At 38.3% G+C, this 66,229-nt stretch overlaps 5 protein-coding genes, 1 long non-coding RNA gene and 1 pseudogene across 9 annotated transcripts; 1 reads left to right on the top strand and 6 right to left on the bottom strand.

The window, feature by feature from the left end:
* Positions 1-9,168: 9,168 nt before the first annotated feature.
* On the bottom strand, positions 9,169-9,792 carry LOC116433736 (uncharacterized). Its single transcript, XM_031992157.1, has one exon. The coding sequence runs from the start codon at positions 9,790-9,792 to the stop codon at positions 9,169-9,171; it is 624 nt and encodes a 207-aa protein (XP_031848017.1).
* Positions 9,236-16,423, bottom strand: LOC116433734 (uncharacterized). Of its 2 annotated transcripts, XM_031992154.2 has the most exons (3): positions 16,027-16,423; positions 10,543-10,814; positions 9,236-10,175 (listed from the first exon to the last, which is right to left on the bottom strand). In XM_031992154.2, the coding sequence occupies exons 1-3, from the start codon at positions 16,096-16,098 to the stop codon at positions 10,118-10,120; spliced, it is 402 nt and encodes a 133-aa protein (XP_031848014.1). In that variant the 5' UTR covers positions 16,099-16,423; the 3' UTR covers positions 9,236-10,117. The 2 variants fall into 2 exon arrangements, 1 of the variants encoding a protein (XP_031848014.1); XR_004236348.2 differs by lacking the exons at positions 9,236-10,175; positions 10,543-10,814 and adding an exon at positions 14,401-15,929.
* LOC116433743 (U2 spliceosomal RNA) lies at positions 12,834-13,013 on the bottom strand (annotated as a pseudogene).
* Positions 16,424-21,898: 5,475 nt separating the features above from the next.
* LOC116433735 (Succinyl-coenzyme A synthetase beta subunit, GDP-forming) lies at positions 21,899-26,240 on the bottom strand. The gene is made up of 6 exons (XM_031992156.2): positions 25,790-26,240; positions 25,099-25,198; positions 24,433-25,028; positions 24,090-24,224; positions 22,934-23,062; positions 21,899-22,852 (listed from the first exon to the last, which is right to left on the bottom strand). The coding sequence occupies exons 1-6, from the start codon at positions 25,989-25,991 to the stop codon at positions 22,746-22,748; spliced, it is 1,269 nt and encodes a 422-aa protein (XP_031848016.1). The 5' UTR covers positions 25,992-26,240; the 3' UTR covers positions 21,899-22,745.
* A 3,516-nt stretch (positions 26,241-29,756) lies between these two features.
* Positions 29,757-34,273, top strand: LOC143174952 (uncharacterized). 2 transcript variants are annotated; one of them, XR_012999497.1, is made up of 3 exons: positions 29,757-30,195; positions 33,549-33,714; positions 33,862-34,273. It is a non-coding gene; the product is annotated as an uncharacterized LOC143174952 (long non-coding RNA). The 2 variants fall into 2 exon arrangements; XR_012999496.1 differs by having other exon boundaries at positions 29,757-30,219.
* Positions 34,274-38,392: 4,119 nt separating this feature from the next.
* LOC143174968 (uncharacterized) lies at positions 38,393-43,495 on the bottom strand. Of its 2 annotated transcripts, none has more exons than XM_076371316.1 (3): positions 43,367-43,495; positions 42,660-42,781; positions 38,393-38,621 (listed from the first exon to the last, which is right to left on the bottom strand). In XM_076371316.1, exons 1-3 carry the CDS (start codon positions 43,427-43,429, stop codon positions 38,438-38,440), a joined length of 369 nt encoding a protein of 122 aa, XP_076227431.1. In that variant the 5' UTR covers positions 43,430-43,495; the 3' UTR covers positions 38,393-38,437. The 2 variants fall into 2 exon arrangements, with proteins under 2 accessions (XP_076227431.1, XP_076227432.1); XM_076371317.1 differs by lacking the exon at positions 38,393-38,621 and adding an exon at positions 39,103-42,537.
* Positions 43,496-44,794: 1,299 nt separating this feature from the next.
* LOC143175007 (uncharacterized) lies at positions 44,795-45,865 on the bottom strand. The gene is made up of 3 exons (XM_076371551.1): positions 45,247-45,865; positions 45,012-45,142; positions 44,795-44,842 (listed from the first exon to the last, which is right to left on the bottom strand). Exons 1-3 carry the CDS (start codon positions 45,563-45,565, stop codon positions 44,795-44,797), a joined length of 498 nt encoding a protein of 165 aa, XP_076227666.1. The 5' UTR covers positions 45,566-45,865.
* Between the last annotated feature and the right edge of the window lie 20,364 nt (positions 45,866-66,229).

Here is a 66,229-nt window from a genome sequence, read left to right as displayed (position 1 = left end):
AAACTACATAAAACTACATAAAACAATATAAAACTATATAAAACTATATAAAACTATATAACACTATATAAAACTATATAAAACAATATAAAACTCTATAAATCTATACAAAACTATATAAAACTATATAAAACTATATAAAACTACATAAAACAATATAAAACTATATAAAACTATATAAAACTATATAAAACTATATAAAACTGTATAAAACTATATAAAACTATATAAAACTATATAAAACTATATAAATCTATACAAAACTATATAAAACTATACAAAACTATACAAAACTATACAAAACTGTGTAAAACTGTATAAAACTATATAAAACTATATGAAACTATGTAAGACTATACAAAACTATATAAAACTATACAAACCTATACAAAACTATACAAAACTGTGTAAAACTGTATAAAACTATATAAAGCTATATGAAACTATATAAAACTATACAAAACTATACAAAACTATACAAAACTGTGTAAAACTATATAAAACTATATAAAATTATATAAAACTATATAAAACTATATGAAACTATATAAAACTATATAAAACTATATAAAACTATATAAAACTATATAAATCTATACAAAACTATATAAAACTATACAAAACTATACAAAACTATGCAAAACTGTGTAAAACTGTATAAAACTATATAAAACTATATGAAACAATATAAAACTATATAGAGCAGTATAAAACTGTATAAAACTACATAAAACAATATAAAACTATATAAAACTATATAACATTATATAAAACTGTATAAAACTATACAAAACTATATAAAACTATATAAAACTATATAAAACTATATAGAACTATATAAAACTATATAAAACTATATAACACTATATAAAACTATATAAAACAATATAAAACTCTATAAATCTATACAAAACTATATAAAACTATATAAAACTATATAAAACTACATAAAACAATATAAAACTATATAAAACTATATAAAACTATATAAAACTATATAAAACTGTATAAAACTATATGAAACTATGTAAAGCTATATAAAACTATATAAATCTATATAAAACTATATGAAACTATATAAAACTATATGAAACCATATAAATCTGTATAAAACTATACGAAACTGTACAAAACTAAATAAAATTTAAATAAACTACATAAAACTGTATAAAACTGTATAAAATGATATAAAACAATATAAAACTATATAAAACTATATAAAACTATATAAAACTATATAAAACTATATAAAACTATATAAAACTATATAAATCTATACAAAACTATATAAAACTATACAAAACTATACAAAACTATACAAAACTATGCAAAACTGTGTAAAACTGTATAAAACTATATAAAACTATATGAAACTATATAAAACTTTACAAAACTATATAAACCTATATAAAACTATATAAAACTATATAAAACTATATAAAACTATATAAATCTATACAAAACTATATAAAACTATACAAAGCTATACAAAACTATACAAAACTGTGTAAAACTGTATAAAACTATATAAAACTATATGAAACTATGTAAGACTATACAAAACTATATGAAACTATACAAACCTATACAAAAGTATACAAAACTGTGTAAAACTGTATAAAACTATATAAAGCTATATGAAACTATATAAAACTATACAAAACTATACAAAACTATACAAAACTGTGTAAAACTGTATAAAACTATATAAAACTATATAAAACTATATAAAACTATACAAAACTATATAAACCTATATAAAACTATATAAAAGTATATAGAACTATATAAAACTACATAAAACAATATAAAACTATATAAAACTATATAAAACTACATAAAACAATATAAAACTATATAAAACTATATAAAACTATATAACATTATATAAAACTGTATAAAACTATACAAAACTATACAAAACTATATGAAACTATATAAAACTATACAAAACTATATAAAACTATATGAAACTATATAAAACTATACAAAACTATATAAACCTATATAAAACTATATAAAACTATACAAAACTATATAAAACTATACAAAAGTATACAAAACTATGCAAAACTGTGTAAAACTGTATAAAACTATATAAAACTATATGAAACTATATAAAACTATATAAAACTATATAAAACTATATAACACTATATAAAACTATACAAAACTATACAAAACTGTGTAAAACTGTATAAAACTATATAAAACTATATGAAACTATATAAAACTATACAAAACAATATAAAACTATACAAAACTATACAAAACTGTGTAAAACTGTATAAAACTATATAAAACTATATAAAACTATATGAAACTATACAAAACTATATAAACCTATATAAAACTATATAAAACTATACAAAAGTATACAAAACTATGCAAAACTGTGTAAAACTGTATAAAACTATATAAAACTATATGAAACTATATAAAACTATATAAAACTATATAAAACTATATAAAACTATATAAAACTATACAAAACTATACAAAACTGTGTAAAACTGTATAAAACTATATAAAACTATATGAAACTATATAAAACTATACAAAACAATATAAAACTATACAAAACTATACAAAACTGTGTAAAACTGTATAAAACTATATAAAACTATATGAAACTATATAAAACTATATAAACCTATATAAAACTATATAAAACTATACAAAAGTATACAAAACTATGCAAAACTGTGTAAAACTGTATAAAACTATATAAAACTATATGAAACTATATAAAACTATATAAAACTATATAAAACTATATAAAACTATATAAAACTATACAAAACTATACAAAACTGTGTAAAACTGTATAAAACTATATAAAACTATATAAAACTATATGAAACTATATAAAACTATACAAAACAATATAAAACTATACAAAACTATACAAAACTGTGTAAAACTGTATAAAACTATATAAAACTATATGAAACTATATAAAACTATACAAAACTATATATACCTATATAAAACTATATAAAACTATATAAAACTATATAATACTACATAAAACAATATAAAACTATATAAAACTATATAAAACTATATAAAAATATATAAAACTATATAAAATTATGTAATAATATATAAAGCAATAAAAACTATATAAAGCAATAAAAACTATATAAAACTATATAAAACTATATAAAACTATATTAAACTATATAAAACTATATAAAACATTATAAAACTATAACAAAACTATATAAAAGTGTACAAAACTGTATAAAACAATATAAAGCTATACAAACCTATACAAAACTCTATAAAAATATAAAACTGTATAAACCTATATAAAACTATATAAAACTGTATAAAACTGTATAAAACTGTATAAAACTGTATAAAACTGTATAAAACTATAAAACGCTAAAGTATACTAAACTAAAGTTTTAAACAGTTTTATAGTTTACTATAGTTTCATATTTTTATATAGTTTTATATAGTTTGATTTAGTTTTATATTATTTTATATAGTTTTATACAGTTTTATATTTTTCTATAGTTTCATATTTTTATATAGTTTTGTATAGTTTTATATTGTTTTATATAGTTTTGTATAGTTTTATATAATTGTATATAGTTTTATATAGTTTTACAAGGTATTATATAGTTATTATAGCTTTGTATAGTTTTATACAGTTTTATATAGTTTAATATAGTTTTATATAGTTTTATATACTTTTATACAGTTTTATATAGTTTTATGTAGTTTAATATTGTTTTATATAGTTCTCTATAGTTTAATATATTTTTATATAGTTTTAAATAGTTTCAGGTAGTTTTAAATAGTTTCATATAGTTTAATATAGTTTTGTGTAGTTTTATGTAGTTTCATATAGTTTTATATAGTTGTAATACTGTTATTTAGTTTAATATAGCTTTACATAGTTTTACATAGTTTTATATAGTTTTATATGGTTTTATATAGTTTAATATAGTTTTATATAGTTTAATATGACTTTATATTGTTTCATTTAGTTTTACTTAGTTTTATATAGTTCCATGAGTTTCATATAGTTTTATATAGTGTTCTATAGTTTTATATAGTTTTCTATAGTTTTATATAGTTTTATATAGTTTTATATTGTTTTATATAGTTATATATTATTTTTGTGCAGGATTTCCCCCACTATTAAGATTACGTTCCCGGAGTCCGGAAACAGTGGAATGGAACTTTTATGAAGTATGACAGCTTCCACTAAAACAAAAATTAATAAAACGAACTGTAAAAATAATGACGGAGTTGACTTGATGAAGGACAATGATAATTACCAAGACTGGATCCAGGCCAGGAACCGTGTCTCATCACCAGAGTAAATGCTGCCACCAGCATGGTTTTAAAGAATCCCAGCGATCAGGGGGAATCGGCCGAAGAGTCTAGCGCAAACAGTGACAGAGACATCTCTTCGGATGGGAGGTAGGAGACTGTGGAGAAGACCAAGGTGGTCACCGGTAAGTGGAGATAGAGGTAAAAAGGGTAAGGAAGGTACCTCCTATCAGAGTAAGGATGTCTCAGCCAGAGAAGGGATGAATCACAAGAGATGTGAGAAGTGCACTAGGGCACTGATGGTGATAAACCTACTGGGCCAGGGGTAAAAATCCTTAAGATGCCCTTTAAGATGCCCATGGAAGGGCCTCAGGAATCAATAAAAGGGGCACGGGAAGAGCCGGCCGCCTTAATAAAAGGAGTGTTGCTGCAATGATGCAGTTATTCTTTCAACTGGATAAGTTTCTTGTCCCTGAGGCCAATGAATGTAAAATAAATCTAATCGAAGAACTGGTCATCAGGACAAAAGAAATAATCTTGGTTAAGGAACCGGTGGAGCCTGCCGCTATCCCTATCGGAGCGGCACCTAGAAGAGAAAACAATAATAGTAACAAAAGAAAATATGCGTTCACCTTCCTTTCTCTGGTAACAATGGCTGAGAAGGACAGGAGGGAGTATACAGGAAATAACAGCACCGAAGGACAATGGTCTACGGAGGATAGCAGGCCAAAGAAAGGATCCGTTAGATCCACCCCACTGATGGAGGTTCCTACCTTAAAATCAGTGCGAAAAAGAAGACATGTCCACCACCGATGTAAGAGAATTTAAAGCCTTTGTGATCAAATTGCATATTTTGTAAAGGATGCGCTACAAGGATGCGACATGGATAGCTTGTTAGTTTACCTAACAAGGCCGAGGAAGTCACACAAAGATCAGATATAAGATCTGGAAATGGTGGAACAAATACAAACAGTCATTTAATAACTGCAAAGAAGCCAAGAAGAAAAATGGGGAACTCAAGGAGGAACTAGTCAAACTCCGGAAGCAACTTGCTTTCGGACAGAAGCCAAATAATAAAGAGACACAAAAAACTATGCCTAAACAGGTGATCAGTAAAATCCGGCTCAATCGTACGCGACTGTGGCCAAAACAAAAAACAGATCATTCAAAAGAGACCGGTATGTCACATCGTAATCGTCTTCCCGAATAACAGTGAGAAAAATAGTGAAGCAACGAGAAAGCAGTGAGCAGTGAGAAACCGCAGATTAAAGCAATCAGGAAAATTAACAAAGGAGGCATTCTCATCGAGACCGCAACGAAAGATGACTTCCAAAAGCTTATTAAGAGCGAAAAGACAACAGAGAAGGGACTGAAGGTCTGCATCCCAACAAATGAAAAACCAAAAATGGTTATATATAACGTTCCGGAACTAACTGACGAAGAGCTGCTCGCAGCTACCACAAAACAAAATAGCGACACTATATCGCCAGAAACGATAAATGGCATAAAACCCCCGTTTAAGACAGGGAAAGAGAAAGTTAAAAACTGGATGATGGAAACCACACCGAGAATTAGAGAAGTAAGGAAATAAGGAACAAATGGAAGGCTGTTCCTAGAGTGACACGTCTATCACATACGTGATTACGTATGTTTTCCAAGAGATTTGGTACTCCTTATAGGATGGGTTCCCATAATGAAAAAAAATTTCGAAGAACACCAGCTAATTGGATAATAGAACTCCCAGCGACAGGGGAAGACCCGAGGACATGGGTAGATTTTAAAGTAAATAAGTTACAGGAAGCATACAAGCAGACATGGGCTCCGTTACCTACCCACTTAAGGAACAAACCTATCAGTCTGTGGTGGAACAATAATATAGCGAAGGCTCACAAAATAGCGAATTCCTACAAAAGGATCCTCCCAAATGCTAAGACGAAGAAAAATCACAAAGCATTTATCAGTCAAATTCACCAAAGGTATAAAGCAGCTAAAAAGAAGTTACAAATCATGATTCTGATCACGAAAAGTCTGTTCCCACCGTCTGCCGCTCAAGTGTTAAGATTGAAGGAAGCTGAGGCCCAAATGGAGGATATGTTCTGTACCGTATCAGCTACCAGTATTGACGCTGGACACGGACCATATCAAGGAGTTGATTAGCAAGATTGGTCTTACGAACGCACCAGGCCCCGATAAGTTCACAGGAGGAGCTTCCAAACTAGTACCCGGCGCATCCCCTGCGACGGTCGCGTCTTTGTTTACGGTCTGTACCACACAGGGCATCTACCCTAGCATGTGGAAGAACGCCAACTTACTGTTAATACCTAGAGGGGTATACAGGTGCACAGCTTCATTCTGGCACAGCCAACCTCTCCTTCACGTGGTGTACCCTGGGAAACTTTCGAGTTTGCCAACGAGGCTCTGACGCGACTCTCCTGCGAGCGTCCGGGCGGTATTTATACCATACGGATCGCGGTGTCGTCTAATACCGTAGCCGGTATGTCTAGCAACGACCCACCGGGGACATCCACCCGGTGGTACGCGAAGCATAACCGGTCGGGGGGCTTGCCTTAACCGGCCGGACCGCGAGGAGATAAACCTCTCTAATAAATCCGAAACCTTAAGTTATGGTGCGCGGCGAAGGGGTGCGGGCCGTCCTTGTGATGGTCTGTGGCTGGTGGGTGCACCAACCCTTAGCGACCAACCTCGAGGCACCTGGCGAACCTCGTTGTATTTAGCCTTCCCTCCTGGAAAGGGCGTCACCCGGGAGGGCGACTTCATTTCGTCCCAACTCGTGGGAACAATTATGGGCAAATCGAAAAATAAAACTAAAAATCAAAGATGTAAGCAGGAGAACACTAGCGAGAGTGGCGCTAGTGTTAGTGTAAAAGAAGCATTCGTGCTTATTGAGGAATTACACGACAAAGAAAGGAAAGAGGTGAGAAAGGCAGGAAACGCTGCCTACAGAAAAGCGAAGTCGAAGTAGGGAGCGATTCGGACGAGGAATGTCCGTCCAAAAAGCTGTTAACAGATTTTTGGCCTTCACTCCCGATTCCGACTTCGCCCCCGATTCCGCAGCAAAGAGATACAAAGGAGGTTCTCTCCGAAGGTGAAATTGAGTACCGAGAGTACAAGAACAGAGGAAAAAGGCAAGGAGGAGGCAATATAATTGCCTTCCTAGAGTATTGCGAGGAAATCGCATACCACTTAAAGTTCGGGTTTGAAAAAGTAGGTCTCGACCATGCCCATTTCAAACACCTCATTAAGAAAACAGACAAAGCATACGAGAATGAAACGGCTATAAGAGCGAAACGAAAGGCTCAACTTGTTGAACAAGGGGAGGAAATAACTAACCTCGAAAAGAGTAACGATGGAATTACAAAGGCAAACCTAGAACTGAAAAAGGAAAACGAGAACCTCAAGGAGGAACTCGCTAAACTTCGGAAGCAACCTGCCTCCGAAGTCACGAACAACAAAGAAAGGAAACAGGCAAAGAAACCGATGGTCCAGTCGTACGCGACTGCGGCCAAAAAGAACATAGCGAAACCAAAGGGAGCGGTGAGACACGTCGTCACCGTGTACCTTCAAGACGAATGCAACAAAGACAGCGAAGCGACGAAAGTTGCTTTGCAAAAATGCTTTGACCCCAACAGGGATAAGTTGAGGGTTAAAGCAATAAGAAAGATAAATAAAGGAGGCATCCTCGTCGGAACGGCGACGAAGGATGACCTCCAGAAGCTCATCAAGAGCGATAAAGCGAACAAAAAGGGACTGAAGGTGACAGTCCCTACAAAGAAGAGACCGAAAATGATCGTGTACAACGTACCGGATTAAACGAAGGAAGAGCTGCTTGTAGCTCTTAAATCACAGAATAAGGAATTGCCCACAGAGGCAACAGAGGATATAAAACCCCTGTTCAAAACAGGAAAGGGGAAGAATTGGGTGGTGAAAACATCACCCAAAACAAGAGAGACACTACTGAATAAAGGCAGACTGTTCCTCGGATGGCACACCTGTCGCGTACGTGATTACGTCGTGGCCACATAGCCAAATACTGCTGGGCAAAGGTCGACACCTGCGGGCATTGTGCTGAAGAGGGACACTGCTACAAAGAGTGTCCAAATAAGGAAAGAGGACCCTCTTGCATAAATTGCAAGAGGACAAAGCGTCCACATAAACACTAATCCAGAAAGGATGAGTGTCCTGCCTACAAGAAGGCAATAGAGACCCTAGTCTCGAAGACAGACTACGGGGACTAAAATACCGAAAGATGGTGAGACGCCACCCGAACGACGGCGCGGGCATAACGACCTCACGGAAGTTATGTGTCGAGAGTTGCAACAAGTTGCGATCAAAACTCTTACAGAAGCTTGTCCTGTAAGATCCTACAGGTGAAGGAGAGGTTATTCCAAACACAGGCATCGTACAGGCGCCGGCTGTACGGTGCTCCCTTGGCGGGGGTTCCGCCAAGGAAGTGGAGGCCCATCAGGCTTCTCGTTATGACTGTGTCATATGCAGATATGAGTTAATCTCGAGGTGCGGTATGCCCAACTTTTGGGCAACGAAATACCTTCTGTTAATATCTAGACTAACAGACAGGCGAAGTCAAGAAATACAAACCATTGTCCGTAATGGCTAAAGCTTTCAGACACCTAATGAAGGCTTAACATGTTCGTCGCCGCGTCCGGGCCCCGTCACCCAAATATGCGTGACGCTCTTCTCGTTCAAGTTAATAGGATTTTCAATTGGGTTTTTAAAAGGAATTTAATGGAATAAGTACTGACATATAAATATAGGATATACGACATAAAAATATTAAAAATATATACATAATACTGTACTTTTTATTAATTTATATTTTTGATAAAATATTACATTATACTATGTCACGTGGTATTCTTTGAAACATTTTAAACACACTTGAGGTGTGTTTGGACAATTGGAACCATAGGTCGTAATTTTTTTGACATTTTTCCTCGCTTCTTTGCGTTCGACAGTTTGCCTATTCCTCTGGTAACATAGGGCGCACGTCCTTCTTATAGGCTTGTCCTGCTGATTCTTACGAATCTCCAAATAATGCGACATTTTCTTTGTTTTGTTTTTATTATTGTCAGGCATAGTATTTTCCGAAGACAACCATTCGGTAACGAGAAGTTCTCGAAATTTTCTTATTTTTATTTTTTTATTTGTGGCTCTCTGGTACACGATATGAGCATTTACTATAGTTGTTCTCAAGAGTAAATGCAGGGCTAATTTCCGATACCACTTGATGCTTTTCCGTATCGTTGTGGCATATGACACCATCTGATCACTCCTGTCGATACCAGTTTTTCCATTATTATACGCTATTATCACCAAAGGTTCCGGTTTTAGAGGACGACCGCGATGTGTAGAATTCGAGCTTGAAGTCATAATGGGTGCATGTTTTGTCGATAATATTCTAACATCGCGAACATCTTTCCATTTTAGCACCACAATACCGTTGTCATCTTCTCGTACTATCATTTCACCTTTCTTGAATGGGTACGACATTACAAAATTTGGCATAGATTTTTTGTCATACCGCACAGTTCCAACGACATGCGTCTTCAAATTTAAAAATTTAATTGCGAACTCATAGCTTGTGTAAAAGTTGTCGACAAACAAAGTTCGTCCTTCATTTAATAATTTATCTGCAAGTTGAATGCAAACGTCTTCGACTATGCCAACATGCTTGCTTCCGCTGGTATCTTGTCCAGAATATACTTTTGCAGACCACGTATACCCTTCGGTGGAGCACAATTTGAATAGCTTTATACCATACTTATGCGATTTTGTTGGTGTGTATTGCCTAAATATTAGTCGTCACCTCCAAGGAACCATTGCCTCGTCGATTACAATATGTTGATCTGGTGAAAAGACTTTTTGGTAATTGTCTGTCAATATGTTTATAAGTGGTCAAACTTTTCCAAGTCTACTATTCTGTTCTATCGTTTCGTTATTTGCAAAATACAAGTTTACTAATAATAATTAAAAACGATTCAAACGATAAATTTTGTAATTTCTTCGGAAATGGTGAGTTTCTATCTGCTCTGTCGAGCATGATCGGTCATTTCACGTTGATGCAACTTTCGCTCTGCATATCTATTAGTCTCTGTGACTAAAAGGCTTATCACTTTTTCATCTAAGAATAGTCAAAGCACTTCACTTGCGCTAATATCAAATGGCAAATTCATTAGAAACCCACTTTTTCCGGTAAACAGAAATGACTGTTACCTGTTAGCGAATTCCTTCCACAGAACATTGTCCAATGAATTATCAACAGAGTTCAGTTCCTCTTCTTCGTCTAAAGCAAGTTCCTCCAACATATCGTCAAGATCTTCACTTGCATATGGTTCCTCCATATCCAAGTCTGAACCCGATGAAACTTTATTTATAACTCTTCTTCTAAAACTCACTACTTCGCCATCACTACTTTTCTCACTTTCAATTGCACTTTTACGCCGTCCAGTGAACATTTTGAGGATAAAAAAATCACTGATGTGCGTCTGAAAAAAAGTATGCTTCTTGACTGAATGAAGGATTGGAATAACTGCAGTGAGATCCCTCGCAGACCTCTAGCCGAAAAGATTATCGCTTTCCCCATTGCCGAACTAAACACTGTATCTTTTATAATGAAAAGGCACGGGCCTACTCGAGTTGCGTCGTTGCTATTCCCGCTTATCTCTCTGTTTATTTTCTGGCGCACCGACAGTCAGATTTGGGCCTCGCAAGAAACTCGGCCGAATCGCGCTGGGCGACGAACATGTTAATAAAGCGTTGGTCCAGGACCCCTTCTCAAAGAGGCAATATGGCTTCTGATCTGACAGATCCACTTTACAAGCACTAGACCAGATTATTTTTTTATGGAATGAAGCCAAGAGAAGAGGAGCGCACTGCTTATTAGTCTCCCTGGGCGTTAAGAACGCATTCAACATAATGACAAGGGAGCACACGATGAAGGCGGTGGATGGAAGATACTTCCCGTCCTAGATCAAAAGACTTCTCAAAGATCATCTATATGGTAGAACAATTACATACATAGTCACAGATAAAGGATCGTTTACCAAGGAAGTACATACCGGGGTCCCACGGGGGTCCCTAATTTGTCACCTCTTGTGAAACAAAAGACCAATACAGCGATAGAAATCGTTATGGAATGGATGAGCAATGCCGGTTTTGAGCTGGCTCACTATAAAACGAAAGCTGTACAGTTAACCGGGCGTAAAAACTACTCACCCTTGCGCATCAAGATGGGCCAAACAGAGATAAAAACCAAAAAATGTATTCTTTATCTGGGTCTCACGATACAGGGTGATCTTACTTTTGGAGAGTATATTGAAAAGGTCACCAAAAAGGCTGCATGGGTGTCTGATGCCTTAACCAGAATTATACCGAAAGCTGGAGACGACAGTTATAGCGCCAGAATTTGTTATTACAGAGTGGCAGAGGCGATACTCCTACACGTCTCCCCCATGTGGGATCAAGCTTCCGAGTTTGTGATTCCACTCAGGAAACTAGTTGCAGCCCAAAAATCGTTAGAGCTTATAGAACGGTGGCCACGGACGCACTCTGCGTACTCGCCGCAGTTCCTCCTATTAAATTGATCATGGCAGAAAGACAAAAAGCCTATAGGAGGAAATGGCCGAAGACGACGATTAGAGAGCCATATGAATTGAGATCTGGTCAAAAGGAGGAATTGAATAAACTGAAGGCCACGAAGGACAAGAAGATCACGCTTGTACAATGGCAACAATAATGGGATCGCTCCGTGTACGGGAGACGCATTTGGAAACTGACTCCCCGAATCGCTGAGTGGATCGACTGGGGACCAAAATTTATAACTTATCAGACAACTCAAATTCTGACGAGACATGGCTGCTTCCGCAGATACTTATTTAGGATTACCAGATCTCCTAAGTGCTGGTTCTGTCCATAGAACATCAATGATGCTAATCATACTTTGGTTCACTGTCCCAGATGGGCTTGCTACAGGGACCCGTTTGAGATAAAGTGAGGCAGGATCCAAGAAGACAAACTATTGACCGATCTCCGAGACTTCGAACAACCAAGGAAGGAATTCACATACATGGTGACTACCATTATTACAGAGAAAGAGGCCCACTAGAACAAAGTCGAGAGTCTAGTCTTCCACAGTTGGTCGGCGAAGTCCTGGGGCTTCTCATTAGGGAGCTGCTCCTTCCAATAGTGAACCCAGATGGGATGGATGTTGACCGGATAATCCACAGCTCTATCTCTGTCATCCAATCACTCGACGATGTCGGTGACGTCCTCGTCAGGGCGCACACTGTGACTGCAGCATACGATGATGATTCAGCTGTCCTTACTGGTGGGATGGAATCCACTGACCAATGGAGGAATCCATGGAGAATTTCATACCAAGCGTCGGACAGTAAACCAAAAAAGGAAACTGTATTGACGGTTCTCTTCTCGCTCGTGCCCGATCACGTCTCGACTTTTCGACTGACGTTTTGAGTGAGAATGAAAAACCTGGAATTTTTAGAAACAGTGTTTGAACCGTTTCCAACAGTACTGCAGTGCCAGACCGACTCGTAACGAGAGTGAAGCGAGCCCCAGCGATCCGTCAGGTTACAAAAATCAAATTAATACTCTGACTCCGCGATGTGCAGTGTATCAGATATTAGGCTGATAAGAACAGTAAACAGCCCATTATTTCCAAAACATGTTCCCCCGGCTTTACAATAAGTAGCCGGGGGTGTATACATCAGTGCGCCTTTACAGGAGAGTAAAATACAAAGAAAGAAAGAATGGGTTTACTGACCCCGTTCCCATTCGCTCCGGAGTGCGCCAAGGGTGCCCGATAAGCCCTGCGGCGTTCAACTTCGCCCTGGAACCAGTGTTGCATGCAGCTACCGGGACCACGGCAGGTGACACGCTGCATAACTATCGGTACAACGCCTTAGCCTACGCCAACGATCTGGCGTTGATCGCGGACACTTCGGAGGGGATGAAGGCATTACTTGAGGCAGTGAAGAACCCTCTGTTTTCCCGGGGAGAGTTTTTGTAAACTGAACGGTCGAGGGCTTCGGGGGGATCCGGAGACTCTTGGACCTGACATTGTTGTTAGGCACAAGCCCTCAAGGAGCATCATCATCGTTGGCGTCACCGTCAAGCCCCTGGCCAACGTTCTAGGAGGATTCGGTTATCGGATGGCGGTCTCCGCGATCGTCTGTTGTATGTCAGTAACAGGTACGCCTCGTCGATTCACCGGCTCTTTATGTCGGAAACTGTCTGATAGAGCCGGGACGTCTATGTGGAGCACGTCTCGGGAGCACGTTACCTTGCCCCAAAGAAAAACCGATCTCACGCTTCCTACAGGGGGGTCCCCTTCAGAAATGTCTGCAAAATCCAATGGTGCATAGCAAATTCGTGCAGCCCAGCCCAATTTTCATAGAAATGTAACAGAAGTGCGAACAAAGTATGCGCATCTACCGTTTTTAAAAATCTGATCACCATTTACAAGCATTTAATGACACGCAATGTTTAAAATTTTTATAGTTACATATTCGGGCAACTCTCCTCTATTTTTTACAGCAAATAAATATTAACTGTTTATCGTTTTTAGTTTTCACGTTACACTTGTTTCTTTGAAAAATTCGACCGCTTTTACAAGAACCCTTTTTTTCGAAAACTGGACGTGGCCCAGCAATTTGGTTTTCGGATTCGTAGTTAGGATAAGGAACTCTATAAGAATCACCTAGTGATTATTGCAAGACAAAAAAAGTTCAAATTTGTTCCACAGTGTAATTTAACACGTTGAACGCCGCACGATTTCATAGAGCAAAATACACAAAACGGAAAAAGTACAATATTAAATCATTTGACTAAATTGGATTATTATCATTGCACGTTCATCAAACTGAATGTCACCGTAATGGATGGCATTATTTATAATATAGAAATGTTTGTGAATAATCATCGTTTAATTGAGTGAATTATAGTAATTCGATTCGCTTGGAGGTCACTGGTGACCCTCATGGCATTCAACGTGTTAAATAAAAAATCAGCATTTAAAATTTCCTTGAATTTTTTAAAAATTGATTTCGTAGGGGTTTAAAACTTGGTAAAACGAGTTTTCTTTAAGAGATCTTGTTAAGAATACATACAATTAAGCAATAACCCTCACCGTCCCGTTTGCATTTCTATAGTCAAGGAACACTTGGTTTTACAACGATAGAGAAAAAGGCCCAGACACATTAAATAATAATAAAACCCTAACCATTCGACACACCATAAAAAACAAATTAAGACATTTTCAATACACAAAGGACGGCTTAGCTTCACGACACCCTAACGGTACTCCTCACTCCTACTGACGATACCTGATTTGACCTGTCCGACTTACCCTACAAGGCGTGACCACAAGACAGCAGATTCAACCTCCAACAATTTCATTAGACGAAAACATTTCCCACTTTCAACATGCACATGAAACAGTACACACCCTCATCTCCACAATTAGTATAAGACACGCTCGATTGTACAAATTAGTTAGAGTTTATCAAGACAGCGATATCACAGTATCATCATAGTATTAGGACAAGTGTTCTCAACAAGAAAATAAAGGGACACACAGTCCGATAAATCAAGCCAAGCCTTGTCAATTATTTAAAATTTACTCAGTACGCCAGTGTAACCAAGTTACAAAAAATATCTGGTCTTACAAACCAGATAGATAAAATAAACATCTTCTTTGGTCCATTGACCTATATTACACATTAACAGATCTATTCAATTATATATGTGAAGGTCGATTTAGTTTAGGAACAATAAAAAACATCAAAAATATGTACATTTTTATTTCCTCCTATCATTTTGATTTTTCACTTAACATTACTTTTTGTGTCCCATATAAATTATTTATTATCCTCCATTAAATTTCATCATTTATCAAAATATTAATGTGATGAATCATCTAAAATGTTCGTAAATATCAATCTATAGTCCATATATAACTTACATTTCCTGCGCCTTTTTCTTTTGCCTGGTATACATTAAATAAATATTAAATTCTACCTTTAAACTTGTTTTATAATTGTCTTTATACCCTCCTGACCTTGATTGCGTTTATCTTTCTTATAAATGCATTGTTTCTCCAAGTAATTTATCCTTTCACATATAAAACTGATTTCATTTCTATTGCATACTCTATTATTTCTTTGCATTGTTCTAAATATCTTTTGATCTTATCAGGCATTTGAGTTATTTTGTGTTCTGTCACCTTTTCCCCATCTTATATTACTTTCACCCTCTAATAGAATTTGTTCAGTCTTCTTATGTCATATATCTTTCTGTTTTTATAAGGCTTATAATCTTATCCAATTGAGGATTTATTCCTCACACTACATGGTATACAATTTCTTTCTCAAATATAACATGATCCAACAAGCACTTTTAAATAACAATGGTCTTGGTTATGACTAGAAATGTTTGTATGCATTCATTAGTTTCCATTTTTATATTTTTCAATTTGAACACTATATTTATCTTCCTATTATTTATATTTTTTGCTTAGAAGTGTTTTGAAGTCTGCTACATAATTTGTATACTTATTTCCTTTATAAATTATTCAGTTTGTGACTCTAACAAGGTTAATATTATTATTTTAAATACCTCGTGGTTTTTAACTTTCTGAACAGATCTAATTTTGGTCTTATTCATAATTAGTTGTGTATCTACCTGTGGTTCATTAGTTTCCATAACCTCGTCGTATAATTTCCTATCTTGCAACACTGTAATTTTCATTGTCATACACAATAATTATTTTCTTTTAGGGACTCGATTTTATTTTTTCAATTTAATTTTCAATTTTCCTGTTTCTGCTATGTTTTATTTTATATGCAATTTACATCTTTTATTTCGCCTACATCTAATTTTTTTCGAACACGTGCCCACAAGATTACAAACATAACGTATTAATAAAATATGCCACATAAACGAAATAGTGAATAAGACTCACTAAACTAAATAAAAAAACCTTAGTGAATATAAGTAGGTTGATATTAGAGATTTCAATTTCACGTGTATAAAGTACACGTTACACGAATCGTATTATCTATACCACAGACGAGGTGTCGTCGAGGTGACTCTAAGAGTGTGTTTCAAGGGAGGAAATTTCACTGGTTTTATAACACTAGTTTTTATTAAGTTGAACTGAGTACAATGTTGTAGCACAAACGTCTCAAGGTCGCTCGTCTAAAGAAAACTGCCTCCTCTTTTCCGTTTTTGTGATTTCCGTGATCAATACTATTATTCATCAATTAATAATTACATTTGTATTTTGTATTGTATTTCTAAGATTTTTCTTCACTGAAATTGTTGAAAGGAAACCTTATTGAAATTACCTTTACCTAATAGTACTATCATAATAATAAAATTTGGTTATTTATTAATTATAAATTACGAAGGATTAATTTTATGAAGATTAATGAAAGATAGAAGCACATGTTATTAAAAATTTATATGAGTTGCACATGTTGGTTATTTATTATTGCCGTTTATCGTTTATTATTTCTCCAACGTTTGTAATTATGCAAAGTGACAATCGAAATCTCAGATTTCCTACCGAAAGTATAGTTGCCAAACACATTCTTCGTTGTGCGGTTAACACATTTCTATTGCCGTTCTATTTATCGAGACAAATGACAATTTCACTTGAAAGAAGTGAACAACATCTATTTGTCATAACTTTTAAAGTACGCAAAATAATCTAATCCAATCCAAATAGTCCATCATATAAAAAAAAAACAAATTATACTGAATTCCTAACAAAAATACGTTATAAAAACATACTATGAATTTCTAATTATGCATTCTTAGTAATTAATATTCTATAAGGACTCTACAAAGTTTGGAAGGGGATAATCACATTGTTTTGTTCATTGAATAGTTGAAACGTTAATTTTAATTTATTACATATAAGATAATATAAAAAAAATTCGGAAAAAAAGAAAATGGAACGCAAACCATCTGGGTTTCGCCAATGAGTGGCTTTTAAAGGAAATAATTCTGAAAATAACTGTTTCAAATTGTTTCATACTATAATACGGCTATTAGAAAAATTCAACTTTAATAAGGTGTTGCAACAACAGTGCTATATGACATTTCTGGCTATACCACTGGAAGTCGTAAATTTGAATCACCCCATGCTGCTGGAATTTCTTTTTCTCTCTTATTTTTTATTGCCTTTGAATTATAATAATCTCTAAATAACTTGCATTTTATTATTGTAATATTGTTTATATCTACATAATTGCAATTATTTTCATCATAACTTCTTGTATAGCAATAATAAAAAAATGTGTGCAAAAAATTATGAAAACACAAAAAATTTCACGAAGTATTACATATATATTATGTAGAACCGAACTGTAATTGAAATATACAATCGAAATGAAGAACTGAAAAAAACAACAGTCGTAGAACCGTTTCAGAACCGGTATAATATCGGTTCTGAAGAACAGGAACCGAAACCGATATAGCTCACAACCAATATACCGAATAACAGTTATGACTTATGTATTTCGGTTCTTCATAATGCGCCCGAGTCCTTGCTAGATCCTTTACGTATCGACCCCCACCCTCGCAAGATCGCTAGCTTTCTCTGGGAACATCGACAGGAAAAGCATTCTTATCCTCCTCTGTTTATCTCTCGTTACAACTCCAATATCTGCAGGCACTTGACGAGCATCGACGGCGTTAACGGAGGACAATCTGGACAGTGTAGTCATTCACGCCGATCGACCGCCCGTACTTTGCCGGCATTCGAGATATTTATTGCCTGGGATGCTCTTGATTCCTATCCAGATTTCCAACATTTCGTACACTTTTCTGCATAGAAATACATTCTATGTAATTATTTTACTCAATTATGACAGGTTATTGTTTACTAACACAGTTTTTCCGATTTTGATTATTACTTTTAACAGATTCAATTTATTTTGAACGAATACAAAAAATCAAGTCTATAATAAATTTTTCATTTTTTATAAAAACTAGATCATTGAACCCCGTTTATTTGTTACGCCCTGGTAATCGTTTGTCTGATTGTTCTACATTATGCCTATAATTACAAGTGAACAATATGAAAATTATTCTTCTTTTTGTTTTACTGTGTTTGAACTTCTGTTAATCGTTGTTCTAAATCACTGTATTATTTTACCGCGGGAACGTCACACCGCGACATTCAATTCAATGAATACAGATTTTTTTATATTGGCAACACTGTACTGATTGTCATTTAAACCGCTACCATGTAAAACCAGCTTTAGTCGATATGAATGGGCGTGACATAAATATGATAAGAAGTGCTAATAATACTCCCAAGAGAATATGCCAAAATTTTACATTACATGTTTTGTCTGTCCTATACCTCGTCTGTATTTACACATACGTGAACCTACTCATTTACTAAAATTCACGGATCGCGTGTATCGTAAAGTACAACTTCATGGATATTAACATATACTTACACCATACTTTACTTTTTGATTAAAAACCTGATTTTATGCAAATACAAGTTATAATACATAAATAATTTACTAGGTGAAAATAAAAAACATTATGATTTTGATTAATAAAATTTAATTAAATACTCCGGTACACTCTGGTATAACACAGTTAAGATGTTACGCGTGTAAGGAATCGTGCTGTACGAGATTTTTCTCGTATAATATGAATAACATAAAGTAACACGTTTTGAATAATTATTACTATGCTAACTCTTATTTTATATATTTTATACAAAATAAAAGAATTAGGAAACAGAAAAAATCGATAACAATAAAGAAAACAACTAGTCCCTAACTTATTCTTAAATGCCAGAAATTTCTGAATTTTATTACGTATAATGTGCGAGAAATCACGTTGTACTGGAGTCTACTGTATTAATGTTTTCAGGAAGTAAACGATTCTTTTTTGTAACAATGTTTCTAGCACAAGACAAACACCGTTTCGACATCGTTGATGTTACTTAAATTATCAAATATTTTTTACACCTTCGATTTAATGGTGATTGATATAAAGATGTTGCCGTAAAATTCTTTTTAACCTTGAAAAAAAGAGTTAAACTTTTTTATTCGAACATCATATTCTGTTTGTCGCGGAAGCAAATAGTTTCAAAGGAACTATTACTAAGTTCATATACTTTTAAGTCTTTGGTTGCTTTTACACTATGATTCCTGAATCGCGATCACGTCACCCGATATACAAAGTGATTCTAAATTATTGAGCACAAATAGTAAGGCGTATACAACTCACTAAACTGAGTAAAAAAAAAACCAGTAAACATGGATCAAACAGGTCAAAACTTTTCCGAGATAAAAATAGGTTTTGTTTACAAAAAATGTATGGGGACCAAATCAAAAACACCGAATTATCTCGAAAAATGTCAATAATACGGACAAATATGTCAAACAAAAGTTACAGGGTATGAAATACTACATATCAGGACGGGAGATATTTGACCATGATGTAACCTTGAAACGTCCTGCAGAGGTCACATTATAATTCTTAAATAGAATCCTATACTTTCTATTCCATATTTTTATAAATAGGAAATATATAAATAAATAAATAAATAAATAGGAAATTAAGTATCAAAACGTACAATGAAGTAATGTATTAAAACAAACACCGTCTCTTTTAGATTGAGGAAATTAATCGTAGTTCAGTAATACATTGTATATTCACCAACAAATTTATATATTATAAAATTCCTTTCCGACTGTTTACAAATACCATCTGACACATGAATTGTATATCAGAAGTTAAGTTTGTTTCTTCCATCACATGGAAGGTTAATGCACTACAGTCTCATACAAAAGATACAACAAGAAAGAATTTATAAAACAGAAATACAAGGTTCTATGGTAGATATTTAAATCTATTAGTAAATAAGTGGGTGAAATTGATTCAACTATTATACCCACATAAAACTCAATACATATAATTCAAATACAAGGTTCAATAGAACATATGTTTAAAAAAGAATAAATTCTGAATATGAAAAGAATAAATAAGGTTCATAAAAGTACATAATAGTTATGAACTTTTTTTGTTCTTTTCATGTGTAGAATTTATTTCCATGAAATCTCTCCAGTGAATTTGTACACCTAAAAAATTGTATTGGCTAAATTCTTTTATATGTAAGTAGTAGCCATATACCTAAGGATACTTGTAATTTAAACTTTGATGCACTATATATTCTGATGAAAAGAAACTACTTGAATATTTATCTTATATATTACATGGTTGGAACTTAAATTAATATGTATCAGAAAAAAATCCTCTTAGCGCAAATTATAAAGAAATACATTATGATTTGTACTTACAATGTCAAAATCTTATTAAACACGTACTTAAAGACACACTAAAAATTTGTTTACTTTCATATTTTATGTTAATTTTAAGTTGTATAATATTAACATTTTGTATGTAATCCTTTATTTTTTAAAATAACAGCAGACATACGTGGCATTGATTCAAATAATTTTTGACAGCTTACTTCAGAAATTGAATATGAACCTTCTTGTACAGTTGCATATAAATCTTTAATATTTTTTGGTTTTCTTCGCTTTACACATTTATCTACGCCAATCCAAAGCATCTCTATTGGATTCAAACCCAGAGACTGAGTAGACCATTTCATAATACCAATTTTATTATCTTCCAAATACTGCTTAATGACTCGAGCAATATGTTTTGAATTGTTATCTGCTTGATAAATCCAATCTTTGAGCATGTTCCTTGTTCTAAATGATATTAATGTATTCTTCACTATATTCAGATATACAAAGCGATCCATGAAGCCCTGTACTATATGAATGGGACCAATGCCGTTCATTGTCATTGCATCCCATACCATTATAGATCCACCACTTCCTACTGTTGATTTTATATGTTTTTTATTGAATTCCTCATACGTACGTCGTATTACATAAGTTTTTCTGTCAGATCCAAATCTATTAAACTTAGATTCATCAGTCATAATGACTTCTGACCAATGTTCAGATGACTAGTTCAAATGTTCTTTCATAAACGCAATTCTTGCAAGTCGATTTTGTAAAATTGACAAATGTACAAAATGATATTTTGAATAAATGTTTTCTCTGATAAAAATTTTGTAACTTTATATTTTCCGAAATAATGGCGAAAAACTTTTGCTATCACCACACTGAATTCTATACAGTTCGCCTCTTTTCTCCATAGACATGACTATCAAGGTAAAAGTGCAAAACGGCAAGGGGAGATGTCCACCAAGGGGAGGCGGCGATTTTTATGTTTAGTGAATTCTGGAAAGATGGATGCTCGGCTATTATGTTCCCTGGAAGGACTGAGGTGGAACGTGCCTCCGATTTTCCTTTTTAATAGTAACTAAAAGCGTGAGAGCTGCACTGTACATACATTATGGCCCATTATTTGAATTATTGTGTTAGAACACAAACTTTATCGATCTTAAAGTAGACTTAAAATCTAGATGTTTATTAATTATAAAGGTATGTTTAAATAATATACTTATATATAATTATAAAAATGATAAAAATCTTACAAAACATTGTAAAATATTGCAACCTTTTTATTCCGATAATGTTATATAAATATATATAAAAGTATTTTAATTAATATACAATTAAGTGTATTCAAGATACATAAGATATGTATAGACCTACGAAATATACGTAACTGATAGTATAAAACTATATTCTTTGTAATAGAAAAAAGAAATTAGTAATTTCGCTTAAGGAATTTTTGGTCATCGGATGATTCAATTTCGACCATTGTATTTTATGACATGTTCATTTCATATAACATACTTTCTTTTAGTTATAATCAATACTAGTACGTTCTTATGAAGTGAATGCCAATGGTTTAGAGAAGCACGGCAGTTTTCGACAATAGAAAAAGAACAGCTACAGTACACAAACATAGAAGAAGGTGTAAAGAAAAATAGATAAAGAGAAAGATAAAGAGGACATATGCAATTTATAATTTCCATACTTTTTCATTTTATGTGGATGTACGTTCTAACAGCTAAGCTTGGAACAACAATGCAATTTTAAGTTAACAAGAACTGTATAAAATATTTATCTATTGAAATTGTACTAAATAATTGAAATAAAAAGAACAAAATTGCAAATAACAACTATTATTGTTTAATTGATTTTAATAAAGACAATAATAACAAATTGAAAGTATTGATTTACTTAAGATCTTCAGATCAAAAAAAGACAAAATTTTAACAATATTAAATCTAAATAAATTAAATTATGTTGAGAAATTAATATAAAAATAATCTAATATCCTTAATGCATTTCCTCTTGACTTATTGTTTTTCCACCATATTTGTATATTTCCAGTCTTAATAACAAGAAAACAACGTGAAAGTAATCAATTTAGGATTATACAGAACTGACTGCTTTTTTTGCTGCTTCATCTAAGTCATTGGCTGTTATAATTGGTAAATTACTTTCTGTAAGAAGTTTCTTTGCCTCTTTTACATTTGTACCTGATTTAAGGAAAATCATCCTTTAAAAATCATGTAAAAATATATAAAAAAATATAATTATAAAAATAAAACAGTAATTACCTTCTAATCGGACAACAAGGGGAATGTTAAGTTGTAAATTACGAAATGCTGCAATAATTCCTTTTGCTATTGTAGCACAATTTACAATACCTCCAAATACATTTACAAGAATTACTTTCACTTTTGGATCTAAAAATTTCAGAAAAAAAGATTAAACTTATGTTCAATATTTATTTAAATTTATTTTAAAAAAAGTAATTTTTATTAAGATGCTAATTATGGATTATGGTAATACATAAAAACTGAACAAAATATATTTATACAATTGTTACTACGAATATTTTAGTAAAGAGTGATATATACAATAATTAAATATATTAAAATAATGTATACAACAAGTTTATTTTAAACTATTCAACTAAAGTTATCATTGGTCTATGAAACATGGACAGTAGATATTAAAAATAAATTTTACAAGATGAAAAGTCAGTCATAAGTTGTCATAAGTTGATGGAACTCCTTTTGCTCAATAAGGTGCTTATTCAGAGAAATCTACACTGGCTGTACTATTTCAATAAAATGTCAAACAGCTTAATCTGCTGAATGATGGATGCCAATGAACATAACAGCTCATGTTTAATAACAAGCAATATGAACTGTAATTCTGATAAATAAATTATTAAATCATGTGAATACCTTTTAAGTTTCTCTTTTGGTTTTCTCTCTATTGAACAAATTTTGTATTCCCTGATTTTTTCACTATTATATAATATTCTAAGGCATTAATAATAAAAGGCTTTGTACGTTGTCTGTGTTTGTTTAACACCTTATACATTCACAATAACGTAGCGCATAAGAACATTAGAAATATCGGTTTCTTTACATTATAAATATAGAATAAGACCTGGCATTCTACAATTACATATTACACATTTTGAAGAAGTTTTTCTCGAGTCTTCATTTATCTGGACTACTAGTTGTCTGATTAAATCAGATAATCGAGATTTTATTGTAATGAGTTCACGTTACGTAGTTGGTATTCAATGATTAAAATATTTCTTTCTGTAAAATTCATTGTAGATGTTCTCTACCTCCTTCACTTAAAAAATATGAAGTTATAGTTCCAATTGTTCTTTTTGTGAGCACGTACAGATACTCTATCAATTATACTTTGCAGACCAATAGTAACTCCATCAACAATTGTCATAATACATACCTTCACTAAGTATTCTAAATGCTTGGTAAACTTGATCTTCTTTGACACTGCCACCAACATCCAAAAAATTTGCTGGAGAACCACCATTCAGTTTAATTATATCCATAGTTGCCATTGCTAATCCAGCACCATTAACTAAACATAATATACAATATTAATTTTTAAATGTATGAAAATAAAATGTAAATTTCTTTAAAATCTTTATCTTATTATTATTAATTTATAATTACCATTTCCAAAGTTTTAAATATATTGTCTAAAGTTTGTTAAAAGCAAATTAGAAATATATTTATAAAGTACTTCCCTTTCTTAACATTAAAAATATTCTAATTCTATATTATACCTAAACATCCTATATTGCCATCCATACTAATATAATTCAGATTAAACCGTGATGCGTCTGCTTCTCGTGGATCTTTTTCATCATTATCTTCCAAAGCAAATAAGTCTTGTTGACGAAATTGTGCGTTATCATCAAATGCAATTTTTGCATCAACTGCTACAATTTGCTTGTCTGTAGTCTCGACCAATGGATTTATTTCTACTTGTAAAGCATCAATATCTACAAATAGTTTCCATAAATTTTTTAATTCAAATATTGCTTTCTGTTGAACATCTGGATCCACAAAGCCCAGAAAGATGCTAACATCTTTAGCGATATCATCATCAATCCCATAATATATATCGAGTGGCACTGTTTTTATTAATTCTGGATTCTTTTCAGCAACTGTTTCAATATCCATGCCACCAGCTGGTGAAGCAATTAAAACAGGACCATTGTGTTGTCTATCCATAAGAATGCAGACATATGTTTCTCGTGCAATATTTACAGATTCAGCAATCATAATTTTCTGTACCAATATACCATCTTTCGAAGTTTGTTTTGTAATAAGACGGTGACCTAACATATTTTTTACAACATCTATAACTGCTTTACGGCTAATAACAAAATATAATAAATAAATTATACATTTTCATATCACATTTTATACTAATTAACTAAACTTACTCCTTTATAAGATGTACACCTCCTTTAAAACCATTATTAAACCATCCTTTACCACGACCACCAGCTAATACTTGAGCTTTTATAACAAATTCATCAGCATCTAACAAACAAAAATTAAATAGATAGAAAATTATATATTCAAAACAATTGTTATATTATACAAAACAATACAATTGTAATTGCTTTACAAATAGGAAGATTTTAATTTCACAAAACTGTAGTAATAAAAATTCTATTGCTTTTCGTATATTCAAATTTTCAAATGTTATTAATTTAATCTAATCTATGTAATCTATTCTAACATAAATAATGATATGTGTAAATATATACAATCATTTAAAAATGAAGAAAGTAATATTTTAAATTTGAATAGTTTATACAACATATAACATATCACTTCATCTTAAAGAAAATAATTGACATTATTTGAAACTTTCTTGAAGCAACATCAATTGAAATGTTATCAGAAACACCAATTTAAAAACTACATACAGTTATTAAAAAGTTTATTATATTTTAAACATAATGGGCACTATATTAAGCTTTCACATATTAAATTTTTCTATACACGCATAAAAAATATGTTTAAATAACGAGGAAAACGTCAATTTTTATTTATATAAAAAGACAAAATTAATTATATAAATTTTTACACACATAAAATATATAATAATTAAGAATAAATACTAACGTAATGTTTCTAATGCCGAATTTGCTTTATTTAAATCATCGATAAGAGCAAAGTTTTGTACAGAAACGCCACAATCTCTAAGTAGTTCTTTACTTTGATATTCAAGTAAATTTAATTGTCTCTTTTGTTTAGTATCTATTATTATAGTCTTTTTCATAACTTGAGTTAAATTAAAAGATTTCCGACAAACAATTCGCAACATGTTTAACCTTACTCTTAACACTTCAAAAAGTACGAATAAAAATTGTTCTTGTGATAAATATACGAAATTATTTATAAACCAAAATCACTAGCATTGACACACATTATCATAAAAAATATATTTATGACGGTTTTATACGTAATATTTATTACTTATATCTTTAGAATAATCGCCGGTTCTTAAAATTAACTAGAAAGTGGCGCTATCTCAAACATAAGTATTTGTGTATCTTTTATAACCTCTAAATCCTTTATTTATATACATATTTGAAATGCTTAAAACGAAACTGAATTATTCAATATTTGTTTTATTAAACATGTTATATTCATTAATATGTAATAATACATTTATATTTAAATGTATGTATGTAGATAAATTAAAAATTTTTTAAATAATTTTAATATTTAACGGAAGACAAAAAATATTAAATATAGTGATTCAAAAGTATTGAAACAGTTAAAATATTCAAAAGGTTTAACCGAATAAGTATATAGATAAAGTAAGTGTAAACCAAATCGAATTTGTTATACAATGTATTTAGCAATAATTTAGATACATTTAAAGAGTTATTAACGATTTAAAATTGGTCTCACTATGTTATTACTATGATAATCCGCCAAAAGTTGAGCATGCGAATAGTCAATAGGAATTAAGAATACCGATAGTGACTTATACAAGCAAGATTAATAAAAAAACTAATGACTTGAAATTGTGTATTAAATAATAAAATAAAATATAGTTAAATTGTTTTTTCTGAAAATCTAAATTCTTATGAAATACTAAAGCAGAACTGTAGTTTAATGAGTCAACATTTTTTAGCATATCACAAGAAATTCAATCAATGTTTCTTCAGTTTGCTAGTTATTACCAACAAGAACATAATATTTACTATATAAAACAATCTGCATTTTTAATTTTTTTTTATCATTTTTGGTTAGTTTTAGTATGGTGTGTAAAATTAAAACATTTCATAGAAGTTATTACTTGTGAGACATTTGAGCTTTCGGTTATACTGTAAGGTCCCAGACTTACGTTCTAATTGATTCTAGAGTGAGTAACGTAAGTAAAAAAGGACGTACCTTAGTGTGGTAAATACTTCAGTGTAGTACACAGGATGGACATGTATGCATAAATGCGACATACGTATCTGTACATGAATTTATCAGATTAGAAGATACATTTTCTTTGAAATGTATAAAAATGATAGGAAAAGTTATATTTAACGAATGTTTACGAAAAACGATGAGATCGCGATGCTAACGAATAATACTGAAACGTATTGGATGGTTTTCTTTTATTGTCATTAAAATACGTTTTTTATTTTTAAGAAACATCTCAAACGAGTAGAGACAATGTAAATGCGGAATAACATAAATCGGGAAAACGTGACTCGGGGCCTTACAGTGCCTAGGTATTTACTTATCTACATTATACACATACTTATACCCCTCTCACGGATGCGCTCATGAATACAGGATTCAGTGTAGTAGTTACAAAAGTTTTTCGCGAATATTTCGGAAACTACAGCTTTTTGTGAGCAACATATAAAAGAAAAAGTTTTTCAAAATGATGTCACCCAACAACATATTTAAAAATGATTAATATCAGTGCGGGCCTAGTACATCGATAGCTTCAGCTTATATAATTCCAGGGTATGTAAGGGCTTAGGTATACACTCGATTATAATTTTTTAATGAATTTATCATAATGTTATAATATGTATGCTCACTAATAAAAAAATTAGAGCTATTCATAGTTTTCAACATTTCCTGCGATAACCGTGGAATTAAATGGCGAAAACGGAATTTAACACTATGCCGTCCGGCGACACCACAGTGGTATCGTGCACATAGTATCGTCCAGTGGCCGGCGACAGCACTTTAGTATCGTTTGCATTCTGTTGGAGTTTTGTTTAGGTAACAATAAGTTTCACACGCCAACAAGTTTTTCTTGACGACAAGCGAAGTAATCCGAATTAGTGCTGCCGGCGTCAAGCGAATCAATTTTTACGAGACGTGCGGACGGCAAAGTGTTAATAATAACTTTGATTAATGTTACGTTGCCGCAACTTACGGAAAGGTTCTTGTCCCGATCGAAGGAAGAAGACAAGGCAAGAGATAATAACTATCACTTTATTTTATACAGATTAAACTTTGACGGTACAAATACTGATGGAATGACTGGATCTTTAACGTTTAGTCGTCTCGTAGTGTTCTGTTTGGTTCTCGTAACGTTTCAGTTTATGTAATCCCGGGTTTTTTCGTATTGGTCAGTTGCAGTTTTAGGTGGAGAAAAGCTGTATTTTGTTATTGGTCGTGGGTGTGTCTATTTTACTTCTTGAGATAGGAAATTGTCGAAGTCTGGTTTCGTCTTGTTTCGTCGTTGTGGTGATTTATGGTGGTAAGTTGGAAGTAGCTGTTGCGTCGTATGCGGTGACCGGGTGTTTTATGACCCAGGTATGGAGGCCTTAAAAATTAAGGAGATTTCGGGAAACGTCCTTACTCTCTCTGCGCTACCTGCGTGATTGTAAATTATATTTTAGGACGCATCTTCGTCGCCTGTTTATTTACCAATACGCCTCGAGTGTAACAATTAACTATTAAGGTGTATACGTATATATTAAATAAATAGATATTTATAATTTGTGTTTCCCGCTTTGTTTTTATTACAGCATTCATCCTTTCTAGCATACTGCGTATGCATTTGGTGAACATGTCTTTGATTTTGGAATAATTTTGTAAAATTTGAACAATTTATGCTTTTAAATCTGAAACTGCAATGATGGGTAATGCGTATATAAAAATTTTTAGGAAGCTTCAGACATTTTTAATGAGGTATATGTTTGGAAAATATAAAAAAAATGTATGAGGTGTAACAAAATTATTGCGCACAAATGATAAAGCGTGTACAACTTATAAAACTGAGTAAAAAACCCCGGTGAACATAGGTCCAAAACTCAATAGTTTCCGAGATAAAAATAGGTTTAGAAATAGGACCAAATCAAGAACACCGAATTATTTCAAAAAGTATGAGTAATACGATCAAATGTGTCAAACAACAGTTACAGGGTATGAAATACTATATGTTATGGCAGAAGGTATTTGATGTAAGATAATGTTACAATTCTTAAATAGAACCCTATACTTTCTATTTCATATTTTTGAAGCCGACATTCAGACGTTTCCAAACTATAGACATGAAATTTTTCGTGTAATCTGTTATCATAAAGTACATTTTTTTTTTATCAAGGAGTGTACTATGAGAGTAAGTAAAGGTCTTCATTATTTACAGCAGTAGAAGAAAATTCTCAAGAGCACAGTTAAATTATTCAAGAGAGTAAATTTGATGGTAGTGAAAAATGTTTTCCTTCAAAGATCATTTTTTCGAGATTTCAGGATCATCGATAGTTGTTGGAATGAAACCCTATATCAGGGGATCGAACTGACCTCCCCTTATGCTAGTAACTCCTAATCAGCCTTTCCCCACTACCTCTATTCTAAGTGCCATCCGAGACTGTGATGTAGCAGCTCGTGTAAACCTGCCAGTGTTAATATAAGTGAAAGTAGGATGAGGAGTAATTCTCCGTGAGGAGAAAGACTCTAGAGAGCTCGTAAGCTTTCAGTTTGACATATCCCTGATATATTTTACGAACACCAATACTTCGACACATATGATACAGAAGAGATATAATTTATGTAGATACGTTAAATTAGGTTTAATATATTGATAAATAAATATAAAAAAATTACGAGTATATAACACAATTTAATATTGAGGCAAAAAAATAAAAAAGAACATGTTTCTTATTTTTTTTATTTGTACTTCGTTGGTAATGTTGTCAATGACACGGGAATGATAAGAGGGTAACGTAATCCTCAGTTCTATGACAAAAACTTACATTAGTGATGTATAATCTATTCTGTTTCTCGTCGGTGATCATACCTTGTTTATGGTTAAGTCTGACCGGGACTAACCTGTATTATATTTACAAGTTTAACTGAATCAATTTTTCAAAACGTACATAGAAATAAATAAGACAATCTATATTTATTCATACCACGTATTTATGTGTTATTTCTTTAAATGTTTATAATTTGTTATCGGTTACGTAAATTTAGATGTTTGTAAACTAACATGACCGGTGTAAAAGAAGAAGACCAAAAACAATTAGTTTCAAATATCAGTGATGATAGTATACGGAAAGGTGTTTATAACTGCATGAAAGACAGTTCGTATTTTGTTTTATACTTTTGTATTCATTAGTTCGATTGAGTATTAACTATTTGAAAACATTACATTTTTAAGAATATTTTTAATACATTAAATTAATTAATTAAATTAATACATTTAAACGTTTAAATAATTTAACTTAAGATATTTTAATCCTTGTATACTGTTTGATTCAAGTTAATTTAAAGAAAAGATTTATTTGAAACTACTTATGTATTATAAGATTTTTTAAATATATTCTTCATGTGTAGATTATATAGTATAGTACATTTATAATCATTTTATGAATAAGATGTTCACTGAATTAGATGTTAACTGAATGAATCAGAAAAAATCAAAATAATATTTAAACAGTGTGTAATGGTGAAAATGTTATAAAAGTATTTCAGTTGCAATGAAATAAATGCAGCAACTTTAAGTAACAAAAGATTGTTTGGGCTTTGGGACTTCTCTCATTTTATTATTTATATTTCTATTAGTAAATATATAATAATGTTGTATACATGTGAAAATAATGACAAGCCAAAATATACTATTACAGTAGGCCCTCGACTTTCGCACATAATTGGTTTCTGAAAGTGTGTGCGAATGTTGAATGTTCGAAAGTAGACAGATGTAAAAAAATATGCACCAAAAACTATGTTTTAAAGTATTCATCTATCAATATGTATACATAATGAAGTTAAAGAGGTGTGTTAAGTGCTTTCGGGTGTTCCCTTTATAAAGTTGTCAAGAGTTAGTTGAATACCACCCATTTTTTTCTTTTCTTGATAAAGATTTTTATAACATGCTGTGTCTTTCTCAATTGCCCTACGTACTTGAGATATACGTTCTCCATTGGCATCACATTCTTCCATAATAGTCAAAAATTTGTCAAGATGCACGAAGGCTTCATTCATATTTTTAATTGTCGAAGTCTTGACGTTTTTATCAGCTTCCTCTTCCTCACTTTCATTGTGTATATCACTGTTACTCAATTGTTGCTCAATTAAGTATTCATTTGACAGCGGTGCTGAGTGAGATTCAATCAACTCATTAACATCTTCATTGTTGATTTCCAAGTTTAGTTCATTCATTAAGGTAACTATTTCATCTGTGAGAGTTTCTGATGTTTCTTCAAAATTTATAAAATCGCTCATCATTTCTGGGCATAATTGTTTCCAGGAACCTTTCATTGTCGACTCTTTTATTTCAGCCCATGAGTCTCCAATATTATTTATTGTGTTCCATATATTGTAATTTTTCCAAAAATCTGTTCATGTTGGCCCATCTTGCCTGTCAGTTACCTTGATGGTCTCTTAGTCATTATTGTCCTCATGTAATATCGTTTAAACATAGCTATCACTGTTTGGTCCATGGGCTGTATGAGGTAGGTAGTATTGGGAGAAAAAAACACAACATTGATCTCTGGGTATAAATTCTGCAGAGAATTTGGGTGTCCTGGAGCATTGTCTAAGATTAATAATGCTTTAAATTGTAAATTATTATTTTTACAATATTGTTTAACTGTCAGCACGAAATGCTAAGTGAACCAATCTTTAAATATTAACGCAGTAATCCAGGCATTTTTATTTGATTTCCAAATGACCGGAAGCAATTCTTTATTTTTCCCTTTCAATGCTCTGGGATTTTCTGCTGGTAAACTAACAATGGCTTCAATTTTGAATCACCAGCTAAGTTTCCACCAAGAAGTAATGTCAATCGGTTTTTGGAAGGCTTATGTCCAGGAGCAACTGATTCTCCCTTCCATAAAAATGTACGATTAGGCATTTTTTTCCAAAATAAACCCATCTCATCTACGTTGAATATTTGACTAGGAGAATATTCTCCATCTTCAATAATTTTGGATAATAAGGAAATAAATTCTTTCGCAGCATCTTTATCTGCATCGGCCGATTCTCCAGTGAATTTAATATTATGTAAAGAATATCTTATTTTAAATTTGTCAAACCAGCCATTACTTGCTTGAAATACCATGTTAGAATCTTCATTTAATCTAGTCTTCCAATCTTCATGCAAACTAAGAGCCTTAGCTTGAATAATTGAAAAATTCAGAGGGACTTTATTTTGATGTTGATCATCAATCCATGATGACAAAGATCTTTCCATTTCATCCATCACTATGTCGTGTCTTTTGGAAACAATCTTCGAAGATATATTTCCACAATTTTGAACGTATTCCTTAATTTTACTCGTGTTTTTTCAAAACTGAACATATCTTAGATCTGTTTAGACCATACAAACGTCCGATTGAAGCAAAAGATTCACCGTTTTCAGAACGTTTAATTATTTCCATCTTTGTCTCTCGTCAACACTGCAGTTTTTCCATTTCTGACTCATATTTATCAATTTATAAGGACGAAATATTTAAACTTAAACAAATAAATTAACAAAACACACAACATGCTGACACACGTCCTAATGCAAGACTGAAACTGTTCTGTTCTCTTGATCCGAACAACATTGTAATCTGATGGCTAGTCTGATGTCCCCTGAGGGAGGACATCCGATCGCAAAGGATTAAACAGTTGAATCTTTAAAAATGTGCGAAATAGCGAATTGTGCGAAAGTAGAATGTGCGAAAGTCGAGAGCCGCCTGTATATAAATATATTTCAGTGCTGGAGTTGCACAGGTTATACAATATATTATTAATAATGAAGATGACTTAAGTATAAGGTTTACTGAGTAGCGAGTCTAACAGAATTTTGGTACTAAGTCTAGAATTCGAATGTGTGATGCTGCTTGCAATTGAGCTACTTATATACTAAAATATGAAGGTACAGAGGTGGCTCAGTTGAAGATTCATGAAAATATCGAATCATTGGAGCAATACGGTATATTGCAGGTGTTGTGGATCCGTCATCCAACACCTTTCCCCTTTTAGTCAAAGACGTTAGTTTCTGATTTTAGAAAATAGTTATATTAATTTAATTAGTTTAATATTAAGATAAGTGATACAATAGTTAATGTATTGATTAGATTGACTAGATTACAAAAGTAAAATAGATCTAAAAATAGGTGTAAAACAGTAATATAGGAGGAGTATGTAACTAAGGGATTAAATTAGAATTAGATTTAAATTATAAATATGTCATTGAGTTAGAGAGAGGTTGTATTATTTTGAGTTTTAATTTTGCTTGGGGACCTAAGATTATATGTTGATGTTGGTTGCAGATGGTGACTAGTTGTCGGTAGCTTGTCCATTATTGGTTTAATGATACAGTTGTCCTTTCTATGTTTTTTAGAGTGGACCGTTTTGCTGGAACACTTTCAATATTCCACACGGCTGTTGTCGAATGTACAATTGATAAAATTTTTTATTGTAGGTGGCACAATTTCTCCATTAGTAGGGTTCCTTGTGAAGCAGCAGAGGTGTTTGAAAAGTTTCCAGTCCCAAACCAATGGCAGTAGTTTTCGCAAAGCAAGAAAAATAAAATGCAGCTACTATGCACAGAACTATTGTGTACCAACTGGTGTACATAACAATAAAAGGTTCCTTTAATTTGTGCATTAGGAATTCATCAAATTTATTGAGTTTTTTACTGTTGTATGTTAATTCGTTTTGATTAAAATTAGTTAATTTGATGGTTTTGAGAGCTATGGACAGACTACACTGTGGAATAAATTTAAACCTTTTAGGTTTTGTAATAATCACTAGATGATTCTTATAGAATTCCTTACCCTAAATACGAATCTGAAAACCAAATTGATGGGTCACATCCAGTTTTTGAAAAACCTGGGTTTTTATAAAAACGGTCGAAGTTTTCAGAGAAACAAGTATTACGTGAAAACTAAAAACAATAGGCAGTTAAAATTTGCCGTAAAAATAGAGGAGAGTTGCCCGAATATGCAGCTGTAAAAATTTTAATTTTTAAAACTTTTAAACAAAAGTTACAGAGTATGAAATATTACATGTGGCGGCATAACGGGACACAGAAAAGGTTTTCTTGCCGTGCGGATGCTCTAGCCCAGGGAGCACGGGTAAGCAAACATCAGCGTTGCAGACCCGTGCGGGTACGTTAAATTGTCGAGCCCTAAAACAGGCGATGAAACAAACAAACTACCTAGCTCCGCACGTGGGGGAAAACCTCCCCTTTTTCCGAACGGAATCATGGGAATTTCCATGTACCCCGTATCTTTGTCTGCGGACAAAGATGTGGGGGTGAAGCGACGTTAAATGGAAGCCACCGTGACAGCCACGACACACACCACGTCCGTTCTTTCTGGCGCTAGGTCAGACGGAAATCTTTCCGCGTATCTTATAAGTGTTGATTAATAAATAAGAGTTTTCGTTAAAGACTAGTCGGTCATTTCGCACCCTACTACCCACACTACATATCATGGCGGGAGGTACTTGACCGTGACGTGACCTTGAAACGTTCTGCAGTGATCACGTCGCAATTCTTAAATAGTACCCTATACGTTCTATTTCATATTATTGAAGTCCACGTTCAGACATTTCTAAATCGTAGACATGAAATTTTTTGTGTAAGCCGTTATCAAGATATCAGCACCCGAAGTTGCTGGTTCAAAATTTCATGTCTGTGGTTTGGAAATATCTAAATGTCGGCTTCAGAAATATGGAATAGAAAATATAGATACAGATATAGGCAGGAATCCAGAATATCTGTATGGAGCAGTTATTTTTAAAAGTTGTATACAATTTGTTAATACCTGTTTTAATTTGCCTGATTAGTTTGTTGGCGTGAGTGTTGTGTGAGTTGTTGCTGAGTGTTTGTATGATGTTGAGGGAATCAGTCTAAATGATGTAAAAGTGCTCTGTATCTTGTATGGCGTCTTTGATTGCCATTATGATAGCAGTGGCTTCCATAGTGAATATGGAAATTCTGCTGTCTAGGCTTGAGTTCTTTACCATATTCTTTTGGGTGATCACGTGGGAGGCTCCAGTTGATGCATCTTCACTTTTCTTGTAGTCATCAGTAAAGACATGGTGGTGCTGTATGTAGAGTGATTGGGTGATATGGTAGAATTTATTGAGAGGGTATAAGGAATTCTGAATTTTCATCCTGTTGTTGACGTTGGTATCAACTTTGCTGAGGCTTAGTATATAGTCAAGTTCAAAAATAGGTAGTTTTTCGTTGGTATCGAAATTGAGATTTCTGGTTATATGTTTCAGTTCATCCCAGCATATTTGTATTATGGTTTTGTTTCTGTTTCTGGGATTAATATGTTGCGTGAGGTGTGTTGTTTGTTCTGAAATGTAACTGTTTATGGGATTAGACTAATTACAGAGTGCATTGAGGGAGTATTTGATGCAGAGGTATTTAATTCTTCCACATAGTGGGAGAATCTTTACTTCTGTTAAAGCTAGATTGTTTGGGGCTAATTTTCTTAGCTCAAGTGTCTGTTTTATAATGGCAGTTTGAATTTGCTGTTAGGATAATACCACGTATTATGGACACAGCCCCACCAAGTCCCTCTGAGAAACTTGATGATGTTGCAGGATACTAAACTTAGGTTGCAGAGATGCTAACTGTGGTTGTAGAAGGATAGACTGTTGTCTATGTAAATTCTTAGGAATTTCACTAGGGTTTGGTTTGTGATGTTGGTGTTGCCGATTTTGAATGGTGTAGTGTTTGGTGATACCAATGGTTCTTTGATTATCTATCTTAATTTGAAGGATTTTATTTTTCTTCTAGTGTAATCTATGTTGGTGTGAAAGTTTAAGGTTGAGATGAAGTTTTGAAAAGACTGCCTTTTTTGTCTCTTAGCAGTTTTTTTGTTATCGCCTTACTAGAGTGAGGAAAAGAGTGAGTTGATGGGTTGGGTTGTTCCCATTCTAGTTTTTGGAGTTGTGTGGATGACACATTTTCCTAGAATGTCAGTGTAACTCTTGTATTGTTCCTTTATTGAGAAGTCCTTGTATTTTTTTGTAGTTGTAGTTTTTCCAGTAGTAGCTGTCGATTGACGACGTCAATGGCGTCGACGCACTCCCCGTCAAGAAAGAGAGGAATATCTCTGACAACTGCCGATTACGTCGGTTTGGCGGAGGCGAAGAGAAAGTACGTGGAGACGGCTGAAAAAGAGGCCCTGCTCCGCGAGGCGGAAGCGATTTTGTATCCGTTTATCCTGCTGAAATAGCCGGGGACGTCGACGATCCCGCTGCCGGAAGAGTGGCAGTTGGCGCGGGATTACGAGCGGCGACCGACAGCCGACGTCGCTGCCTCAGTCCTGGAGTACGAGACTGAGGTGGAAAAGGTGGCGTCGGTGTCGAAAGGCCTTAAGGGCAATTTGGTCCAAGCCCTTAGAATGGCGGTCATCCATTTCAGGATGGCCATACAAGAGCTGGCGACTCGCCCCGCCTCGGATACAGCCAGACGTCTGGAGGAGGAAAATAATTTCCCCCACGGCGAGCTGGCCTATCTGAGGTAAAAGGTAAAGGAGGTAAAAAGGCCTCGACCCGACCCGAGAAGGGGGGACCAAAACTTACACTGGTCCCCCGACCTGGGTGTCATGGATGGGGAGATGGCCGGGGTGACCCGGTGACTCCGGGGCAAGAATAAAGTCCCGGGGCCGGGCGGAATCGCTGACAAGGCTTGGGCAATTGACCTAGGCCTCCTGAGGGATAGACTTCGTGAATGTTTCACGGAGTTGTTGAGGTCCGGGACGTTACCGGGCCTGTAGAAAGAAGGGCGGATGGTCCTCCTGAGGAAGGAAGGAAGACCCGCGGATTCTCCCTCCGCGCACCGGGCGATATGTTTGCTGGACGAGGCGGGCAAAATGTTCGAAAAGATCATTGATGCCCGCCTCGTCCGGTACCGGTCCCGCGACGGACCCGACCTGGCGACCTGACAGTATGGTTTCCGCGAGGGCCGATCTCCTGCCGAATCATGGTGGACTCGGGAAAAGGGTGCGCCGCCTGTATATGGGCGTGGTGCGGTCTATGATCTTATACGGGGTCTCTATTTGGGCCCTGACCGGGACGAGGAGCTGGCGCAACATTCAGAAGCTGCGCCGGCTCCAGCGGCCCTCAGCCATAAGGGCCATAAGGGGTACCGCACCACGTCCACGTTGACGGCGTTGGCTCGTGGGGGATATTCCCCTTAAACTGCAGGCCGCGATGCGCGCCTATGTTTATCATAGGTCGAGCATCGTTGGCCGGGTTCGGGGGGTTCCGCCGGAGCCCGAGGTGATCGATGCATTCGAAATCCAGGCCTGGCGGCACGTTCAAGGGAGATGGCGTGGAGAGTTATCGCACCTGGATAGGTGACAGAAGAGAGGCTACGGCAGACTCACCTACCGCATGACACAGGTACTCACCGGCCACGGTTGCTTCGGTGAGTACCTGTGTCGAATAGGTAGAGAAGCGACGACGGTATGCCACCAATGCGGCGAGGAGAACTTGGCGCAGCACACGCTGGAGGTTTGCCCCACCTTTTCAGCGCCGAGTCCTTATGGACGACATCGGGGAGGACCTCGCTGCCAGCAGTAGTCGAGTCCATGGTGACAAATGAGAGGTCCTGGGACGCCGTGGCCTTTTTCTGCGAAGAAGTGATGTCGCAGAAGGAGGCCCGATGAGAGGGATCGAGGGAGGAACGATCCCGTTCGGGCATTCCGTGGGCGCTGGCGGCCGCGTAAGAGCGCTCCCGGGCCCCTCCCCCTGACGGAGGCGGGCAGTGGTGTAGGTGACCCGGAAATTGGGGTCCGTCCCGCCGCCCACCATGAGAGGACTATTTGTCTGACACCGGATAGGGGTGGGACGACGACTAGTCAGAAATCGTCCCCCCCCCAGACGGCTGCAGGCTCAGAGCGGGGGCCCTGGGTCCTGTAATGCAGCTGTCGTGGTGGCTGCGGCGCGGAGCACTACCTCTCTGCACTGCAGCATAATCGTAGCACGGTTCAGAAGGGGGGCCTATGCACCCCCCCCCCCCTCCGGGACGGCGCCGGCCTAAGGTTATTGTAACTGGCTGGCCGGGCCTGGGGGAGTCGCGGTGGTGTTCTTTAAGAGATCCCGTGGCTCCCCCTCCTGGCCCAGGAAGGTCGCCGTGGAGGTTTTAGTGGGTAAGATTCAGGTTTCTGCTTGCAGAGTTTCTCCACGTTAAACAAAAAAAAGGTTAGTTAGGAGATGATGTGTTGGCGGTAAATAAAAATCACAATACTTGTGACACGGTGAGTTTATTAGTATAAAGTTTATTGTGATCGACTTCGCGGTTACAGAGTGACTGGTCTTTATATACCACCGTGGCTGTAGGGTTCAACGGCGAAAGCACCTGTGCTGTAGCCAACTCGCTCGGGATCGAGCATCAGCTGGCGGCTCTACCTCCTCGTGGTCCCCGCTGTACAGCATTAGACGTTGCTTGCAACGTTCAAGGCTGACGAAACGAGCCGCCTCCCCTCTTCTAGGGGTAGATCCAACTTGTCCAATGAGTTCCCGGTCTCTGAGGGAACGAGGGCAGGGTTTATTTCAAGTCAGTCCAAATAACATCTTCGGACCGTTCCCTTCGCAAGGATCTCGTTAGTGGTAGACGCCCGAATAACATCAGGGCTGGCTTTGTCGATATGGAAAAAATCCCGAGGTACGACATTACTCACAGAGCATGGCCAATATCAACTGGTCCTTATATACCGTGAGGCCCGCTTAAACTTTCCAGAAAAATTGCGCAGCTAAACTTCACAACACTAGCACGACTCTTCCCCCATTACTCATTGTTTCGAGTTCAGTGTAACGTGATCGCGATCTTCGATGCGTGGTCGACATTGATTGCGTCACAGTAACAAAAGTCGGAAGCAGGACTGAATATGACAGAGTGAGATGTAACGATAGGGAACAAAATTGGCGGTAATTTAAAGGGTGGTGCATAATAATCTTTTTCAATTTATTTGATGAAAACGTAACTATTGCTCTTATACATGCCTAAGGTACATTTTTACTTCGGGAATAGACAAACAGGTTTCACACAGTTATTAAGAAGGTGATAACTAGAATATTTTATGATAATTTGTGTTTCGTCATCCTGTTCCTCAAGGAATTAGCTCAAGGAACGCTTTGGTAAGTGAGGTGTTACAGACGCTTAAGAAAGAAACTATCTCACCCAAAATTTCCCAGATACTAAAAGCCGATAATTGATAGTTTTTGCTATTAACGTTTAAGAGTCTAAATCAACAATTATGTGAAATGAATTTACAGATGTTACATTAAATTATTTTAACATAGATATTCAACGTGAGTATGAAATATAAATAAATAGGAGAAATAACATACATTGATATATTGTATATGTTTTTAAACATAAATATGCAGGGCATATACATTATGCAAAAAATGTACACAGTAAAGTTTAGGATTTGTGGAACATTGAAACAACTGATATTAGAAGACTAAGTATTAAGTATTTATTAACTCTTAGCCCTCCATACGTTTTTGTACTACTACCTACTAGCAACTCTGGCACATTTTTGCAGCGGAGCGTCTGAGAAGAAGTCTTATTTTGAGTGGGAAGAATTACACGTGTTTATGAATGTTTTTGATTTTATTTATTTTATACATATGCATTTTTCTCTTGTAAATGAAAGATAAATTAAAAATTTTGTAATTCACCATGATGTGATATCTTTGGAAACAATTTCAATAATCACTCGTAAGTAAGTAATCACTCGTTTGACGTCTGCCATCCATTTCTTTCCTTGTAGAGCACACAACGCAGTCCCTCTTTGGATCTTTCCTCATTATGTAAAGTTTTCCGTTAAGTCTGATTTCAGAAATTGATGTAGAAACTCTTGTTCGATCCTGACAAAAATCTCCTACAAGTTGATCGACTAAAATTTTTCGATATTGTAAATGCGTCAGTGCTTTCTCATTTTTATTATGCTGTACAGTTTTATGCAGAATGTATGAATTAATTATTGATATCTCCATTCCCCAGAAAAACAGTTTCTGCCACCACTTAAGTGATTTCCTCAAAAAGCAATAACTAGAGGCATATTGATCAGCCCGGTCAACACCATCCATCGACTTTGTGTACCCAACAACTACATTTGGCTTTTCGATTACTTCGTTTGTACCGCCTCGTTTAAATCTTTTAGTGGTTATCATTCTAGCATTATGCCAGTTACTCAATAACGATACTATTCTCTTATCCCTACAAGCTATGAGCATTGTATTTCCTTGTTTATATGCGACAGTTCTTTCTTCATATAATTTTGGTTTCCTCAGAGTTGTTGGAACACCTTTTCTGTTCATTTGTACGGTACCGGTCAAGTGGCACTTCATTTTTCTTAATTCTTCAGCTAAGGATATACTAGTGTAATACCTGTCGGTATGTATGTGATATCTTTTTGCGATAGGTACCCTATCCAATAATTGTTGGCACAGATGCAGGATAATTCTGACGCTGACCAGTAAATTTGGTCTTGGCAGATTTTCGAAAGTGGTACTATACAAAGGAAAGATGCTATACACATATTCTGTTTCTAAATCTGCTGAAACGTATATTCGAATGCCCCACTTGGTAGATTTATTGGGATTGTATGTAATAAAGCGTACTTTTTCTTTAAATTTTACTACGGATTCGGCAACGCGTAAAATTTTCTCTAGGTATAAAATGTTCTGAAAATCTTGAATTTATATATTCTACAGAATTACTTGCTCGTTGAATACGTGTTCTAATATCATTTTTCGCAGGATGAGGTGTTTTCAAATGCAACACCCAGAATGTCTCGTTGAATATTTTTTCTTGTAAATATGTCATTGAAGAAAGGGATTCTACTATTATCCTTAACCGACCAGTATTCTTGCATATTTGCCAGAGGTATCGTACCCGTATTGACAATAATTCCAATAAAAGCCCAAAATTTATCCTTTTACTAGAGTTGCTAGATATTTCTTTCAAGTTTAGAACATGTTTTGCATAATTGTTGGTTTTTTTTATAATTTCATTTACCAATTCGTCCGTGAAAAACAATTTAAAATATTGTACCGGCTGTAGAATATTTAAAGAAACTTGTGGTCCAATGCCATTTGGCGATACACTAAAATGTATTCTTTGTGGAATATCTAATTTTTCTGTAACATCACGCCATTCATCTAAGTCTTCGAATGAATCTTCGCTTTCATTTTCAATAATTGTCAGCCTTCATCTCTTTGGTAGTGTAATTTCGCTATCACTGCTTGAAGTATCGGCATCATAATCAACATTATCTTCTACAATATCTTTTAATACTTGAAAATCAAATACGTCTTCACTATCACTTAGCTCTAAATTCTCATCATAATATTTATTCTTCTCCATGTTGCCAACAATAAAAAAGTTTTAACTACAAATAAAAATTGCCAACGCCGACGATGACATAGCATATTAAGCGTAATCTTGTTAAAAACATTTGACTTCGCAGTGGAGCCACCGGAGTTACCGAACAAATGACGGATGCCTCTGTAGCGAAGCCAACGGAGCGCTAAGGGTTAATAAAATATATAGATATGTAAGATGAATGGTTCGTTGTGTGTGCGTGCCGACGACCGGGTCATATTGCAACGGATCGACGCCGCTATGTTTGGGAAATAGTGTGATTGCGTTTGGAAAATCTTGAGTGGCTGAAAGAATGCGAGGAAGTGTAGGAAGTGTCTGAAACCGAGCGACTGGACTGTGAGAAAAGCGTGTACGTTACTGCGTGAATTTTGGCTATGGACGGAAGGTGCGAGTAAGAACGGTGCAAGTGTAAGAAAGACAGAGCAAATGTGAGTGTATTTTAAAAGCGAGTGGGAATGCATGGGCGCGAAATATTTCTTCGAGACTTGTGTGCAACATTTTGGCGTGTGATCAGCGAGTGAGGGTTTGGAGATTAGTACAAATATATTTAATATTATATCATTGCGGAAGTGTTATTAGTGTTATTATAATCGAAACTCGTCCGGGAACATATGTTACAAATATTGGGAATCGTGAAGAATAATTTCCTACAATACCAGGGGCTCGTCCGGGATAATTCCTATAGATATAACATAAACAATGTTTTATCTTGATGACCGACTCAAAACACACAAGTCTCACAACTTATTGCCACGAAGGCCAACGCACAACTGTCCCTCAACGTTCTTCCAGACATTTCAACTGCAAAATCATTCTCGCTCCAGCTTATTTATGTATGCAAGAAGCCGAACAGATCCCACCAATAGACCTGCGATAATTAGTACTACGGGGTTCGGGTGTCCGCAAGCAATGCAATACAATCTCTCCAGACATTGTCGTTGGCTTCGTAGTAGCAGTGGTTGTAAACTCGCATGCTGGGCTAGAGACTTTTCGAGGGTCTCGGTGCAGGTGTTACGTCCCGAGACTCGGATGGTTTAATAAACTCGTTCTGTTGTCGTAAGCATGAATAAGAGTTTTGAGTCACGCGGTACTTTCGCTCATCGTCTACTCGAGATACGTTAGATTCCATAATTCTCGCAATATAAAAAAAAAGGAAACATAAAGTCTTACCTTTTCGTTGATTCAGCTGGGCCACCTTTGCACATACAAGTTATGCAGGACTGTCGATCGGCGTTGTGTAGTGGGCGTCCTGCTGAATTTTTGTCGTCGGGCGTCATGTAATGGGCGTTCAGCTGGATTTAGACGTCGCGGGAATATATGGTGAGATAAACGTAACTCGCGACGTTTGTAGTAAAATGAAGGTATGTATTCGAAATAAGAGATTACCCAAGTACTTTACTTATTATCTGTTCAACGCGGTAATAATTAGGATTCGCATTCATGACATAACACTTGATTCGGTTTAAACTTGTTGGCTCATTAGCCGGAGACTTTATTGATTTTATCGCGATTTGTCGGCTCGTGAGCCGGAGACCTGATTGGCGACTGTTAGATCGGAGACCGGAGATGTTGCGTAAAACGTGGCGATGGTTCGGTCGGTAACTTACAATGATAACACTGTGAAACAAATTTTAACCTATGTTGCTTTTTGCAATAACCACTAGGTGATTCTTATAGAGTTCCTTACCCTAAATACAAATCCGAAAACCAAATTGCTGGGTCAGGTCCAGTTTTCGAAAAAACTGTGTTTTTGTAAAAACGATCGAATTTTTCAAAAAACCAAGTGTTACGTGAAAACTAAAAACGATAGGCAGTTAAAATTTATCGTAGAAAATAGAGGAGACTTGCCCGAATACGTAGCTATAAACTTCTGTTACATTTCTATGAAAAGTGGGTTGGCTAACACGAATTTGCTGTGCACTATTGAATTCTGCAGACATTTCTGAAGAGGAATCCCCCCTCTCGTGGGAAGTGTGAGAACTGTTTTTCTTTCAGTCAGGTTAAGAAAATGTCCGTGAAGAGCGCGAGCATGGAACTTTGGCGTCAATCAGCCATCGCTCGCCGGTCGCAGCTATGCAGGGCGGTGACTACGCGCTGTATAGACTTGGACCCCGGTCACTTTTTATATGTATATACAATGTTTAATTATTTTATAAATTTTCATAATAGTTATGAGAAAGTTTTTCACTATCGTTCTGTTTTAAATAATTTGATGTTTAATATAATAATTTAATATAATATAATATAAAGCAAAAACATCATTGTAATCGGTTTTTTAGATGGTACATCTAATGATGTTCTGAATTCAAATAGAGTATTAAATTTGACTTAAAAAACTATTACACAAAGTAGGATCTACAATGGATGTTTGCTGAAGTAGTTTTAAGTTAACACTAAAACTATTGAGTATAACTGAATATTCGTTACAGTTCCAGTAAACTGAATTAATTTTCAAAAACATTTCAGATATCTATTACCTTCAAGATATTAATAATCGAAAGATAATATAATTTATAACGGCAATCTTGACTGACTCGATAGTTCTAGTGTTAATCATCGTAATAATATTATTCGTATATGTGTATTCACATATTAAAGATCCAATTATTTAAAACAGAACGATAATGAAAACTTTCTCATAACTATTATGAGAATTTATAAAACAATTAAACATTATATATATATATATATATATATATATATATTTATATATATATATATATATATATATATATATATATACATATAAGAAGTGACCGGGGTCCAGGTCCATACAGTGCGTAGTAACGGCCCTGCATAGCTGTGGCCGGCGAGCGATGACCGTGTGGCGCGAAAGTTCCGTGCACGCGCTCTTCGCGGACATTTTCTTACCCTGTTCCAAAGAAAAACCGATCTCACGTTTCCCACGGAGGGGTTCCTCTTCAGAAATTTCTGCAGAATTCAATGGTGCACAGCAAATTCGTGCTGGCCAACCCACTTTTCGTAGAAATGTAACAGAAGTGCATACAAAGTACGCGCATCTACCCTTTTTTAAAATCTGATCATCGTTTACAAACATTTAATGATACACAAAATTCAAAATTTTTATAGCTACATATTTGGGCAAGTCTTCTCTATTTTCTACGATAAATTTTAACTGCCTATCGTTTTTAGTTTTCACGTAACACTTGGTTTTTTGAAAAATTCGACCGTTTTTACAAAACCCCAGTTTTTTCGAAAACTGGACCTGACCCAGCAATTTGGTTTTCGGATTCGTATTTAGGGTAAGGAACTCTATAAGAATCACATAGTGGTTATTGCAAAAACTAATATACGTCAAAATTTGTTCCGCAGTGTAATCCATAGTCCGTCATCTACGTACAAGGACAAATAAGCCACACTATTTCGTACAGTACCCACAAAGACACACTGGTCACTTTCAATATTTTTAAAACTGAATTTTTCCAAAAATTGCACAAACTCTTTGTTCCAACGTCGTGGCGACTGCTTTAGCCCACAGAGGCTCCGGTGAAGTTTGCATACCAATTCCTGGTTTCCTTCCTTAATGTGACCGTCAGGTTGCTGCATATATAAATCCTCTTCAAGATCCCCATACAGAAAAACTGTTTTCACATCGAATTTGTATATTTCATAATCTTCTTTTGCCGCCATCGCTAAAAGAATACGGATTGATTCGTATCTCACTACAGGTGAAAATGTTTCGAAATAATCAATTCCTTCGCACTGTGAAAATCCCTTTGCTACAAGTCTCGCTTACCTGTTGGCATGGTTGTGAGGCTCCAGGTATTATTCTCTTCGAGGGCTCGTATTTCCTCATTTATGGCTCTATTCCATTTTTCTGCATCAGGACTTGCCATGGCTTTGGTGTAAGTCATGGGCACACAATCAGCTATGTACGCAACGGGAAATCCGAATCTTTTTGGTGCATTTATCCGTCGGCGGTCGCATAATTGACGAGTTTGTGGCACAATTTCTACTGTCCCTTCTGCTAAAACTCGCTGTTCCAATTCGCGGCTTTGTTCATCAAGGTCATCTCGTGGATTTTCTTCTTTACCATTAAAATCAAAATAAACCATCCGATTACTTGCCTGATGCTGCTGCCCATCGCTATTATATTCGTTGATGGCTACATCGCTACTGATATAAATTTTCCACGAAGATTTATCTCATAGTCGATAGTTCGTTGACTCACCATCGTAACCTCACCATCGTCATCTTCCTGCTTTTCCTATCGAACTTCTTTCTTTGTTCCTTTGGGATATTCAAATATGCATCGGCACCGAACACACGTAAATGTCCTATTTTTGTCCTTCGATTGAATCACTTTTCAAAAGGGGTTATTGTTTCCCCTTGCTGCATAATCGTTCTGTTTAATAGGTAACACGCGGTGTTAAGTGCTTCACTCCAAAGTTCTATCGCAACGTTCTTGCCAAAAAGCATTGATCTCGCGCACTCTACGATTGTTTGTATTTCTCGCTGGGTCCGACCGTTTTGTTCGTGTATATACGGTGACGAAAACTCGTGGATAATACCTTTATTTTTCATATGCTTAGAAAAATTTGCTGCTGTATATTCTGTGCCATTGTCCGACCGCAACACTTTCACTTTGTTTCCTGTTTGAGTGTGCACAAAATTTTCAAACTCTATGAATTTCGGGAACACTTCGGACTTGTGCCTCAAAAAGTACACTTTTCTAAAACTTGTACGGTCATCTCCACACTGATTGGACCACAAACATCAGTATGAATTTTCTCACCATGCTTGAACACACTCGTATGCTTTACTGATGCATGTGGTTTACGGGTTTGCTTTCCCATCACACACGTCTCACAAAACAAATCTTCTTTCTCAATAGAAAAATCTTTAATACCCATAATTTTATTGGTATTTATTAAAGCACGCATATTTATGTGTCCCATTCGCTCATGTCAGAGCATATTTTTCTGTGGATTTGCTTGAGCCACATTGCACTTGGCTGGTAATTTTACCTTGAACCGCATTTTGAAGAGTTTACCATGCCGAATTCCGATAGACGATAATTTGCCATAACTATCGCGCAATTCACATATCCTTTCATAGGCATGAAAGGAAAACTTTTTGTCATTTATTGCAGGGATTAAAAATAAATTTCGTCTCAAGTGTAGGATTAATTTTATTAAAATCCCACGTGTTGCCGTGGTGAGGAATAAAAAGAAAGAATTAGACTCGCTAGATAACAATAACAAATACTTTATTCTATTATAACTCGCTGACTCGCTAATTGTTACTTGCTAATTCAAAACGTTCCACTCTATGACTCGCTCAAAAGATCACGCTCAACTGGGCGGGCACGCATTTCCACTCGCTTTTAACACACACCCTCATTCGATGTCTTTCTCACCCTTGCATTCTTCTCACTCGCATCTTTCGTCCATGGTAAAAATTCACGCAGTCACGTACATGCTTTTCTCACGGTCCAGTCGCTCGGTTGCAGACACTCTTCCTCGTATTCCTTCAGCCACTCAAGATTTTCCAAACGCAGTCACGCTATTTACCAAACATCCCAGCGCCGGTCCGTCGCACTATGACCTGGTCGTCCGCACGCACACACAACAAACCATTCATCCCACACTCAGTCACTCATTTGGAAAAACCCTACACAAGTTTGGCACAAACAGCACGTCTTGCAGTTCCCTCTCTACAGAGTAACCTTCACTGAGGGGCTTAAGACAGGAGAAGTAATCCCTTCTGTACGTAATGTGTCTGCTTGCACCCGAGTCCGCTATCCGAAGGATAATTAGCCTGGGCCTCTTTCGAATTTTTCTCTCCCGCTGATTTCTTCGGATACTCTCGAACCCAGTGTCCCTTCTGTTTGCAATATGCGCATTTTGTTCGCTTCTTCAGTTCTTCTATGTTTTTCTTATTCACAGATTTTGCTGTAGCGCCTTTTCCAAATTTGTCACTGTTTTCATTTTTCTTCAAGTTGAGAGTATGAACTTGAAGAGCAAACGATGACGCATTCTCTTCACCTTCGCACAGACGCTTGTTTTCTCGGATTAACCGTGTAATCAGACTTTCCTTTTTTTTGTCTATTTTGGGAGTGCATTCCCATGCCATTCGGAAAGGGGAGAATTTTGTCGGTAAGCTGCTTAATAATTTTGACACCGCTGCTGCTTCCGATGGCGCATCATTCACATCTGCAAGCTTCTTGCATATGCACTCAAATTTTTCAATTTGTGCAGCCATTGATTCACCGTCGCTTATGCGAAACGTATAAAACTGCTCCCATGCATTTTATGTCGTGTCTTCAGTACAGTCACCGTACAAGTCTCTTAATTTATCCCACATTTGTTGTGCAGTCGTACAATTGATCAGGTTTGAATGTAGACTTTTCTCGATCAGACTAAGTGTAATCATTTTTGCTTGTGAAGAAGCTTTCTTCCATTTTTGCCACTCACTTAGTTTCTTTTCCTTATCCGATTCCATCATTGTGCCATCTATGAATTCTATGAGATCTGTTGCTTCAAGAATGATGGAAACACCAAACGTCCACAGTGTGTAGTTTGATCCGTCGAGCTTCGTCAGATCTGTAGAATCTCTTTCCATCTTAGTTATTTGATTTTCTACACTTTACACGAGTTACACACGTAGCGCGGAGTTTTGTGAAGCTTTATACGCGGATACCTAGCTTGGCTTTAATAAAATACACTTAGGCGCAGTAGGAGCGTGCTGGGCCCATAAGCTATTGAATATTTATTTATAGAAGTAAACAACACAGTTTGAAAAGCTAAATGTATATTTATTAAAGTATGTAGTACGGTACTTTACAAAAACTGAAAAACGGAGCGCGGTTCAACGGTTGAGCGTTTGCTCCGAATGCGGAGAAAAAAAAAGAACACTCAGCGCGTGCAACAAAAAGACGGCTGTCTTACTGACGGCTGAATATTGAAGGTCAAAGATGAATGACAGACTTTTTCAAACCATTTTGAGTCAAAATGACTAACATTTGTTTTAATCGACATAGTACGCTTTAGAAGATACGCATTTCCATAACTACGGAGCATTAAAAAATGTAGTTGTTCAATTAATTTACTTAATAAACTTATCGTTTTTTCGTAGTAGAATTTAACTTCTGTCATAAAAGTGGGAACAAGTTATAGCTCTCGTTATTGAAGTAAATATCTAAAAATACAAAAATAAAACCACAGAAATACAACGTCTTTATATCATAGAAATTATTACAATAAAAATAAAATTGAAGTGAGTATGAGGCAAAAAGTTTATTTTAAGCAGAACGACTTATAATCCCGCGTTGTTCATAGATTATTAGGGAAATATAAATATATTAAGTTTTGTAATATGAAATGTCGGATTCTTCTTACTCATAAATGTTTGTACTTCTGTTGTTGTTATTTCTTTGTTTTTTATAGAACTTCTTAAACATTTCATAGTTGATTATCAGGATAACTCTTTGCAAGAAAGTTTTTAATTTTCTTATAGTAATTCAAACTCGAAAGTGATGCTGCAAAAACCACTCAAAATATAAATAAAGCATTTGGGAACAATACTGTCAATGAAAGAACAGTGCATGTTGATCTGTAAAATTTCATTTCGGTGATGTTTCTTTGTAAAATGAGCCGCGTGATAAACCCGAAACAGTAGTTTATAACGATGTTTTTAGAATGTATTTATTTTAAACATTCAGAATTTTCCAATAAAGCAATATATTTATTAAAATCACGTTGACAGAAGTATATCGAATCGAATGGGGCATATTTTAGTTGAATGAACGTCTTTTAGAATATCAAATAAGGGTTCTCTTCTTTCGCAAAATCCGACATTTGGTCGTAACAGTGATTACAAGTTCAGTATACCTGATAACTGAATACTTGAACTCTCATAATGAGTGTTTTAATGCTACTGAAATTAGTAGAATTAAAAGACTCTACTGTAATGGTCAACTCTTTCAAATTTAACTCTTTCAAATGTAAAGTGCGATAACTGTGGAGTCCGAATGCGTGCAAATGTGTGCGGGGTTGAAGAATATCTAATCTAATTCTTACTATTTAGTCTAATTCCTACACATATTAGATAACTGACATTCAGACGTTTTCAAAACAATAAAAATTAATTTGTCGTATAAACTGTTACCAAGTATGAGCATCCAAAGTTGCCGGTTCGCCGGTAGTGGTAGTACTCAACATAAAGCGTGGTTCGTCTTCTGCGCCGGGGAAAAGCGTTTCAACCACTTAGTATTCACATATTCGCTGCAGTGCTTTAGTTACGAACAAGAAAGAACGCAATCCAAATAAAATGCGTCGGAGTGAAATACACCTGTTCCTCCATTTACGCGGAGTATCCATTCCGTGTAGATTCGTTTTACACGAATTAAAATCGCATAAACAGAGCCTGTCAGTGCAAAAGGAATATTAGAAAGAAAAGCTGGAATAAGTTTTAGGAAGACATATTTATTTCACACAGCATAATAAAAAAATAATAATTCGCCGCGTAGAAAGGTGCTCATATAAGAAAGTGCTGCCTCAATGAAGGAATAGGTGTATAACAATATAGAATCAACCTTCAGATGTAGAGCGAGTGACAAGTCTGTACATGTCCATAAGGACGCATGGAAGAGTAAAGGAAAGCACGAATATTGATTAGCAGTGTAACGGACGCAATGTGCGCGTTCTCAGCTGTGAGTTCACAATTGCATTGATACAAACTGTTTTTCACACTTTCAATCTAGTAACCTATCGTATAACACAAAATGATTCTGCATGTCGCGTTCCTTTATCCTGCCATAACAGTCACACTGTCCGTATGTGCCCGAATGTCGAATTAACGGAATACGGGCTGATTTTTTAAGGATGGTTAAACAACGTCAGATTCACAAGTTTTTATTCAATAGTTGAACTGGTAAATAATACAGTATCGTTTCTACGTTCATTCAGAGGTCCAAGACGAGAATGCTTGCGACGGAAAATGTGGCCGGCTTAAATATGTTGACACGTAAAAATCAATAAGTCAATCGAATGGTCGCTTTTCAATGATCAGTTCATCGGTGGTTTCGGGTATGAACATCGATTATGTTTATCGCGGGAGCGCGCGGGCAACCTAAGAACGCCTCTACAATGTATCAGTCGTAATACTGTCCATCGAGTTCTATTACTGTCAATGAACTGAAAACTTTAGATATTCGTATCTTGGTAACGGTGTATGCAAAAAAATTCACTTCCAGTGTTCTGAAAACATCTGAATGTCAGCTGGAAAAATATGAAATATAACCGTTTGAGTACTAGAGGTTTTTAAAAAAGCACGGTCGAGAACAGTTGAACAGCGCAATAGCGCTTTCTGAATGGGATGCGAAAAGATCGAAGCGGTGCGATAGCGCTTCTTTTATTCTGTGTCGAGAAAAGCCAAGCAGCGCGGTATTGTTACAGTTCCGAATCACAGTACATACTACACGTTGTTCCCGCCAAGAGCCTCTAGACAGCACAGGGGCAAGAGGGGTCGGTCGCTATGTATCGTATTTTATTCATAGTTTTGATTGGTTACGTCTAACCACATTCACGAATTAGTATCTGAAATAAGATAAGAAAATATGAACGCTGACTAATTACATCCGCATTCCTTCCAGGCCTCTTCTCGTGAACAACACGAAGTACGATAGACGAGCCAAAATGATTCCCTCTTCAAATTAGGTACCACTGCGAGCAAGATTATCAAATATTTTACTTTGACTTAAGACGTTGACGATTACGCGTCATATATGCGTGATAGAGTGATTCGTTTAACCTGTCGCACTACATTAACGAGTTTAACATGTGATAAAAATGTTGGACCAAACATAAATATTACGAGTCTGAGTGGAATGATTTTACCTGGTTAAATGGTATAGCAAGGTGTTAAAGAGCCTAGCGTTACATATGCGTGACGCTGTTGACTACCATAGCTATGATGATAATCATATATTTGAAGTATGGTATACCTTATTGTCACGGTGGCTATATTAAAATAGCACACATATATTCCATTTACGTAAAATGCGTTGTTCGGTTTATTTACTATATTTTAAATATGCAAAAATTATATGAATAACATATCTCGTTAAACAGTTGCAAAAAAGACACGGTTCACAGTAAGGATGCTTCAAATTTGACCGTGATCGCGAATGTGTCACGAAAAAAAAAAGTTATGTGTCGAGTCATATTGACCAGGCCTGCGAATGCGGCTCACTTCGGGGCGCGATCCCACTACTGCCCGCTACGGAGACTTTTGGCTGCTGGGTTTCCCCTCTGGCCCGGTTCGCCTCTCTTTAGCCAACCTGGTCACCCTGGATTCCTCCAGGGTGTCCATATTGATGGCGAGCATAGCGCGGACGCCCTGTAGCTGTGAATCTGCACTAACAGGAATTTCCAGGCCTCAGATCCTCCGACATAACCAGCCTCCAGGAAGCTGGATTACAGGAGCCGCCACACTCCCAGCTGATTCTACTCGCGGTAACGATACCTTAAGGCTAGAACCATCGAGCTCGTCCAATTAAAGGGTTTCTGATTTTTTAAAAATTCTGAACATCGTATCATTGTACAATGCATTTATATTTTTTTAGTGAGATTCAGTCCGTGAACAAGTAAATAGATCTTTATTATTATTTAATTTTAATACAGTATGTTGTCTAAGAATTTCCATGATTGCTAAATTGATTTCTAAATACCGATATTTATCTTACAGTAGAAAATATGATTTTATCGACAATATAAAGGAAATTGTTAATATAACCTATAGGTTACATCGTGCGAAGATGAAAACACATTCCTACACGAAGGGAAAGTACACGCGTAATATCTTTATTTTCTCAGGTTATAATTATGACACCTTGGGAACTCTGTGCAATATATGTAGCGTATAAACACTACGCTGCACAGTAGGTAAAATTCCCAGTCTAGGTAGGAAAAGTGAAATTAATAACTGAATATGTCCTTTGTATATTCTTATTTCAGAATGTTTACTGATACTAATGACACATATAATAATTAATCGAATGTCAATATAAGCATAGAAATCAATCATAGAAATCAATACAAGAAAACTCCAAAGTATAACACGAAATCGTATATTCAATTTCGTCATAAAGAAGGTTGTATCGTAACATAAGTAACTGATTGAAACATGCATTTTACAAGAATTTTTGGAGCTTCTCTAAATGTTATTTTTTAGTTAGGGTTGTAGAATTAAAAAATTCTGGAAGGATCCGTCTTGAAAATTTAATGCTGTCTGTATAATGTAATATAATGATATAATATAATAATAAAATATTCAACCTACACAAGGTTTTGTATATATTTAAAAATTAATTGCTTAAGTTGCTTAAGTTTTGTGTTTTCTTGAGTCATACGATAGCAAGTTCAAATTAAAAAAAAACATAGTAGAGGTTTTAGCTTGTTGTTAACGGTTGCCTGGTTAGAATAATTTTGATCTTCTTCCCGATTGATGAAATTTTGGAAAACTCAGAAAAGGGAGAATTTAGTAATAGAGAGGAGGAAACATTTGAGCCTTGATGATTCACGTTGGGGGTTGGAGTGACTAAAATTCTGGACGTCAGACTGCCAGCAATGTTTACAGTTGGTCAGATTAGTACAGTAACTAATAGTACTTGTAATTGTTGAATATTTATTTGCTAAATAAATACAACAGAGTTTGCACTAAGTATATATTTATTGATATGTTTTTAAAGGTGATTTACAAAATTGAACAGAAACGCTGTTCTTACCTTGAACGTTTACTGCGAATTGACGAACGATTCGGAAAAAACGAGACGCTCAGCGAGTGCAATAAAATGGTTGTCCTCCTCAGGCAATACTGACCCTTGCGAGGGAAGGGACGCACTTTTCCTACCATTAAAAATATATTTAATGCTTACTTTCAACAATAATTACATACAATTAAAAAATTATACACATAAAGAAGTCCAATACGTCGAGGGATAATTGGAAAAAATTGCAAAATATCTTTGAATCGAATGGACCAGTTAAAAAAGTTACATTATGCATACAATTACTACGTATGGGAAAAAACTTAATACAACAATCTGACAGTATGAAAATGATTTCACAGAAAAGGTGTGTTAAGGAAGCCGACATCGAAATTTTTAACGGGCTTCTATCGGTAATGTTATTGATTTCGTTACCAACCAAATTCGAGAATTTCTGTATCACGATCAAGTCTCGTGATGACATACTGTTAATCGATAATTTAAAAGTTAGAATTAAGGAAGAAGAAGCGAGAGACAAGGTGAATGAAAAGAAAAACAACGCGTTGTATACTAAAAACAGTTTTGAATGGGAGAAAACAATCGCGGACGTACGTAAGAGAGGTCATAAACCGACATCACAAAAATATAATGTTACATGATTTACTTTCGGTCGATACGGTCATAAACATGCAGATCGAAACCACAAAAAAAACCGAAAGTTCATATCAATTATCCCATGCGATGACCACGATCGCGTGCAACATGAAACTCGCAAAGAAAGAGAACGTGTGGTTCAGATAGTGGCGTAATAAGACAATGAGAAAGAGAAATTTTTGTACATAAACGACAACAAATAATTTAAAGTTTATACTAAATCTGCCAGTACGAGTAATGTGGCGGAACCACGCAAGAACCTACTATCTATTTCGCATGCCATCGACAGTGTTAGGCAAAATGAAATAAATTTTTATTCAAATAGTTATGTAAATAAATATATATTTGTTATTCAGATGCTTAAATAAAAATTTAGAATAATATTTGTTATTTGAATAAATCTAATGTAGCGTTATATTCTAGACGCTAAGATATATTTCTGCTGCGAGGACGCTGTTACAAATGCCGAATTTCGAAGTGCTTCGTGCAAGGACTTCAACAAGAATGCTCCCGTTTTTGGGGAATCTGCCGGTTCCTCTCCGCAGGCAGATTCCGTTATACTTCCAGTGGCTCCGGGAAAAACCCATGCGCTGTCTCGAAAACACCGGGCCCGGTCGCCGTTTTCTGCGTAGAATTTTATAGTATTCTTTTCGGCGGTGCGGACAGTGGGCTTGAAGCATCCTTCAAGAGGGATGATGCAGGGATGTAAGAGTTTAAAAATGTCCCCTTCACTAAATAAATTATTTAAACTAATAAAATTAATAGTTATTCGCAAATTCAATCTTAATTATTGTTTGTTAATTATTATTTGTTAATTATTATTTATTATTTATTCTTTGTAATTTGTGAGTCATTAAAGAAATTTGCTTTGTAACTATCCTGAGGAATTATACAGATGTGTTGTTTTCTGTGCTTCTGTTAAGATAGCTTCGAGTTGTTTACGTCGGATATGTTAAATCGACCTCTAACAAGATACTGCGTAATACGTAGTACGCAGTGCGTAGAGAACGTTTAGCTTACAGAATCAGTTTCAATCTATTCGTTGTCGTTAAAAGGTCACACACACACACACACACGCGCGCGCGCGCACGCACGCAATCACACTCCGCGTTGCCCAAATCTACTGCTTATTGTTTTCCTGGGTCATTGCCACGCTGCTAATAACCTCCACTTGTGTCTAACACATTTTTTCTCGCCGACGAATAGCCGTGGCGGGTTTCGCTCGGTTCGTCGCCTCCTAATCAACTCGCCCTTCGCTTCGCTAAAAACAATACATATCCTAAAATACTCATAACTGGTAACACATTTACCAGAAGGCTGTTTATATCACCGTCATCCATTGCCGGTCTTTTATACTAATCCTAACAGAAACCACTCAATTTCACTTTCTTCTTAATGAGAAGACTTTTGCTAGTGCGTCATTCTTACATTCGCTCATTTTGCATCTTTGCACAGTTCACTTGGTATGTAAATAATCCATTTCTATTAATTTTCTATTCCATGCACTACAACACAATTAAATTTCCTCGAAATAATACAATTGTAAAACCAACAGAAATATCAGGTTGACTGATCACTAGAGATTGCAGTTAACGAAGACTCTAGGCAATTGTATCTATTTTGCAATAATTTAGACGTATGTAATACAATTAGTTTCTAATGTTTTCCTACAAAATAAAATTAACAAAGATGATAATAAAGAATAAAAATTAAATAGTCGAATTATTTACCATTTCACTGTGTTAAAAATGTTCACGGATATAGAGAATTTTACAACCGACGTTCAAAAATTCTATAAAATAGCTGTAGAGTACACTTATTCCTGTAATTTTTATGGAATAAATATCGCTAATCCTACTTTGACCTTCGAGCGTTTTCTTGAACGGTTTCTGCAGGTAACGCTTCTCTATTTGTGGCGACAAATTTGAAGCGTCTGTCGTTTTTAATTTTTTTCATTTAAAAAATCGTCCATTTGAACAAAAACCCGTGTTTTTCGAAAACTGCGGGTGATGAATAATTTGGTTTTTGGATTTGTATTTTAGATAGGGAACTATATAAGGATCACCTTGTGGATATTGCACATACATAAAAGAAAAAGATTAAATTCGTTGAATAGTGTTATTATTTGCATGCACGCTTGCAATAGTAGTAATTCATAGTCACGGTGGAAAAACTGGAAACAGTATAATGTACACCGTGAAAGTTACCATACAGAGACACAAAGTATAGGTGTGAAATGGAGAGTTAAAATGCAGCTCGCTGGAGCGGCAGTATTGATCTACCTGTTGAGTTGGGAACTCGCCAGAGTTGTCGAAAGGTGCTGCAAACAGATCGAGCGTGGCTGGTATATACAGTGACTCACAAAAGTATTTAAACATTTACCATGAAATACTTTATTAACCGTAATAAGTATGTTTAGACTTTATTTAGCGGTTTACTGTTAGTCGGATTATGACAGGTAAATTGCTTGTAATAAATACAAGCGTTCAAAATTGTAAACCTGAACGCGCAAACAGGTATAGGGCAATGTAGTTTTAGTTAATTGCAGTACCTTTTAAAAACAAAAAAGCACAGCTTTAAAAGGAGCTGTCTTGGCCCGAAAAACCAGATATTCAAAGTCGTACGAACGAACGACAGAGATTTCTTCAGGTGACCCTTGTAATATTGACGAGAGGACTCTTATATATTACATGGTCACCTGCATACCTGCATTCTGGACGAGAAACTTTCGATACGTCAAATGATCATCTACATCATTGCTATCTTTGTACTGCTATTAAGTTTGTTATACTTAGAATTATATTGACTCATTACACAGTGCACCACGGATTATTTATTTAATATTCCTTGTACACCAGCAAAAGATCCTTCGAGCCGGATCTTAAGAAACAAAACACAGCGTCATTGTAACGAGTCGTACAGTGCGCCACCAAATATATTATACAACTCTTATCGAAATATAAACATTGTAAAGAGGTATGACTTTCTAGATTATATAGGTAATGTTTCAAGAAAATCGAAAGATACACACAATAGTTATGAATTATTTCTTATAAACATAAAGACTGCTGAAGCCACAAAGGTATTTGAACAAACAGAAATGAGTTCCAAGAATCAATGAAAACACAGTTTTCCAGGTCCTGAATGTAAACATTGAAACGTTAGTCGTCATCGTATATACATTTGTTAGTCATAGTCCAGCATTCATGGTGAAATATTACGATATTAATCATGTATCAAAACATTTGAAATTCCGTTCCGTTTCGTATTCCGGGTTGGTCGGAATTTACGGAAATGTGCATGCAGTTGTCTAATTATCGTGTTAAGAGGCGACCTCTCCGAAGTCGTAATAAGAGATTCGGTTCCAGTGCTTGACACGATATGGGACTGTTTTTGAGAAGTGCTTAAAGCACGTGGCCTGATGGTGGACCATAAATTAAAAGGTTCCATTGCTGGCAAAAGCCGTGTCTGCACTCAATCACAGCCGAACCATCGCGTAGTATAGACCTTCCATTTTAAACCGTATCACAATAAACGTACTTCTTATTTTCACAGTAATTTTACTGTTTCTGCCTACTGCACCTCTGATATAGACCTCAAATTACTGTACTAACCATTTCCGCTGGCTTGGTACGACTTTTCGTGCTCGTAAGAAGTTCCACAGATATTTGGAGCATTTCACCGTATACTAATTCGGCTACCGATGCTTGCAATTCCTCTCTATATGCTACACAGATCTCTAGCAATACTATTGGTAGTGCCTCGCTCCAGTATTCGTTGTTGTGGCACCTTATCGCTGTTTAATTGTTTATGACAGCGTTCTACTAGGCCGTTCGCGGCTAGGTGATACGCTGTTACCTTTGGGTGCCTAGTTCCCAAACTTAAATTTAATTGTTTAAATAATTGGGACTCGAACTGTTTCCCTCTATCTGTCGTTATTCTAAGGCGTGTGCCACGAAAGGCGAAACACATGATCCACCCATCTACAAAGGCTCAGGCGACGGTTTGCGTCTCGATATTTTCTACTGGAAACGCCTCCGGCCAATTTGTATATCTACCCATGCACATTAAGCAGTATCTGTAATGTAGTATCCAAGCGCCGCCTTCCAGGTCTTTCCCCGTCCCGTGGCAGAAGATCGAAACTGTGACAGGTTTTATTCTGCCACGGTTCAACTTCTGCCTGCGGGGAGCTTATATCGAAAAGCGTATGGCCAAATCGTGGCTCAACCTCCCGCAGCGAGCAAGCACGAAAGTAGTTTATCTGCCTCCCAGTCAAGAGGGATGCGGGTTACTCCCGCTTGCAGACATGGCCGACGCCTTGACCATCGCGCATGCGTTCCGTCTTTTGACGGCGGATGACGCGGTGGTCAAAGAGTTGAACTGGAACTCGCTGTGTGAGGCTGTAGCCAGGAAAATCGGCCATACTTCGTCCGAAAATGACTTGGCCGGGTATCTCTCTGGCTCGCTGGAGGGATACTTCGCTCAGGCCGGAGGGGACGTCACTTCGTTGTGGTCGAGAGCGCGAAACGCGGCAAGGCGAAGCAAGGACCGGCTTGGATTGCGTTGGCAGTGAATTTCGACGTGATCTGAGATGTCGGTGCTCAGAGGTTCACGTGGCGCAGTGCCAGATTATCTGTCGACTGAGGATGGCAGTGACAAAATTTTACCACCTACGCCTTCCGCGTAAACCTGCCCAGGGGAAGGTATTCGGGGTGTCGTTGCGGAGTGGTGTTTCAAACCACTTTCTCTGCGGCGGCAGCCTCACTCGCTTCGCGGATTGGCGTTTTGTTCATCGTGCTCGCCTCGACGTTCTCCTCCTTAACGGGACGAGACGCTGGGGCAGCAGTAACAATTCGGCGGTCTGGCAATTAATTACTTAACTTAATCTGACGGTCAAGGGCATCGAGGGAGATCTGGGGGCTCTTCGGCCTAACATTGTTGTCAGGCACGAGCCCTCAAGAAGTATCGTCATTGTCGACGTGACCGTGCCCTACGAGAAAGAGTACATTTCGTTCGAGGAGGCCAGGGCGTGCAAGGTATAAAAGTACAAACCCCTGGCCGACGTTCTCGGAGGGCTCGGTTACCGGATGGCTGTCTCCGCGATCGTCGTCTATGCCCTCGGTTCGTGGGATCCGGCCAATGGGTCGGTGCTGAGGATTCTGCGTATCGGTGAACGGTACGCGTCTCTGATGCGCCTGCTCATTGTGTCGGAGACTGTCCGATGGAGCTGGGACATTACGTGGACATTTATCTTTTTCTTTTAACGTGGAGGAAATCTGCAAGCAGAGACTCCTGACCGTCCGGAGGAGCGGCCGGAGGTACTGTGGGACTTTTACTCGCTCGACTCGGGGGATCAGACGGTCAAAATGCTTCTCGAAACTCCAGTGGTTGTCAAGGTGTATCCCCAGATATTTCGTAAGAGGACCGTGATGAGCCCGCTCGGAGTGAGGTCCCCCCCCCTATAATATGGACCAGGGCCCGCCGTTCCTCAGCACACGCCGGACAAAACTCCATCGTGTGCTGCGCCGTGTCCTGGTCCGCGACGCAGTGGTGGCACCGCGCGTCGTGCTCCCGCTTGATGCGACACAGATACTCCCCGAAGCACCCGTGCCCGGAGAGCATCTGCGTCGCGCGGAAGGTGAGCGACACCCCAACGGTGTCCCGCCAAGCCTCCCAGCTTGCCAGAACAGCCCCGACAGCGCGGTGAGCGTCCAACCCCTCGCCCATGAGGCGTCCTCCCACACGCGCTGCCAGGCCTGGTCCCTTGAATCGCAAACGGCGTTCAAGGTTTCCGGGTCCCATTCCCCGGCGGACCCCCTCCCCCCTCCGCCCCGCGTCCTCAGTCCTCGCACGGAGATAGATGTCTCGCTCGAGCCTGAAGGTCGAAGGGAGGCATTCCCGCCACGGTCGCGGCCGCTCCAAACGAGAGGGCGCGGTACCCCCGTACTATTCTGATGCCGGACAGCCCTGTGCAGCCGGCTCAGAAGGAGGCGCGAAGAGCGGTCCGCCACCAGGTTAGCGCAAAAATGGGCGCTCCATATAAAACTATCGACCGCACCACTCCCGCGTAAAGCCGCCGCACTCGCCCGGCCGGTCCCCCGAGGTTAGGCAGCAACCGCGGCAAGACGCCTGTCACCTCCCAAGTCCGGGGAAACAGTCGGGCAAAATGGGGCCCGAAGTACCAGTGGCTGTTCAGGACGAGTCCCAGATATCGCATCTAGTCTCCGACCCAAACTGAGGCCCCTCCCACCTCGATCTGCGAGTCGGGAGGCGGTCCGCCCTGACGGGACCGATGGTAGAACCATATCGCCTCCGTCTTAGCGGGCGAGACCCACAGTCCCAACTCGCGGATAGAACGCAACAGCATCGATGCCGCCAATCCGGCAGCACGACTGACATCCGCGAACCCCGTCCCGCCGATCAACAGGAACGTGTCGTCCGCGTAGCAGAGGAGTTCCATGTTCGGCGGGACGGGGGTCCTCAACACTACATCGTACTCGACATTCCATAGTGTTGGTCCCAGGACGGATCCCTGGGGCACCCTGCGTTCAATGGATCTCCTGTGAGACCTGCCGTCCCTATCGGTGAACAGAATCCACCTGTCCCGGAGATACGCCCGGATAACCTGCCTCAGATACAGAAGGACCCGGAGGTATTCCAGACCCTCGTGTATCCTACGACAGGGGAGCGTGTTGAAGGCGATCAACACCGCCATCACCACGCCCCCCCCCCCCCCCCGACCGGTTCAGCTCTCAGAGAAGGAGCGAACACGACCGATCGCGTCGATCGTGGATCGCCCCCTCCGAAACTCGAACTGGGCTCCGTCCAGTCCCGGTACACGAAGGGACAGGTGGTCGACGAGGCGGGAATTTACTATTCTCTCGAACAGCTTTCCCACGTCGTCGAGAAGGCAAATCGGCCTATAGGCCGAGGGCATGTCCGCAGTCCTTCAAGGCTTAGCAGCTGTTGAACAACCCCCTGACCCGCGGGGCGAGGATCTCCAACGCGGCGGCCCAGACGCGACCCGGTACGCCGTACGGTCCGGGCGTGACCTGCTTTGCCGCCATGCGCTTGACCGCCCTCCCGAACTCCTCGATACCGATTTCGAGATCTGTCGCCCACGCCCCGGCGGCCGGATCGTATCCGACCGCCCGCGGACGCGCGTCGGCCAATTGGGCCGACGATATCCGACGATCCACGGGGCTGAGATCAGGCATCCCGTCCCCTTCTTGGAACAGCGCCCGGACGACGGTGTCAAGAGTCCGGACTTCGAGCGTTTCCGCCACTGGCAGGCCCCGCGAGCGGAGCCGCCCCAATACTATCTTATATGCCCGACAACACGGATCCCCGTGAACGGCATCGAAGAGTTCTTTCCAAGCTCGGGACTTGGCTCTCCCTACGGCGTGCTGCAGGGCGAACCGGGCGTCCGAGAACGCCCGATAAGCCGCTGCAACACGCTCGTACGGCAACCTTCGTCGTCTGGCGCGCGTGAATAACCAACGGTGCCGGACGCACTGCTTGCACAGCTGGCCGATCTCCGCCGAGCACCAGTAAACCTGGCCGCGCGGCGGCGGTCGCCCGGCACGAAGCACGGAGGCGTCACAGACGCCACGCATATCCCGGCCGAGCACCGCCGCCGAACGGTTCACGTCGTCATTCGCCCAATGATCGTCGCCTTGGGAGGCCCAAGACGCGACCTGAGCCGCAGCGCTTCGGAGGTCCCCGTCAATCGCATCGCGGCGGCAGAGGTCCACCTCTGCGCGAGCGTCTGGGTCTCATCCGGCCCGTCGACTCACGGGGAGCGAAGTTCACCTCCATGATCACATACAAGTGGTCAGAGAGGGTCACCGTCCCCGTGAGGATTTTCCAGTTGGAGATACGAGGCAACGCGACAAGGGTGGCCCAGGTGAGATCCACCACAGACTCCCCCCTGCACGCCACGCACGTACTTTCCGAACCGGTGTTGGCACACTGCAGGTTCAACCCAGCCGCCCACTCCAGCAGGACCGACCTCCTCGGTCTAGTCACTTGGAAACCCCACACCGTTGAGTGGGCGTTGAAATCTCCGAGGACGATGACCGGTCGGGAATCTTACGCAGTCCCAAAGTTCCCGATGCCTCCCAGGAGTCGCTCGTACTTCTGTCGGTCGATGTTGGGCGAAAGGTAAACCCCCACCACCGCGATGTCGCCCCAGAGGACTCCCACGAATCCCCTGCCCCGTTCCAGGAAGGAGCAAGGAGGGAAACCGGGCAGGCACTTCCACGCAGTCGCGACGGAACCCACCGCGTCACCCACCCATAAAGGGTGTTCGGGCACGGTGTACGGCTCCGACACGATGGGCAGTCCCACCCGGTGCTCCGCCAGGTCCTGGAGTAACAAGTCCCGGGCCTTTCGGGAGCGACCAAGATTGGCCTGGAGGAGGTTCACGAATGCTCGACCTCCATGGCTTCCTCCCGGCCTTCCTTCTCTGCTGCGAGCGCGGCGGTGGACGCGGCAGTTTTGGGGTCTGTGTCCCTCAACGCCGTCGCGCCGGCCATCTGGGCCCCCCCGGCTGCCGACTCCGTCCTGCCAGCGGTAAGAGACGGCGTCTTTTTCGCAATACTGCTGGTGGTGTCTGAAGGACCCCCACCAGCCTCCCCCCATGATGCGGCGGCGTCGCTGTTACCGGCACCGCGCGAAGTCGGCGCAGCGACGGCAACCGCTGCGGGAGCCGCGGCTGCGGACTCGCGCGCCTTCTCTTTCTTCAGACGCCGCCGCTTCGTGCCTCGGCTCTGTCCCAGTCCCTGGGCCATAGTGCATGCCGGGCCCCCCATACGGTGGCCGGCCGCTACCCCTTTATCCTTGCAGAGGAGGCATACAGGCGCTCCCCTGCAAGCTGCCGCGCGATGGTCCGCAGTGCCGCATCTGTAACAGATCGTGCTACGATCCACCGCTGCGGTGTACCGCAGATTGACGTGTCCGAACGCCAGACAGCGGTAGCACTGCAGCGGCCTCCGCTCCGCTTCGCCGAAGCCGCGGACCATCCTACCTGGAGGCGCCCACCCTCGACGACTTGCAGGCCACCGAGAGAGGACACCGGACCCAGGTAAAACCGAGGTCACGCGGGGAGGAGCGGATCTCCGCGATCTGCCCGCGACAGACGGGCAACGGCCGCCACGATATCCGCCGGCAGGACGGAGTCGTCTAAGTTGGTGACCCGTATCTCGGCCGACTTCTTTGGCAGTCCGACCTTCACAGGGCCAGTCGTGTCGAACACGCCGGCTAGCTTGTCCACCAGAGCCTTGGCCTTCTCGCGCCCATTCTCCTCCGTAACCTCGAAGATAAGGCCCCCGGTAACGGCGCATCGCGGTTGGAGCTACCCGTCGACAATTCCGATCTCTTCTAACCGCATGACCTCCCGGGCCATCGATACTACGGTGGAGTATGTAGACTCTGCCCCTGGTGCGATCGTTAACGTTACCGCAACCGTGCGCGGGGACCTCTCGAGCCGGGCAGCCGTGTTCAGCCGAGGTTAGGTCGCCAAATGCCCTTGTTTCTTCTGTTCCGCTCCCCTTTGAGGGGGGGATGGCCGCGGAGCGGCCCTCGATGGTCCACGCCCGGAAGGGATCATGGCATCCCTCTCGGCGCGAGTCCTACGCAACTTGCGCCTCCGGACCTCCGTCCACTCCTGCGCCCAATCCAGGACAGTCGCAGGTGGATGCGCAGGACGCTCCCGCGGTACCGTCCCTCCGCCAGCCACCACGGAGCTAAAACTGCGCTCCTCCCTGCAGAAGGCAGGGTTCAAGATGCCGCGAGGTGCCCTTACAGTAAGGAACCGTACAGCCTTTCAAGATGGCAGTGTGCCCTCCGTTTCGGACGCCTCGGACGCGGTCGTTTCCCACCCCTGGCCAAGCGTACCGGCCCCGCAGGGGGTTTTCGCGGCGGAACGGAGGTGGCTTCCGCTCCACGAGCCGTGACCGGCGGCCTCCAACTCCTTATTTTTCGACACCAGTCGTGTTTGCCGATTTGAGGACGTTGATATCCGGCCCCCACAACGCGCGAATATGGAGTTTTTCCGCGATGATCAGTGATCCTTGGCACGCGTCGCGCATCTGTTTGACTATGGTGCCCTTGAGCCTGCTGGAGCAGTCGGCCCACCGTAGGATCACCGACTGAAATTCCGTATGGCGTGTCGCCAGGTCAGCTGTCGCCATAGTCCTAATCTCCGCGCGGGGTTCCTCATCGGCGGCAATTTCCGCCGCCGTCTTCCTCTTCTTAGAGGCTGTCCTCCTCTGACAGCCCAAGCTTCGACCAAAGGACATGCTCTCATCCGAGACCGGTTCCTCGGATTGTCTTTTCCTTCCCGCGTCCGTCACTGACGACGTGACGGACGCTATTGAGGATATCGATCCTTGCCCGGGGTATGCAGCCCGCATAATACCGGCTACGTCGCGTTCGAGGCTCGAACTGCGAGCAGGGTCGCCCATGATATCCGTAAGAGGCACATATGCCTCTCTGGCCCGCGCGGCTGATGGTCGTACCGCCCTCCCTGCGGTGGTACCTGCTACACCGGAAGTACCAGGCACCGTGTTTGGCAAACTGCTCGCCAATACATCGTCAGGGGCGCAGTTGCCCACCCCTGACGACCCCCGGTCGTTGGATAACGACGCGGTGAGGCCCGGTCAAAATCTCCGCTCTGCACCGTTAACTTTAATTCGTCTAGTTTTGTCTGCCATGGTTCTTTGTAGAAAGTTTGCCGAAAGTCGCGCCGCGATTCCCGTCCCCTCCATAGATGGTTTCAGCCGTCCGCGTCAGCCACCCTGGCATGGCTGAGCCTGAGCCAGTACAGCCTGATGCATCATCGAAGATACTTCCTTTGGAGACCCCTCACCCCGTTGGCATCCCACAGAAGGGGGGAAGTTCCCACGGAGATCGCAATTGGATGAGCCTTATTTCCCTCAGGCTCCCGACATGGATCTCGGACTGACGTCCTCCAACCTACTTAGAACGACGCTGGGTAAACCAGCGCCGCTTTCCACCACCTCGTTACCCCCCACCCCGTTTTTTGTTTTTGAGGAATCCATGTGTAATCCACGAGTGTGGTCGGAAAGACGGTCACCCCGGGCAGAGCCGTCATACCCGGAGAGGGCTTATACACCCAGGGGGTCGCTAGGTACCCTGGGGTTGGCGCTAGCGACTGATACACCCATCAGCCATGCCTGGTGCTTACTCCAGGCATGCTCTCCTCACCGCGTTCCACAGTTTGGGGCTAAGGATTTTTTACAGAGGTTGTTCTCCTCGCGGGCCGGCCGATTAAAGCAAGCCCCCCGGCCGATTGCCGCGCGTACCACCAGCGTAGATGGCTGTTACACCATCCACCATCGGTGGGTCGTTGCAACGACAGCCGGTTACGGTATAAGATGCTCGGGTACTCCGGGCGAGCAAACTCGTACCGGACCGCCACGCGGCTCGGCCCCTGGAGACCTCCAGTTTGCCACTCGCTCTTTCGTCCCCCGTACTGACGGGTGCCGGCACGGAGTCACGGAGAGCCGCACGTAAAGGTGAGGCGAGTGGTCTTGACCAGATGAGGCCCGCCGAATTTTTGCCGAAATTCCCCGCCCAGTCCGACGCCGAGGCATCGTCTGGTATAAGGGAACATCAATGCCACCGTGGTTTTTGACCCGACGCGGCGGTTTGTCAAAGAGGCATAGGGACCTCGATGAACTGCCCCACTATCGGGAAAGCGTACGTCCAGTCTCGTGCTCTCCTGGTGTGCTCCCCTTCTTATCCCCGACAAATTACTTACAGAGATTGTTGGATTCCTGGTGTGAAATCTAAAATAGAGAAAGTCATTAGAAATTGTATTAAATTTTTTATTAACATTTAACATGCACAAAATAGAATTAATTTAAATAAAAAAAATCGAAAAATAGTTCTTTCCAACGGGGAACTGCAAAATCTGTGTATATGAGAATGTGAGTGAGTGATTGGTATATTTATGAAGGATTCATGAGGAAAGGACAGTCTTTTGTGAGAATTGCGAGTTGGCGAGAACAAAGCGAGTATTGTGAATATTGCGAGGAAGAGCAGTAATTATAAGTTAAAATTAAATCAAAATTATATTAAACCTTGTTTTGGTTCATTCCAATCCCACAATTATAGAAAAAATACAGTTGTTAGTTCATGGTGGATTATTACATAAATATATAATATAAACTGTTAGAATTAGTGTTACGCGCCCAACAGTGACATTCCGGCACTCATCGCCGCGGTAGCCAAAGAAACAAAGGAAAAGCGACTCTAAACCGGGCGGCCAATCGATATGCGTGTCCGGTAAAGTCGCGCTGATTGGTCGCTCTGTAGATGCTCAATTTTA

The sequence above is a fragment of the Nomia melanderi genome, chromosome 10 (genome assembly GCF_051020985.1).
Source record: "Nomia melanderi isolate GNS246 chromosome 10, iyNomMela1, whole genome shotgun sequence".
Taxonomy (NCBI): domain Eukaryota; kingdom Metazoa; phylum Arthropoda; class Insecta; order Hymenoptera; family Halictidae; genus Nomia; species Nomia melanderi.
This window is presented reverse-complemented; position numbering and strand designations above follow the sequence as displayed.

What these genes read in the sequence shown, in the direction of transcription:
- LOC116433736 (XM_031992157.1), bottom strand. Translation starts at nt 9,792, where the DNA reads ATGATAGTACGAGAAGATGACAACGGTATTGTGGTGCTAAAATGGAAA.
- LOC116433734 (XM_031992154.2), bottom strand. Translation starts at nt 16,098, where the DNA reads ATGACAATGAAAATTACAGTGTTGCAAGATAGGAAATTATACGACGAG. An exon ending in TGGAAACTAATGAACCACAG is followed by an intron (nt 10,815 to 16,026) that starts GTAGATACACAA and finishes ACTTTTTTTCAG; the next exon opens with ACGCACATCAGTGATTTTTT. An exon ending in TGGAAGGAATTCGCTAACAG is followed by an intron (nt 10,176 to 10,542) that starts GTAACAGTCATT and finishes TCTTTTCACCAG; the next exon opens with ATCAACATATTGTAATCGAC.
- LOC116433735 (XM_031992156.2), bottom strand. Translation starts at nt 25,991, where the DNA reads ATGTTGCGAATTGTTTGTCGGAAATCTTTTAATTTAACTCAAGTTATG. An exon ending in GGTGTACATCTTATAAAGGA is followed by an intron (nt 25,029 to 25,098) that starts GTAAGTTTAGTT and finishes TTTTGTTATTAG; the next exon opens with CCGTAAAGCAGTTATAGATG. An exon ending in ATTTAGAATACTTAGTGAAG is followed by an intron (nt 23,063 to 24,089) that starts GTATGTATTATG and finishes TGAAATTTTTAG; the next exon opens with ATCCAAAAGTGAAAGTAATT.
- LOC143174968 (XM_076371316.1), bottom strand. Translation starts at nt 43,429, where the DNA reads ATGTCTGCAGAATTCAATAGTGCACAGCAAATTCGTGTTAGCCAACCC. An exon ending in AACCCACTTTTCATAGAAAT is followed by an intron (nt 42,782 to 43,366) that starts GTAACAGAAGTT and finishes GTCTAAATCCAG; the next exon opens with CTGAACGCCCATTACATGAC. An exon ending in CCAGCTGAATCAACGAAAAG is followed by an intron (nt 38,622 to 42,659) that starts GTAAGACTTTAT and finishes TCGTTCCCTCAG; the next exon opens with AGACCGGGAACTCATTGGAC.
- LOC143175007 (XM_076371551.1), bottom strand. Translation starts at nt 45,565, where the DNA reads ATGGTTTATTTTGATTTTAATGGTAAAGAAGAAAATCCACGAGATGAC. An exon ending in CCTCACAACCATGCCAACAG is followed by an intron (nt 45,143 to 45,246) that starts GTAAGCGAGACT and finishes GTATTCTTTTAG; the next exon opens with CGATGGCGGCAAAAGAAGAT. An exon ending in AGGAAGGAAACCAGGAATTG is followed by an intron (nt 44,843 to 45,011) that starts GTATGCAAACTT and finishes CCTTGTACGTAG; the next exon opens with ATGACGGACTATGGATTACA.